This window comes from Thamnophis sirtalis, unplaced genomic scaffold, assembly GCF_051295495.1.
Source record: "Thamnophis sirtalis isolate CommonGarterSnake01/CBP01778 unplaced genomic scaffold, rThaSir2_p1.2 scaffold_12, whole genome shotgun sequence".
Taxonomy (NCBI): Eukaryota; Metazoa; Chordata; class Lepidosauria; order Squamata; family Natricidae; genus Thamnophis; species Thamnophis sirtalis.
The window spans coordinates 66,611,893-66,664,773 of NW_028261392.1; the positions used below are offsets into that span (position 1 = coordinate 66,611,893).

General features: G+C 39.8%; 2 protein-coding genes across 5 annotated transcripts; one reads left to right on the top strand and one right to left on the bottom strand.

Annotated features, from left to right (window-relative positions):
* Positions 1 to 11,386: 11,386 nt before the first annotated feature.
* UCHL5 (ubiquitin C-terminal hydrolase L5) lies at positions 11,387 to 33,132 on the bottom strand. Of its 2 annotated transcripts, XM_087726219.1 has the most exons (12): positions 32,913 to 33,132; positions 31,242 to 31,305; positions 29,830 to 29,935; positions 27,818 to 27,943; positions 27,263 to 27,324; positions 27,046 to 27,176; positions 25,471 to 25,534; positions 24,669 to 24,771; positions 23,765 to 23,878; positions 16,600 to 16,629; positions 15,797 to 15,895; positions 11,387 to 12,061 (listed from the first exon to the last, which is right to left on the bottom strand). In XM_087726219.1, the coding sequence occupies exons 1-12, from the start codon at positions 32,992 to 32,994 to the stop codon at positions 12,017 to 12,019; spliced, it is 1,026 nt and encodes a 341-aa protein (XP_087582345.1). In that variant the 5' UTR covers positions 32,995 to 33,132; the 3' UTR covers positions 11,387 to 12,016. The 2 variants fall into 2 exon arrangements, with proteins under 2 accessions (XP_087582345.1, XP_087582346.1); XM_087726220.1 differs by lacking the exon at positions 16,600 to 16,629 and having other exon boundaries at positions 32,913 to 33,129.
* Positions 33,133 to 33,519: 387 nt separating this feature from the next.
* On the top strand, positions 33,520 to 49,292 carry RO60 (Ro60, Y RNA binding protein). Of its 3 annotated transcripts, XM_087726221.1 has the most exons (9): positions 33,520 to 33,665; positions 35,689 to 36,292; positions 37,348 to 37,568; positions 38,062 to 38,208; positions 42,142 to 42,279; positions 43,498 to 43,614; positions 44,399 to 44,512; positions 47,375 to 47,521; positions 48,161 to 49,292. In XM_087726221.1, exons 2-9 carry the CDS (start codon positions 35,713 to 35,715, stop codon positions 48,311 to 48,313), a joined length of 1,617 nt encoding a protein of 538 aa, XP_087582347.1. In that variant the 5' UTR covers positions 33,520 to 33,665; positions 35,689 to 35,712; the 3' UTR covers positions 48,314 to 49,292. The 3 variants fall into 3 exon arrangements, with proteins under 3 accessions (XP_087582347.1, XP_087582348.1, XP_087582349.1); XM_087726222.1 differs by lacking the exon at positions 44,399 to 44,512; XM_087726223.1 differs by lacking the exons at positions 33,520 to 33,665; positions 37,348 to 37,568 and having other exon boundaries at positions 36,098 to 36,292.
* The last annotated feature ends 3,589 nt before the right edge of the window (positions 49,293 to 52,881 follow it).

Genomic DNA, 52,881 nt, shown 5'->3' on the forward strand with positions numbered 1-52,881 from the left:
TTGTATTTCTTGGTGTAATTCTTAGCTACTGCTTTATTTATTGTTGATAGTTGATTCAAAAAGGGATCTACCACTTCAATAACTTCACTATCCGACTGCTTGCAATATCATTGTCATACACACATATTCTTTCTTCGGTAGTCTTGTCAATTACAAGCCACTAATTTTGTACCATGGAATTCAGTGGGATCCTCTGAATAGAACATTTTATGCCTAGGTCTGTTCAGAAATATGGCCAGAAATGTCATTTTCCATAGAAATGGCAAACCTTGTCCATATGGCTGCAGAACCAAGCTTAAATGTATTATCACTTTAAACATTTAGTTCTGAACAAGTTGCCCACATCAGAAAGAGATTACTGAAATTTGCCCTCCCGGTTCTAATAACATTTGGCTGATAACTAAGTCTTATATTTGGACACAGTTTTTCTCAACCTCATGCGTAGCTTTCTGCCTTTATATGGAAAGAGTGGGGGGGGGGGACTGTTTCTTTCTGAGAAGCCAAATAAAAGTATTTGCCAAAAGTCTGTACTACTTTGTGCCTCTGTCTGCTTTGCTTTCAGAAACGTGACCAAGATCTTTTCAAATGGCTTTCTGGAACCAATTTCTACTGACTATTGTGACTGACTTGTATTTACTTGTATTTTGTATCGGGTATGTAGCCCATGGACCAGGGGTGGGTTGCTGCCGGTTTTACTACCGGTATTACTACGTGTCCGTGTGCTGTTCAATGTAAATCGTTGTTTGCCCTTGCATAGAAAATTTACAGTGAACTGTGCATGTGCAGTGACTAAAAACCAAAATGGCGGTGGCCCAGCAGTGGTGAGGGAACCGGTTCAAGGGCGTGGGTTGCTGCTGGTTCTGTGACCGATACCTGAATTCCACTACTGGTTTGACCAAACGGGGCTGAACCAGGAGCAACCCACCTCTGTCATGGGCAGAGTACATGTTCCAGTGATGGGTTCCTACTGGTTTGGCCCGGTTCAGCCAAACTGTAGTGGTTTGGCGGCCTTGGTTGCTAAAACCAGCAGCGACCTAGGCCTGCAATGTCCCCAAACTGGTTCTCCCGGCGGTGCATAGGTGCCGCCATCCGGTTTTTTACTTCTGCCATGAACCGGCAGTAGCAACTTCCAGAACACACCCCTGATATGTTCTGCACCATTCCCTCAAAAGTGAATGACAAATATTCACTCATGTGAAGTAGATGAAGGAAGCATTGTTTTATTCTATTCTATTATTTATTTTATTTTATTTTCAATTTGTATACAATTGTAGTCTACTAGGAAATCCTGAAGATGATGATAAAGTGCAAATAATCTTAAAACAGCCACACTGAAGAAATAGTATGTTTGTATTGTATTGTATTGTATTGTATTAATAACAATAGTATTTAGACTTACATACAACTTCAGCCTTCTCTAATCAGTTTACAGAGTCAGCATATTTCCCCCAACAATCTGGGTCCTCATTTTACTGACCTTGAAAGGATGGAAGGCTGAGTCAACTTGAGCCATTGAGAATCGAACTTAGCATTTGCTCAAAAGTTTTCTTTTTTCTTTTTAAGTAATATTGGAAATATGGAAAGTTTCTATAACATGTGCTGGAAAGATTGAATATAAAAAAGGGAGGAAAAAAAGACCAAGTTGAAAGAATGAGTTTTTCTGGTAAGAAGTGATCATTATCTCAGCCAAAACTTTTCGGCAGGTTTTCCATTTTGGGACAGAATAATTTTGAAAGGCTGATAGAAACAATCTCATCAAGACAAATAAGTGCAGTGAATCACATTTTCCATCATGTAAGATGCTGTTGTGTGTACACACTATAGCTGAAAAAAAAAATCAGACAAAGGTATGATATATTTAGTAAAGAGAAGAAAGGGAAATGTGTTGCCTTCTATCAAGTTGATGTATAAAACTGTCTTCTCTTGTTTTAGATCTTTTAATCCTCAAACATTCAGTCATTTGAATGTGGTTTTTAAATAGCACAGTTCCAAACAGTAGCTACTTTAATAGCCACAATTATTCCTGGAATTTCTCTAGCCATTTAACCTAAGGACTATTTCACAGTATGAGCTCTTTTCTTTTCTTGAAAGCCCCACCATTTCCAAATCATCTTGAAGGACATCCCCATCTGAAGCTCATTGTAGGATGTGACTAAGGCATAAATATTGACTGAAGCGATATTTGCCTTCACTAGAGGCAGCACAAAAACAAAAACCCCAACTACCACAAAAACTTCATTATCTTGTCATGGTGGTAAATATCTGTAGCTCGGGTGGAGGATGAGGGTGGAGTTTTGTTCATCTTCAGTATCTTCACTGTCAGTAACATCTCCTGAAGTCAATTGAAGATATTACCTAGGCTGGTAATGAAACGTTCGTAAAATAACCCACATACTTGTAGTACCGTCCTATGTTTCAACGTTTCAAAGTTTAATAGCATTTGTATGCCGCCCAATCCCGAAGGACTCCGGGCGGCTAACAACACAATAAATCAAAAAGAATAGAAGAAAGAAAAGATAGATTTAAAAACACACCATGCACTCCATTCCAAGTGGGGCTGGACCATATTTTGGGGTCAACAGCCCCAGGCCTGCTGGAACAGCCAGGTTTTAGTGGCCTTACGGAAGGCCGAGAGAGTGGGAAGGGTCCGGATCTCTGTGGGGAGATCATTCCACAGGGCCGGGGCAGCTACAGAGAAAGACCTCCCCCGAGTAGACGCCAACCGGCATTGCCCGGTCGACGGTACCCGGAGGAGGCCCAATCTGTGGGATCTTATAGGTCGTTGGGAGGTATGTGGCAGGAGGCGGTCCCGAAGGTATCCAGGTCCTAAGCCATGTAGGGCTTTAAAGGTAACGACCAGCACCTTAAAGCACATTCGGAGACTGATGGGAGCTCGCAGAGGATAGGTGTAACATGGGTGTACCTAGGTACACCCGATATCGCTCGCGCGGCTGCATTCTGGACCAATTGTAGTCTCCGAACACTCCTTTTTTAACAGCATAAGAATGGAAAACATTAACCCTTTAGATGCTGTTGGTTTCCAGTTCAGAGGATCTGAAGGGCCGTAGATTCCTCAATTCTCTAGAGTGTAACTGTGCCCAGCAGTTGGTTATAATCTCTTAAACTAATCGCACTAAACCTTATTTCTGTTCTGCAGCATATTGAGTAAATCTTAATTCAAACGTGCAATCAGTATCTCATAAGTATACACTGCTTTAGTTATTTAATCTAATTATAAGGCCACAAATCTCAGCAAGTGAGGGAGGGCATTGAACAATACAAGACAAATTCTTTAAAAAAGAACCCAGTTACATACATAAATTACAACAATTGAAATACGTAGCAGCTGGAAAAAAACAGCAAAATTTATAGTGCTACTTCACCCAAGAGACAGGTCCTTTGACACAGAGGGCATTTCCCAGTCAGGCACAGAACCTGGTGATTCTAATCTTCACTGTGTGAAATGAACAATATATTATTAGTGGAGTGTGTTAAAAGTGAAGTCCTTTGGGATTGGGCAGCATATAAATTTTATAAATAAAATAAATATAAATAAATATGAAGTTAGCTGTAGAACATCTTCTTATACTGATGAGACTGCTGTACATTTACATTCTAAACACCTCAAACTTTAGTTTTGACACATATTTGTGTGTTTGATTTGCTTTGAAACCAGTCATCAACCCTCGCCTAATTTGAAAAGTAATTATTGTTGTTTTTTTTTCCTTTCCACTTTTCCTCAAAATGTCCTGGCAGAATTGTTGAGGTTCCTGTCAGTCTTCCTCTATCTTGTTTTCAAATAAGCAGGGGGGGGGGGGAGGCATTCTCATGAGAATATAAGATAGCTGTTGCTTTACTAAAGTCACACTGACTTCTGCAAACAGTTCTTTTCTCATATTAATAATAACCCAGGGTGCTTCCATAATTCTACTGCCAAGATTACAATTTTAAAATGTTGCTTTTGCACTGGTATCTCTTTGGATGCCAATCTGTAATCTGTGCCAAAGAACTTGGAATATATTTACAAGTTTATACAAGGCTAGCTATCAAGAAATCAAAATATTATTGCTTCTGAAGAACATTCCACTTTATCTTGAGAACAAACCTAAATATGTAATATGGCTTCTACATGCTTACATAAAGAAATTTCACAGAAATGCTCCAAATTTACAAAATGTACAAGTCTTCAAAAGGAGACCTCTACTGCCCGTGTACTTACTGTACCAAAAGACATCCGATGGTGTGCGTTTGGTTCCACTATATGGCTGTTGCTACTATGATTAGTCAATGTTGTGGCTGGATAGGAAACTTTGCTATGAAACGTGTCGGGGAATTATGCAGCCGGTGTCCAAATGGAGCCAGAGGCCCTCACACAAACTTGTAGGTTTTTTTTAATGTAAGTAAATATATTTTACAACGATAGATAGATAGATAGATAGATAGATAGATAGATAGATAGATAGATAGATAGATAGATAGATAGATAGATGATAGATGATAGATAGATAGATAGATAGATAGACATAGATAGATAGATAGATAGATAGATAGATAGATAGATAGATAGACAGACAGACAGATAGATGACAGAGATAGATAGATAGATAGATAGATAGATAGATAGATAGATAGATAGATAGATAGATAGATAGATAGATAGGTAGGTAGGTAGGTAGGTAGGTAGGTAGGTAGGTAGGTAGGTAGGTAGGTAGGTAGGTAAGTAGGTAGATGATAGATAGATAGATAGATAGATAGACAGACATGGATAGATAGATAGATAGATAGATAGATAGATAGATAGACAGACAGATGACAGAGATAGATAGATAGATAGACAGACAGACAGACATAGATAGATAGACAGACAGACAGATGACAGAGATAGATAGATAGATAGATAGATAGATAGATAGATAGATAGAGATATATATAGACACTAGAAGTCTTTAAGAAGATGCTGGATAGCCATTTGTCTGGAACTGTATAGGGTTTCCTGCCTAGGCAGGGGGTTGGACTAGAAGATCTCCAAGATCCCTTCCAACTCTGCTATTGTGTTGTATATGTACAGCAAACTAGATAACCAGGCAAGCAGGAGCATCATAAGATAAAACACAGATTATACCGGGCGCATGGAAGGAGGGGAAAAAGAGAAATTCCCTCGCTACAGACTCAGCAGCCAATCACAGTGCAGGAGCCAGCCCTCTTCACCCATTGAACTAGAACTGGGTGTTCTGGTTCGACTGCACAACCGATTGCTCCAACTATTAAATTTAAACATCTTAACAAAATGATTTCACATCTGTTGGGTCTGTAGTTACCAACTTTTTATGAAGGAAGAGTTTGCCAGAGAGAGGATATTTGCAAGAGGACCTATGTAGGACATTTCTGTTGGAAAAACCTCACTTTCAATATCAAGGTTGGGCAAATTTTAGTCCACATGTCATCCTAGGTAGAGCACAACACAGTCAACCCCTTTTTTTAAAAAAATAAAAAGATAGGATTAAGGGGCAAAACAGTAATGTTTAAGGCAACGTTTTTGCTTTTTGACTTTGCAGGTCTGGAACTTCTAAGAATGTTATTGGTTGTTCCTTTGAAGGTTCCCAAGCAAGGCAAATTGCAAAACAACCCATCTAAAATTTCCTGTCTAATTTCCGTCACCATATCAACATTTCTGAATTATTCCCAGTCTATTTTCTGAGCTTATTTGCAAAATCTACTCCCTCTGACATGACACCGAATCAGAATCCTGTAGATTAATATGTTTGCTCCTCTGAAGATGCTGAGAGAAGAACCTCAGATAAAGAAAGTAGACTTAATGCTACATTTTGGACAACATTTCAGGGTCACGGAATTCTGAAAACTCCAAATAGCTGCCATCCTGGATTCTTTTAAACGTATCTGCTTACAGACTTGACCACACTGCCAAAATAACAGATCTGGACAGATTTCCTTTGTTGGAAGTAATAAGTTAAAACATTCGGACAAAAAAAAAATATCTTCGCGAAGGACGAACAGACAAATTCTTTTTTCAAATATCTCAAGTTCTGCTGTGTTGCTTTAACAGAGCGGTGAGAACTCGGTTACTCTTTAAAGGTTGCTGAACTATAACTCTCAGCAATCCTTAACATCGGTCACATTATCTGGAGCCGCTAAATGAGGCATCTGTAGTTACTAGATATCTAGGCAAAAAGAGCTGATCTCCTCCTTTTTAACTCAAGTCCTCTGTCTGACTGGCATAGCCCTAAAATCAAATATTGACCACTCTTTTCCTTTTTTCTTTTTTTTTAGTGTCTTGGGATTTTTTGGGGGGTGGGCTGTTTTCACAGCAGTAGCCATTAAAATTTTCATGTAGTTGACCTTGTAAATTCTCTGCTTCTTTCCTTTCTTTGTCTATCAACAGATTCAGCCACCAGATTTACATTATTTAATTCTGGATTCCAGCAATTGGCTTTAATCCAGTCCCTTCAAATCTATGATCCGAGTATGTATGTTAATTAGTTTCTTTGGTGCAATTTGAAAAGTTTGTTGTTGATTCTGTATTACTGGTAGCATATGTTCTACTCTACTCTACTTTACTCTACTTTACTCTACTCTACTGTATTCTATTCTATTCTATTCTATTCTATTCTATTCTATTCTGGTCTTCCTTTGCCTTTTCAGATATCTGGTAACCCTAATTTGGAGATCTGTTGTTCCCTCATTCTATTCTAATCGTGCTGTATAATTATCAGTAACATATTTTTTTGTACAATTAACCCCCCCCTCCAGCAATTTAATCTATCTAATTTTCACAATATATAACTCTTCCTCTGAAGAAAAATTCCTACAAATGAAATCTAAATGCATTATAACAATCATTATATGTATGAATTTAAAAGGTAATTACAGGCAGTTAATGTGTCAGACAATTAATTAAGTCTCTTATACAAAGTTAAACTACTTATCTTATGGTGTCAGGCTTGAATCACCTTCATATTTACTTAACGAAATGCTGTTTTTCACCATTTAGAAAGACAACACTTCTTGTGCAGATTAAATGCTTTGCTGTAAATATTGTTTTCAGCAAGGAAAAAAAAGAGAGATCTACATTAAGGGATACGTATTTGCTATTAGCTTTATCTATTGTGGAAAACAAGATAAGATAATTTATAACATTAAAATAATATGTTTGAAAGTTAGAAGTAACACAATGTGATGATCTAATAAGAGTTTTTCAATCTTGGCAATTTTAGACCTCCTAAATTGATAAGTGAATTATTATGAAACTCTCCCACCCCCTAATGAGAATTCTAATGATTTCATTGGGATAAATTACTGTAACTTACTCTGTGTGACTGGCGGTAAAGATAAAACTGGTACAAAATGTGTTCAAGGGACACTGATTATCTTGATATTTTTGGTCCAGTGCCCTGAATCAAAAATATCTTATGTCAGTGCAGTTAAAATGTGAAAAGTAAATGTAACAATTATTTTAAATTGTTATTTTAAACAATTGTCAGCCTGTATATCAAATAAAATAAAGGTATATCTTATAACTTTATAAGATAAAGCAATGAAATTTAAAATCATTTACGTGGGTATGCACTCACAGATACACGGATGGATGAGCTTGTTTTGTTTTGTCTAAATTCTGATCTACATCACTCTGATTTTCCATTCCAGAATTAATTCAGATTGATATGTTTTCTTTAAAGAAGCAAAAATAGAAGATCCTGACTTTGCTGCTGGGTGTCTAGGTAGAACAGGTCAAATTATGGCAGGGATCTCGCTATGGGTGCACACCCCATGAGGCTCAAAAGCCTTGCCCAGGGCTAAACAATATGATCATGGTTCACCGACAAAACCGTGCCGACAAAACCACAGGGACAAAATTGCGAGTTCAAAATCATGCCGAAGAATGAACACAGAAGCGCGCCGACAGAAGCGCACTCTAAACCTAACCCTAAAGGTAACCCTAAACCTTACCCTGAACCTAACCCTAACCCTAACCATGAACCTAACCCTTACCCTGAACCTAACCCTGAACCTAACCCTAACCCTTAACTTAACTGGTTCACCAACCCTTACCTTAACCGTAATGGCATTTCTGTCGGCGTTCTTTTGTCGGCACGCCTTTGTGGGTGCACTATCGACGTCGCTGTTTTATCACCGCGGTTTTGTTGGCGCACTGTTGTCGGGCACGCTTTTGTCGGGTCACGTATGATCGTGTACGATAATGAATCTTAGGCACCCAATGTATCCTAAAAGGGCGTGGCCATCTTCTAGGAATCTCAAGAGAACGGCATGTACATGACAAGTGGCACTAAACTCCTAATGGTTGCGCCACAGATTCAACATAATGGCATTCCAGTTAAACAATCCAGCTTTAGGTCCTTAGGTCTTCAAAACCCACCAAACAAGAGGGGTTGACAGTGCTCTAGTTGTGTTTATGTAAACCCCTTCCCAATTTTATCTCAGATTTGCTTGTGATTCCCATGGGAGTTATGTTGCACAGTCTGAGAATCCCTGCATACATAATGTTATTAGCAATACTTGATGTTATGTAGGATAGTTTGGCTTGGATCTCCACCTCTGATTATTAGTGATGTTTAATTTTTCTACAAGTCCAAAACAACTTGAAATAGAATAAAAGATTGTCCCATGTCTTCCGAGGAAGCCGTAATCGCTACTATACTGCCAGCCCAGGTACAACATACAGCAATATTCCTTAAACCTTTTGCCATCCGAGCACTCCGCATGTGGAATGCTCTATCCCAGGAAAGCCAGAAATTTCTTGGTGTTCTGGCAGTCGCTAGGAACTTTTCCTGTTAGTATTATTTGACTGATTCCTAATTGGCTTGAAAGTCGGGACTTTTAGTCTTCTGTTGTCTCTTTTCCTCCTCTTATAATGTGTTTGTTGTGTAACATGCTGAATTAATTTAAGAATCTCCGAAGACAAAACAGAAGGGCAGGATACAAACACATGAAAGGCCACCCATCTCTGTGATGCAGCTTCAGTATATACTGAAGTCCAGTCTTTTGCTTGGGGGAATAGCTTTTTCACCAAATTTAAGGAACTATCCACTGTTTTGCAATGCAAGACTCCTGGTTCAAGTGTTTCCACTGACAACAATGGCTGAAGCTGGTAGGGATGAATCACTGAACTGGATTGGAAAGAGGAAAGAGAAATAATTTAAGTCATTAAATCCAAACCCCTGCTTAGTGAAGGCATCAAAATTAAAGCACCCCCAGCACATGGTGGTCCATCTGCTTCGTTGCGTCCAGAAAAGACCTCACCACCTTTCTCCTAACAAATATTATTCTGCATACCCCACTGAGAACAAATCTTGATTATCTGCTGTGCTACTTTTAAGGCACTTCAAAAGTGCCTACTTTTTTTTCCCTTAAGGAAAGCATAAACACACTCAATTTCACCTTTATGTCTGCAGTTACTGATGTTGTGGCCCTCCAGCAGAGCTGGCAGCAGATTCTGACAAGTGAGGAGGTTGGGGAGGAAGATGGGCCAGTCCTGGAGTCTGGGGAAGCCTCTGATGAGGGCTCGGTGTCGGAGGCAGAGAGGGGGCCAGGGCCGTATGCCAGTTATCAGTTGCCTCATCAGTGAGGCAGACAAACAACTGGAGCCTGTTCCCAGTGTGCGCATGCGCAGAGTTGCCAGACGAAGGGAACAGCTAAAGAACACAGGTCGATTTGGGAGTAAGGCCACAGGTGGACAATAAATGTCCCCTCCCAGAGGACATAAAAGAGGAGCGAAAGGGGAGTGGAGTTTACAGGAGACAATTAGTTCGCTTAATTGGTTCATGACCCTCCGAGACTCCTTGCCAAGTTTTGCAGATATCAGCCTGGCAGCTCTCCAAGCCAGATAAGGTCTGTCACTGTAAATCCTCCCTTGAAAGACTTTCTGGATGTGAATGAGCAGAATTCACAGTCAATTAATAAAAGGGGTTTTTGTCGGGACAAGGAGTTTGTTTCATTCTCTTGGGAAGCCTAGGTGAGAACAGGGATGCTCAGATCTGTAGTGAACGTAATTTAGGGCCACTTAGCCAGATGAAAGAAAAGTTGCAAACTTTTCTTTTTCCTAATTTGCTTATTTTTTTTCATAAACACCACTCCTTTAAGAACAGGTTCTTCTCTCAATTCTTTAAATATGTAAACTTTCAATTTAACGAAACATGACTTGGTGCACTTTCAAACTGACAAAATCTGCTGGATCTGAGATTTGTCCAAATTATCATTCCTATACTAAGACTTATTCCTATAATATTGTATTATTATCAAAAATATTGCCCACATTCTGATGAGGGAAAAATTACCTGAGGGTGGGCTCCAGCCCAAATCCGAAAGCTCAAAAGAAAAGTCCTGGTGACTGACCCAGATTGGGTTCTGAATTATTATTCTGGGACACATTATATTTACCTTCATTCACTCAAAAATATTATCTGTTCAAATGAAGGATTGGGTTCCATTGACTGCATTTGCTTTTCAAATTTCAAGCAAGTCATAGCTTGCTCTTTTAATCCATTTTTTTAAAGAATTTAGAACTACTTAATTCAATCCTCTTCTATTATCACAAGTTGGGAGATTTTTTCACTGGTTCCCCAATACTGCATTCACTTCTTGACAAAGGCTTGCAATAACCCTTCTTTGTGCGACACAATAATTTCTCCAGTTTATATCTCTAGTATAGCCAACATGGAGTATTACTCTGCTTGCAAGTGTGAAAGCCAGCAGATTGTGTAACTCAGGTGAAGATCGCAAGGCTCACGTGACAGGAATGCTGGTTCTGAGGATTGCAATGTTCAAGAGAAGTGATTCCCCCCCCTCATTAAATCATGTTATTCATACAGTATACACAGTGGTGGGTTTCAAAAATTGTTCGAACCTACTCTGTGGGTGTGGCCTCCTTTGTGGGAGTGGCTTGCTGCCCATGTGACAGGATGGGAGTGGCTTGCCACCCATGTGACCGGATATGAAGATGCCGATGACACTTGTCAGAACCACCTTAAATTCCCTCACACACAGCACTGGGATGCATAAGAATATGATGTAAACTTGTCTTTTAAAAGGCATCTTTGGTTTGCGTTAAAACAACTTCGACACACGCAATGTTCTGATTGCACCACAAATGCAGGAGTCATCCTCACCTTTCACAGAGGCACTGAGTTTTATAAATAGGAGCATGATAGTGTAGAATAATCACATCCAAGGGCCAGTGGTGGGTTTCAAAAAATGTTTGGAGCCTCTTCTGTAGGTGTGGCCTGCTTTCCGGGTCCACTGGTGGAACCTCTTCTAACCGGTTCGGTAGATTTGACGAACCGGTTCCACCGAACAGGTGCAAACTGGTAGGAACCCACCTCTGAGTACACAGAATGATCATACCAAACAATAATTTGCCAAAATAAAAATGGGAATATTTATTTTTTTCTACTAAAGCAATAAACTCTTATGCTTATGCATTGGTCTTTATCAATCATTCCAATGTTATGTTTTACCTTCAGCTGTGTAGAAAATGTAGACATAACTCCATAAAAACAACTTAGGCCAAGTCACTGAACAATGCCAAGACCAAGATGAGTAGTGATGGCAAGCGAAGAGAGACCAACTTATTTGTAGAAATAAGTTAATCTCTCTTCACATAACTATATATCCATGGTTTCGTTAAGAGACAAGGTATTTTAAATATGTTCATTACAGTAAAAACTTCTACATTACTCGCACCAATTTGGGTCTATACAAATTGCAGCAGCATTTCCTGATTTTGTGTGAAGAATCGATCAGAAACCACTGTTATATACTGGAATTGGAGAGAGATTCTAAAACCATCACTGAGTGGCAGCCATGCACATGATAGCAACAGGGAAAACGGGAAGGACCCCCCGTGCAAATGAGATAAGACAAACTGACAAATCTGCAAATGTGTGCTGGACAAATTTAAACTGTACAAGTCTTGCAAAGTTATAAAGACATTCAGAAGCACATTTTCTTCTCCAGGACTCCCGCCCTGTGAAGATGCTGATTTTCATTTGGCTTCCTGAGGTTTCTTAGCATTCTGTTTTTCTTTTGCCTAGAAGATAAAAGTCAGGTAGAAAAGAAATTGTACCCGTTTTAGTAACATACATACATACGTTTGCTGTGACCCAACATGTGCAAGATTCTGCACTACCTTGAAATACTTCATATACAAACAGGACAGATTGTATGTCAACCATTCTTTCTGATTTAGAGCTGAGGGTTCCACCTTATCCATCAGCCAGGGTACACTGCAGATGCAGTCCTGCCTTTCTACAAGCAGAATACCTCCATCAATTTGTGGAGCAAATGAAGATGCAGCAGAGGCTCCCTGTTTAAGGAAGAATCACAATTTCCCCTTAATCCACCTGCTTTACTTCTCAAAACAGCATTGCAGAACAGCTGGTGCAGTGCGTGACCCGTCAAAACCGCGCTCGACTAAACCGCGCCCGATTAAACCGCGTCGCTGACGTCATCAACAGGGCGACAACAGCCAGCGCGGAGAAAGAAGGGCGCTTTAAATAGCGCTTTGAAAGCAAGCCGATTCAACTTAAGGTAAGGGTTAGGTTTAGGGTTAGGTTAAGGGTTAGGGTTAGGTTAAGGGTTAGGATTAGGTTTAGGTTAAGGGTTAGATTTAGGGTTAGGTTTAGGGGGGTTAGGTTTAGGTTTAGGTGTTAATTTTAGGTTTAGGGTTTACAGCGTGTTTCTGTCTCCGCGCTGTTGTCGCCCTGTTGATGATGTCAGCGACGCGGTTTAGTCGGGCGCGGTTTTGTCGGTGAACCGTTGTAGTGTAGTGTTGGCCTGAGAGTTCCCTGGGTGAACTTTCAGGAAACCATTCTCTTTTAATCTAATTGACTTCAAAGGGTTATTGTAGTAGGGATAAAATAAAGATATACACTGTAAGCTTGTTTGAGTTTATGGAGAAAAGGCAGGGCATGAATAATTATATTGGGCATTGAGAACTAGAGCCAGCCACTGGAGCACCAGTGCTGATGTTGTATTTTTAAAAGCTCGATGAAACATCAATGGTACATTAAATCCCCAAATTGTTCTTCACAATTACTGATTAAGCAGTCATTGATTTATGACAACTGGGACCAGCATTTTGGTTGCTAAGTGATGTGGTCATTAAGTGAATCGCAATATAATCAGACCTATTTTATGAGCATTTTCATCACAGTCATTAAGTGAATCTCTGTGGTTGTTAAGTGAATCTAACTTCCCCAATTGACTTGGAAGCTGTCTGGGAAGGTCACAGGCAAACCAGTTGCCAAGCACCTGAATTATGATCATGTGACTGGGTGATAGTGGCACAACAGTCGCAACTTTGAGGATGGGTCATACCTTACTTTTTCTGAGATTATCGTAATTTTGAATCATCATTAAATAAATGATCATTAGCTGACAACTATCATAATCAGGTTTTATTATCAGCATTTATTTACCTGTGTTATATAGAAAAATAAGTTATAAAGATAAAAATGCTTACTCGAATGTAAATTAGGCATTATTTTAAAAAGAGGACTTTTTAAACAAAATCTCATGTTAATTTTAGAAAAAAATTCAGTTTTGCACCCAGATTTTCAGCCTCTTTTTTGAGGGAGAAGGTGCGTCTTATACTCCAAAAATATGTTAATTTTATAGGAGACTTTTTTTATAAAACAAATGCTGTGGAGACACAATATAAATTCATGATTTGGGGGAATAAAATCCAATTGTTAGAAAAGATCCCATTTAATCTTTTAAGGAAAGGCCTCATTATTAAGAACCAGTTGAGGTTATTGATCCTGGATGTACCAGAGATAATGATTGTTGTGACTTAGGGCAAACCAGAAGCTATTATTGACTTTCTGCGAGTGAAATACAATAAATAGATTGTTAACAGAGGGTTTAGAAGTTTAATTTAGTTGTTCGTTTAACTTGTTAAATATGTTTTTATATACAAGATGGATGTCAGCCTAAGTGAGTTGGGTAAATAGTGTTGTTGAAATTTACAAATTGTGTGCCTGCTTCTCAAGGGGAGATGAATTATTACCTTTGAAATATATTTATCAGTATTCAGCTAGGAGGGACAATTTATGTATATGTCTGTTTTGGTTTTTTATGCATTTTGGGTGTAGTCTTGTTTAGCTTTTTTTCTGTATTTTTCGAGTATTTTAATGTTTTGAAGAAAATAAAAAAAATTAAAAATAAAACAAAGTATGATTTTAAAATCCCTTCCGAAGATCAAATATTCTCTTCCTATCAAGTTAAATATGGCTCTTCACACCTGATTATACCCCTTGCAACCCAACACACTAAATTACAAAGAGCTGGGTCCAGTTTTAATCATACTTAGACATTTACTGAAGTCAGTGAACTTAAATTTGGCCATGACTTACAAGTCACGTATATATTTTGAATATATTTGCCCTCAACTACTACTCAATAGAATTACTGTCAAACATGCTTTTTAAAATCTTCTGGTGAAAGCTTGGTGGCATGGGATGAGCTAAACATGCATATGAAAATTGTGAAAAGCGAGGAACTGAACTAAACTATTCATTTAAAGGGGAGGGGGGGGCTTATTGGTAAAACCTTTAAACTGGTCTTCCCAAGCATTAGAATCTCATATTTTACATCTAAAGCAGGAAAGAACATGTTCGAGGCTGTTTCAGGATAAGAATCAAAATCAGGTTAGATGAAGCATTGCAGTTTAATAACCCTCAGAGGACAGAGGACAGGCAAAGCTTGTTATTTCTTTCCCAAACGTGCTTGGAATTTACTCATATCACTAAATCAGTGTTACAGCTAGAAATGGAACAGCAAAACAAATGAAAGTAATTAGAGAAATGAGAGAGACATTCTGCAGCTCAACTTTTTAGCGGAACGTATTCCATGCTTCGAGAATGCCATCTGGTGGCTGTACAGCTACCACAAAGCTCGTCCCCGTAGCTTTATCTCTCTCACTCAGAAGAGAAATCTGCAAATTACTTCTAATTTCCCACTCAGCCGGATGCTACAAATACTCCTTGACTTACAAGTTCATTTAGCGATTGTTTGAGGTTACAATGACACTGAGGAAAGTGGCTTGTGACTATTTTTTTCCCACACTTAACAATCATTTCAGCCATCCCCCGTTGGTCTGGGATCGAAATCCAGATGCTTAGCAACTGACTTCATCTTTTGTGACACTTGCAATGTCCTGGGGTCATTGCAACCTTCGGACAAGCGAAGTCGATGGGAAAACTAGACTCACTTAAATTGAACACCTGAGATCGTTCACTTAACTATGGCTAGAAAAGCTGTAAAATATAGCAAAAGTCACTTAATGTCTATGTTGGCTCAATTGTGGTCATAAGTCAAGGACTGCCTGTACTCTCAAACCTCCACCTTCATAAAAGCCTATTGTGTTTCCCCCCAAATAAGACCCAATCTTTTTTTTGGGGGGGGGGGGGTGTTCCAAAATAAGCACTGGGGCTTATTTTTTGGGATGTCTTATTTCCCTCCCCCCCTTCTGCTTGCAGGAGGCTGATCTTCGCATCTCTCGGCATTCCCACGACCTGTGTGGTGTGTCGGGATCGTCTTCCTTCCTCCTACCTCTGCCTGCCGCTTGGACAGGTGATCAAGTCACCTGTGCTGTGCAGGGCTGTGGCTGCTGCCGGACACCACTGGCCCCCCATGCCCTCCGGTGCCAGCCATGCCCCCATTGACAAGGACCTTAACTAGGGCTTATTTTTTGGGGGGGTAGGGCTTGTATTAGGAGCACACTAAAAATCAGGTAGGATTCTACTCATAAGACAACACTTACCTTTTCTACTAGTGGAATCAACTGCTGATGTTCCGCTAACGTTTTTAGCAATTCCATGATAAACGGAAGGTAGTTGTGTTTTCTTCTGATGTTTTCAATCTGTGAGCACAGAAGAAACATGACACGAAATCAGCATTCGGTTCCGTTACAGAATGACTTTTGTGAGGCAATTTTCTGGATAAAAGCAGTAGATTGTTTCAGGAATGGGACGGGGTGGTGGTGGAGATACAGGGAAGGGGAGGGGAGATTATAGCTAATGGTTGTAATAAGAGAGATAGCTAATCTTCACCCTTATCGTCTTAATCCTTAGTTAAAAATTATCAGTGATAACAAAAGTATCCTCAGTCTTGCAATCAAGATATGCATGCAATTTTTTTTAAATTTTTTTACTATACTGTAGTTTAAATTATGTACTTAATCTTCGGTTTTTAAGATTAAGCTCAACATTTATATGTGGCTGACAAGAGAGATGGATTTGGTTTGAAAGCTTAAATGTCCCAAGAAGTAAAACAAACATTCAGCTTGTTAAGAAACTTGCTCTCTGAAAGTGGTAGTTAGCCTTTCTTCCAAAAGAAATACAACTGTTTAGCCCTTTAAGGATGAATAAAATTGTCACTTGAAATGACCACGGAACTTAAGTTGGCTATCCCAACAACCTGGTTGGTTCCTCAAACTGTGACCACAGAGGTCAGAGGTGACGCTTTCCGTTAGGAATCAAATATTAAAAATATATAAAGGTGAGCTAAAATAAAGGAAGAATTTGAAAACAGCAACCAAATGAATTAGATTACAAGCTATCTGACCTTGCGGCAGGGACCAAGTTGCACTGCTCCCTAGAAACAAGGCAGAAAAGAAATTTCAAAAAGACACGAGACTGGAAGAGATTATCTAGCCATGAAATAATCACGAACAGCCTGAGCGAAGCTGCTCTCCAACAGAGAGATTCACATTCTGGAAAGTGATGGGATTCCCCTTTTTTCTCGCTTTTGAATTTTCTTCTCACTATTCTTTGCAGAATTCTTCTGGCTAAGAAATATTCCTGCTTGCTGAAGACCTCCACACAGATTCCTCCTCCAAAGATATCTTACTGGATATAGCAATAGCAGTAGACTTATATACCGCTTCATAGGGTTTTCAGCCCTCTCTAAGCGGTTTAGAGTCAGCATATCGCCCCCAACAATCTGGGTCCTCATTTTACCCACCTCGGAAGGATGGAAGGCTGAGTCAACCCTGAGCCGGTGGGATTTGAACCGCTGAACTGCTGATCTAGCAGTAGCCTGCAGTGCTGCATTTAACCACTGCGCCACCTCGGCTCTTAATGGCCAAAAATATGGCCAAAAATATCAGCAAGATCTCCTGCAACAACTCATCCGTGTAAAATTTTAGTGACTGTCGAAAAGCGATTAACTGTGATGAAAAAAAAAAAAGACTTATGGCTGGTCCTCACACTTATGACCATTGCAGGTTGCGATTCAGATGCTTGGCAACCGACACCTATTTGAGCATCCCTGGATCACATGACTACCATTTGCAATCTTGTCAGAGAGCTTCGAACAAGCGAAATCGGTAGGAAAATTGGCATTTTCTTAATGATCCTCTAGTCTACTTAAGAACCTCGGCAAAATAGATCGGGAGTGATTCATCTAACGACTGTGTTGCTTAGTGACGGAAGTTCCAGTTCCAAATGTTGCTGCGAAATCAAGGACCACCTGTATATCTCCAAATACTCGGGAGAGCTGCTTAACCATAGTTGCTGGAAGCAGATAGAATAACCATCACGGAGAGGTTAAAAAGTCCGAGTATTTGTGTCTGTGTGGAATTGTCTTCACTGGGCTAACTGGAGACTTAGCGAGTCAATCAGCGTTTTGGATTTCAATAACTATTTTGCTTTTAAAATAATATTTTTAAAATATTTAAAAATAACACATTCACTATTTTCTTACCGCATTATTGGAGTATAAGAGGGTGAAAATCTGGATGCGTCTTATATAGTGAGTACAGAATTTTGGGCCCCCTGAAACCCCACCCCCTTTGCAAAATGGCCGTGCATACCCTTTAGGAGGCTTCCAGAATGCTCTCGGGTGCTGGGGAGGGAAAAAATGAGCAAACAAATGGGCCGGTTTTTGCTCACTTTTGCCCCCTCCCCGTCGCACTCTATAAGCCTTTTTTTTGACAAAAAATGGGCCATTTTTACAAAAAACAGGCCATTTTTGGGAGGTTTGCAGAGTGCAAAAACTTCTTTTTAAATTTGCCTCTTCAAAATCTTGGTGCGTCTTATACTCCGGTGGGTCTTATACTCTGAAAAATACGGTATTTTTTACTGTGTAGTCAGCTGTATAAATGATTACGCCTAGATGCTGATTTGCAGAAAGATACCATGTTTCATTCTGTATGATATAGCTGTGTCACCAGGTATTCATTAGGGATTTCTTGAAGCATACAATTTTATTAGGGGTGCCTAAACTTTTCACAAATGGAATTTGCTTTTTGAGAATGTTTCCCTTGAACTTTCAAATAAGATTGCAGTAGTACTTTGAAAGCAAAAGAAAATGAGTGATGTGTACATGATTTGCTCTCTTTTTTTACAAATAGGCTAGGGAATTTAATTTTCTCAGGTACGTTTTCTGTTTTTGTACACACCCCACTTTCACACTATGCTTTGGGAATATTTTTTTTTATTCCCCAGAAACTGACCAGGTGTTCTTCAATTAGAAATATGATAGTGATGGAAAAGATTAATTGAAAGGTTGCTAGCCCATCAATATATACCTGTCTCTGCAATGTAGAACCAGGGTCCTTGTATGGGCATGATAAAAATAAAATTTGGGCGGTCCAAAAAAGAAAAAGGAAAGTGATGACTCTTGAAAGATGCTCAGAGAAATCAGTGTAAAGCTGGGCTGATTAAAAAAAAAATACCAAAACTCATTTCTTTGAGCCAGAATGACACAATCGTTTTTGATGCAAAGGTTGAATTCGGTCTTTGAGACGGATGATACTTACGCTAGAAAATGGAAGGGGAACCGAGAAAAAAAAAAGAACCAAATAAATGAAATTATTACTTTTGAGTAACTAAAATGAAATTGATACAGTTCAATAGGGGAATACGCAAACAAGCCAGCCTTCCATGAAAACCGATTTCTCTTTATGATTCTCAAACATTAAGATCTTACACAAGGAACAAAAATAAGGAATTGACATTCAAGGTATTACTAATCCACCCAAAAATATTTGAAAATATTTTCCCCCAGAAATCTGCATTGGAGAAGAGATGCTAAAATCAAGTCCCATCACAACTATCTCTGCCTTATTAGTAGCAAAAAACACACCGGGGAAGACAACAGGAGGGAACCCGAGTAGGGAAAATGTTAGCAAGTGTTTTATCTCTCTTTTTCTTTTCTTGTGCCTCTGAATCAGTCTGAACTCCTAGCGCAGTGTTTCTCAACCTTGACGACTTTAAGTCCTGTGGACTTCAACTCCCAGAATCCCCCAGCCAGCACAGCTGGCTGGGGGATTCTGGGAGTTGATGTCCACAGGACTTAAAGTCGCCAAGGTTGAGAAACACTGTCCTAGCCACTGACCAGACGGCTCCCTACAGTTTTCTTGGCAAGCTTTCAAAAGTGGTTGGCTTTGCACCCAGGCAGGACTGGAATTCAGAATCTCCTGGTTTTTTAGCCTGACGCCTTAACTACACAAAACCATGGATATCCCTGATACAAATTCTTTATTTACCGTATTTATCGGCGTATAACACGCAGTTTTAAAACTAAAATTGGAAGCTTAAACCCTGCCTGCGTGTTATACGCCGATCTCAGCCTGGCGGCAGCGTCACACAGACTGTGGAAGGAGCGGGAGAAGGAGGGAACCAAAGAGAGCTTTTACCGAGTCTGCGCCCCACAGCCAGGACCGTCCTGGCGCCTCCAGCCGCGTTTCTTCCTGCAAAGCCATTCGGGCAACCCGAGAGTTCCGCTTGACGCCAGAAGGGCTTTGCAGGAAGAAACGCGGCGTTTCTTGTGTGTGTGTCTGTGTGTGTGTGTGTCTGTCTGTCTCCGCCATCCCCAACCTCTACACCTTGCAGGACTGCTGCGCCTTTGAGAAGCCGGGGTGGGGGGGAGAGGGGGACGGGAACGACGCCTAACCCCCACCCACACAACCCGGTCCCCGGGAATGCCGCTCCCGCCGTTCAGAAACCGAGGGGGAGAAAAGTTCAAAAGCCGCCGGAGCCAGCTGGAAAAGGAGCGACTTTCCCCATTAGCCGGCGCCCTCCGCCAATCCGCAACGGCCTCGCAAGTTAAAAACCGAAGGAAGGCGGCGAGCTCAGCCAAGCGCGGCCAGGCAGCCAGCGGCGCGCACCGGCTTCCCAGCGCAGGGAACTTCTCCGGCGGCTGGGGGGAGGCCGTCAAGCGGAACTCTCGGGTTGCCGAGAGTTCCGCTTGACGCCAGAAAGGCTTCTGCAAAGCCCTTCGGGCAACCCGAGAGTTCCGCTTGACGGCCTCCCCCCAGCCGCCGGAGAAGTTCCCTGCGCTGGGAAGCCGGTGCGCGCCGCTGGCTGCCTGGCCGCGCTTGGCTGAGCTCGCCGCCTTCCTTCGGTTTTTAACTTGCGAGGCCGTTGCGGATTGGCGGAGGGCGCCGGCTAATGGGGAAAGTCGCTCCTTTTCCAGCTGGCTCCGGCGGCTTTTGAACTTTTCTCCCCCTCGGTTTCTGAACGGCGGGAGCGGCATTCCCGGGGACCGGGTTGTGTGGGTGGGGGTTAGGCGTCGTTCCCGTCCCCCTCTCCCCCCCACCCCGGCTTCTCAAAGGCGCAGCAGTCCTGCAAGGTGTAGAGGTTGGGGATGGCGGAGACAGACAGACAGACACACACACACACACACACACACACACACACACACACAAGAAACGCCGCGTTTCTTCCTGCAAAGCCCTTCTGGCGTCAAGCGGAACTCTCGGGTTGCCCGAAGGGCTTTGCGGGGAAGAAACGCGGCTGGAGGCGCAAGGACGGTCCTGGCTGTGGGGCGCAGACTCGGTAAAAGCCTCTCTTTGGTTCCCTCCTCCTCCTCCTCCTCCTCCTCCTTCTTCTTCTTTCTGGAGCCCCTTCCTCAAAGATTTGGTACCAAAGCAATGGCGGTGAGGAAGTTGTGTCTTTTGGATTTTGCACTGTTGTCTTTTCAATGGTTCTCAGACTGGTTGAACCTTTAGCAGCTGGGGTGATATTCTTTACTGTTAAGGTTACAATTGGATGTGTTGGACAAATCTTAAAAGATGAAACTTTTATTAAAACGTTTGACTTAACTAAAAACGTCTTCCTTTTTCTTCTTCTTAAATATGATTTATTTATTTATTTTTACTTCAGAAGTTTGATGACCGTTGTACAAACTAATCCAACCTAAATGTAGAGGAGGAGAAGAAGGGGGGGGGGAATTTAAAAAGAGCAGAGGAAAAAGAAAAGAAAGCATGAAGAAAACATAAAGAAAGGGATGGGAGGGAGGGAAGGAAGGAAGGCACTTTATGTTGAAACAGAAAATATTATATAAGGAAGAAAATGGAAATAACTTTTTGCTCAAAGAGGTGTTTTTTCATTTCATATTTGCCTTTTAAGAGGAGTTAATGTTATAATTCATGTTCTAATGTTATAAATTTTAATCCAACATTAAGTTCCGAGCTTCCAAGTCATTTATTTTTAATGAAAAAAAATTTTACTCAAATTTTTGTGTTAAAATGGGGGATGCGTGTTATACGCCGGTGCGTGTTATACGCCGATAAATACGGTATATCTCATCTTTATTCATTTACAACTAACTCAAGGCAGCAAATATGTCCAACGCAACCTTCCTTCTCTTATTTTTCCCACAATAACCCATGAGGTGAGTTGGGTTGAGAATGTCCTGCATGTCCTCCTGACTTTTTATTTATTCCGAGAGAACAGACAAAACCGTAGAGAAAAGTGCGAACAAGCAAACGTAAGAAGAGAAAGTCCCATTTCCTTGGTTCTTGATAGTGAGATTTAAGAATAACTTTGAAAATCTGGATCATTTATTTATTTTTTGTTATTATTTTTTTATTATACAATTTTCTTGAGTTAAATATAAAATTTCTATGTTCACAGTAACAGTGTACTGTGTGGGTACAATTTAAGTACAGATAGGTCTTATACACACAGTATTTATGACTACTATTCTCAAATCCCATTCACCATCATCTTCACTTGTCCTTATTAAAAAAAATTGCATTACTTAGTTAAACACTGTTGTTTTTATCGATAATCAATTGATAATATCAAACATTATAGACATCAGATAGAGATTAAATTTATAACCATTATCCTCCAAATAATCATAAGGTTTATTTGTCATAATTATTCAAAGTTCATTCTTTAGTTATACCCATTACTTCATCATTTACATATCCACGTTTCTAACTTCTTCTTCTATTTTCTAACCCTTAATAAAATAATTCCCAAGTTAAAACAAGTAATATTTTCCCCATTTCTAGATCTGGATCATTTTTAATGGGGGTAGTTTGATACGACATTGCTTTCTTTTTTTTCCTAAGAGGCAATGACTCAACTTGAATGTACCGTATTTTTCGGAGTATCTTTTTGCCTCAAAAAAGAGGCTGAAAATCTGGGTGCGTCTTATACATTGAATACAGCATTTTTTCCTCCCGGAGACCCGCTTCCTTCACCAAAATTGGCGTGCATACTCTTATAGAGGCTTTCAGAGAGCTCCTGGGGGCTGGGAGGGCAGAAATAAGCGAAAAACGGTCTGCTTTTTGTGCCCCCCGCCCCCAGCAGCACTCTATAAGCCTCCATAATGCTATGCATGCCATTTTTTTTTTACAAAAAAGGGGGCCCGTTTTTACAAAAAAGGGGCATTTCTTTGCTCATTTCAGGGGGGGCACCCCCCAGGAGCACTCTGCAACCCCCCCCCAAGGCTATTCATGCCTTTTTTGGGGGGGGAAAACGGCCCGTTTTTGGGAGGTTTGCAGAGTGCAAAAACTCCCCCCCCTTTGGAAAGCTTTTTAACTGATGAGAATTACATTGATCAAGTGCTGTGCCAGCAGAAACAAAGTCTTAGGTGCTGCGTATTTCCTTCTCCAGCACATGGATAAATACACCTGGAAACATCTACCTACCTACCTACTCACTCTCTCCCTACCTACTGTATTTCTCTCCCTCTCTCTCCCTCTACCTACCTACCTACCTACCTACCTACCTACCTACCTACCCACCCCCTTCTCTATCTATCTAGAGCCGAGGTGGCGCAGTGTTTAAATGCAGCACTGCAGGCCACTTCAGCTGACTGTTATCTGCAGTTCAGCGGTTCTAATCTCACCGGCTCAGGGTTGACTCAGCCTTCCATCCTTCCGAGGTGGGTAAAATGAGGACCCGGATTGTTGTTGGGGGCAATATGCTGACTCTGTAAACTGCTGAAAGCCCTATGAAGCGGTATATAAGTCTAACTGCTATTGCTATTACTGTATTTTTTTCTCTCTCTCCCTACCAACCTACCTACTCTCTCTGTTTCTCCCTACCTATCTACTTATTTCTCTCCCTCTCTATTCCTGTCTCTCTATACCTCTATCTACCAACCTACCTACTCTCTCTCTCCCTACCTACCTATTGTATTTCTCTCTCTCTCTCTATCCCTTCATCTACCCAGCTACCTAACTACTTTCTCTCCCTACCTACCTATTGTATTTTTTCTCTTTCCCTCCCTCTCTATCCTTCTATCTACCTACCTACTTTTTTTTAAAAAATTGCCTCTTCAAAACCTTGGTGCGTCTTATACTCCGGTGCATCTTATACTCCAAAAAACACGGTATTTGGTTTCTACGATTACTTTTGTTCTGAACATTAAAGAGCACATTATTCTACAGTGGTTATCACTCTGTGGAAAACAACTTAGCACAGGGTTAATGTTTCAAGCGAATAGATTACCTCTTTCTGCTATTCAAAAAGAGCAGTCTACATACCTTGTACCTTTTCAATTTTTGGTTTTCTTCTTCAATTAACATCTGATACTTTGCAACTTCAGATTGAACGGAACTTAGCATATTACTGCTCTGGTCTGTATCCATCGGCTCTTCCTGTTGAGAAAAATAGTTTTAGTAAATTAAATAACAGCATTTTGAACATGGCATCCATTCAAGAAATGCAGAACATAAATAATATACATTGAACTAAAGAATTGATTCCATATTTTGAAAGCTAAAGCATCAGATGCAGACTTTTAGAAAACTTAACATATAGGAAAAATAAATCCAAACTCTTGATTTGGGCAATATTATTTTAGGACCAATTGTAACACCACAAGACTGTATGCAATCATTTGTATTTTCGAGAACTGTTGATCAAATGAAACAAAAACTTCTTTTGTAAAGCATACAATCCACCTCTTTGCCGCCTTCTAGTGCTTGATTTTAATGCTTGGCAAATTGCACTTAATTTGCTAATGTTCTGCAGTTTGATAGTCTACCCTAGAAGCTATATTTTTCAAATAATCTGTATAATGCAGTTTTCTTTAGAAGAATCTCCCTTTTAGGAAAATGATAGAAACCTTATTCAAAATTGTAATAGTTTCTGGAAGAAGCATTTTGAAGTTAAATAAAGGCAGTTTAATTTCAGTTTATCAACTCACCATTTTCAAGGTTCAAAAGAAATTGATAATGCTTAGTTACTGAATGGGGAAGGGGAGGGAAGGAACGGGAAAAATCATGTTATCTAAATCTGATACCTGCTTTATGATTTTATATTCTTAAATCACTCTTATATAAATCTCTTAGCTTAGCTTCTAAAATGTAGCATCAGGTGTTCCAGGTATTTCATTCCCCCTCACATCCCAGTCATTACAAAGAAGCGTATCTAATTGATAAATACCTCCGCCAGCTGTCTCTGCAGATTTGCAATTTTCTGTTGGTATATCATTTTTCTATCTGATACAATTGCCATCAGATTAAACCTTATCTCACCTTCACTATACCTGCAAAACACAAGAGTTGTTACATATTACTGTTACTACGTTATGAGTTTCAAAATATTCAGATATTAAATCCTTTTGGAGCATTTTAATAATACAACAAAACAAAGCCAAGATTCAAACTGAACATTTCTCTCTATTTATCACATAAACAATGGAGAGGTTCAGTGATGGAGCCCTTCAAAGTGTTAATAGTTGCCAAATATATACAAAGCACTCCTGATTAAAACCCCTGTGATGAGACTCCAATCCTTTTCTGTACATTTGTCAGCTATGCTGACCTGAAAGCTGAAGTTTGATGCTTAAAGATTTCAGGAGGGCAAATAACATTGTAACTTTTGTTTTAATCTAAGTAACTAAAATAAAAATGAAGATGGAATAATATGTTTATGTTATGATTCTCCATATATTCCTTTCCTAAGCCAAGTAGCTGCAGGCACTTTTGATATGGTTACAGTGGATCCCTATTTCTGTTGTATGAAGAACTCCACTGTAGCTGCTTCTGGATTAGCTAAATAAAAGCATGCCTGTTGATCATAAGGCTGACATAGTAAAAGAGAATTTCCAAAAAATTGTTTTCTATAAATAACCAGATAAGTAAAAGCCATTGTTTCAATTTCTTCAGCTAGCTTACTAAGAATAAAATCTAAATGTTTTTATTTTGTAAAAGCAAGAGCTTAAAATATAGATATGAACACTTACTTTTGTATCCGTTTTTCTATCACTGGCCTTACAGCATTGATCCAGTCATCTTGATTGCACACTCCTAACATGAAAATACAAAAATAGATAGGCTTAAGATACAGGAGGATCTTGACAAACTTGAACATTGGGCATTATCTAACAAAATGAAATTCAATGTTGCAAAAAGTAAGGTTCTACATTTAGGCAAGAAAAATGAAATGCGCGGGTACAGTATAGGTGGTACCTTGCTCAACAGTAGTAACTGTGAAAACGGATCTTGGAGTCCTAGTGGACAACCATTTAAATAGGAGCAAGCTGTGTGCATCAGCTGCCAAAAAAGCCAACACAGTTCTAGGCTGCATAAACAGAGGGAGAGAATCAAGATCCCGTGAAGTGTTAATACCACTTTATAAGGCTTTGGTAAGGCCACACTTTGAATATTTGCATTGAGTTTTGGTCACCACGATGTAGAAAAGATGTGGAGACTCCAGAAAGAGTGCAGAGAAGAGCAACATAGATGATTAGGGGACTGGAGACTAAAACATATGAAGAACGGTTGCAGGAACTGGGTATGTCTAGTTTAATGAAAAGAAGGACTAGGGGAGACATGACAGCAGTCTTCCAATATCTCAGGGGTTGCCCCAAAGAAGAGGGAGTCAAGCTATTCTCCAAGGTACCTGAGGGTAGAACAAGAAGCAATGGGTGGCAACTAATCCAGGAGAGAAGCAACTTAAAACTGAGGAGAAATTTCCTGACAGTTAGAACAATTAATCAGTGGAACAGAAGTTGTGAATGGCCCAACACTGGAAGTCTTTAAGAAGATGTTAGATAGCCATTTGTCTGAAATGGTATAGGGTTTCCTGCCTAGGCAGGGGGTTGGACTAGAAGACCTCCAAGGTCCCTTCCAACTCTGCTATTGTATTGTATAAATAATACAAATCAATACACAGATGTACGTTTGCAACATGAAGTCATGAAATCAAGTTATCTCAACCTTGTTTATATAAGCTCTGCTACCATCACTATCTCCAACAATGATGTATTGTATTATGGACCTAAGTATCCATAAAAAATAAAACGGTGGGTTCTTTGCAGGCCAGTTCTTGGGAAATGTGCTGACCAATTCAGAAAAATAGATGGTACAGAGCACCCTTGAGCTAAAGAGTGAAAGGAAAAGAACATTTTGTTGAACTGATTTTGATTGACATCATCTCTCATGATAGTCATTTTCTGGCTGTATCTGTAACCTGCTCTTAAAAAATTCCAAGTATTTCCATTAGCTTCCCTTCCCCATTAATACATTCAGAATGTCATCATCTTCTTTTAATGACCCCACAAATCCCTTGCAGGTGGAGTCTGGGCAAGTGAATGGAACGGGAGGGTTTACTGGCCGGATGTCCTTCCTGTCGCCAATGCAGAGTTATTGTCGATGTACCCAGAGAGAGAAATAACTGCCTCTATGTAGGATTGAACTCACAGCCTCCTGATCGTGAGGCGAGAGCTCCACTCATACATTCAGAAGGTCATGCTGTAGTTAAAAAAAAACTCAGGTTAAAAGAGCTGACAACTACATAGGTGAGATGAAAATATTACCTAGGTCTATTGGACCTTCCCTCAAACCATCCAATTCATATAATCGACCATTGACAGGAACGTAGCTGACAAAGTGAAAGGCATCTTCTTCTTTTGCTGTTGACTTTGCATCAAATTCAAACATCTGTTGTCTGCAAGAGAAGTTCAACGCATGAAAGAATGGTAAAACAGATTTTTAAACAGATTTTACTTGGGAAACATTTCAACATCTTCTTACCTAGCAAAACTGTTATGAACTTGCCGTATCACTTCTGAGTTACTTAATGCTAAGCCTTTCATCTGAAAGGAAAAAGAAAGATTGTTAATTACATTAGTGCTTGACTTACAATCATTCGTTTAGCAAGCATTCAAAGTTACAACAGCACCAAAGAAAAAAAAGGTGCTGGTTTTTGCAACTGGTTCTCATAGTTACAACAGTCACAGCATCCCCATCCATGGGCTATGATCAAAATCCAGGCATTTGGCAAACAGCATGTGTTCTTGGTAGATGTCGTTTCTAGGGTAACGTAATGGCCATTTCTGACATTTACCAACCAGTTTTTGACAAGCAGTGGGGAAGCAGAAATCACTTAATGACTGCATGATTAATTTAACAACTCAAGTGGTTAGTTTAGCAACCATGATTTTAAAAAGGTTGTAAAATAAGGCACGGCCCACATAAGAATTAACTTGCTTAGAATGGAAATTCTGATCCAAATTATGATCATAAACTGAGGACGACCTATATCGCTCATCTTCAAGATATTTTCTCAAATATCATTTTTACACATACCGCTGCATCAAAGCTTTGAGAGAATTCCTTGAACTCAGACAGTGTTTCTCCTAAGTGGATATCTTGATGGGTGCAGTTCAACAAAACACTTACTATTGCTTGAGTTGCACAAGCATTATTTATTACCTGTAAAGAGTATAACAAATAATTTAATTTGTGCAAATTGTGGAAATCACTAACTTTACTTACTGCAATCCCCTTTAAACTTCAAAACTGTTTTTATGGGTCTATGTTTGCAAATGTCAAATATACCTGATGCGAGTTTATCCTTCAGTGTTTTTTTATGTAAACAACTTACACATGTTCATCCATTCCTGTAATTCACCCTAAATGGATTTAACATAACAACACCAGTTGCTTGTGGTTGCCATAATGTTATTATTTTGGTTTGCATTATTAAATGGACCAATGGTTGCACGAGCCATTTAATTTGCTGGGAATGAATAATCAGTCTATTCTTTGTTAATAACTTGTCTGATAACTATACACATATTTTCTTAAGAAATAGTAACGATTGATGGCTAAAGAGTTCTGTATTTGGAAATGTTCCTTCGAAGGATAGAAAAGAAAAGAAAAGACAAACAGAAAAACATAAGAAAATCTAGGAATTAAGGTTTGTCTAAACAATAATTAGTTTATAATGAAAAGAATCTTATTTTATGAAATCAAATGTTAGATTATGCTTTAGTGCATCACAAGTTCTTAAATTACCTAAGTAAAACTTTCGTTTCTCAATTTTCTATCCAAGTTAAACTGACTTAACGGTATATTCTCATGTGATCAGGTTAACATACAGTATTATCACCACAAATTTAAGCAGAGAGAATTGTAATTCTGCTATTACCTCACACTAAGTAGTTAGCAGAGTTGGGTTTGAAAGGTAGCAGGCAAGGAAAGCAGTCCTCTGTTCCTAAAGTCGTGGTAATTGCAATGTCACAATTCAGTCTGTTCCTAAACACACCAGAAGTCACCTTGTCCTATTCTACCTTGTTCCTCCTTAAATGCTACACAGGTGACATCCTCCTCATGGGAAACGGACATTCCAAAATACATTCTACCCCTGGAGTTAGATTTTACTGCACTCTGCTTGCTCCCTTAACACATCAAATCGAGTCGAACACATTTCGTTCCATTTTAAAGATATTAGAATCCTGAATCAAAATGAAAAACAAATAAAAAACAAAGTCCAATTTCATCATATTGAGACAATATATAGGTAGTCCTTGACTTACAAACACTTCACTTAGTGATCCATCAGTTACAACGGCACTGAAAAAAAAAGTGACATGACTGGTTTTCACACTTATCGTAATGTTTTCATGGCAAGATAATTAAAATTCAAATGCTCGGCAACTGAATCTTATTTGCAGGGTCCCTGAGTCACATGATCATCTTTTGTGATCTTCTGACAAGCAAAGTCAATTGGGAAGGTAAATTCATTTAAGAACCTTGTTTACTAACTTAACAACTGTGGCATGGAAAGTTGTAAAATGGGGCAAAATTCACTTAAGTGTTTTGCTTAACAACATAATTTTTGGACTCAGTTGCGATCGTAAGTCAAGGACTGCATGTATATGGTCAATTCCATAATTTTAAAAATGTCATCCATAAATTTGCTTAAAAAAGGCAAACTATATACTTATTAATTCAGAAACTTCCTGCTAGCAGAGAACACACAGCTTTGTAGATCGTGAAGCATTTTCCATGATTAGAACCAGAACATACAGGCATACCTTTAGTAACACTACAATTATGCGTTCACATTATTTATAAATTAACATTTTTGTTTAAATGTTAAAAATAAAAATGCGACATACATTTCTAGTTCTATGCTAAAATGATTTTTTCTGCACTTCACAGAACCTGTCTGGCCATGTTTCTGTTTCATTTACAGTATCTCAGAATTATTGTGATGAAATACAATATTTCATCACAATATTTCAGAAGATAATTTTTTTTTTACTTAAAAAGAAACTGTCCCAGATACACAAGAGTTTTCCAATTTACCATACCTGTTTAGCAAAAAATAATGTATCTAATCTAGAATCCTGAACAACAGAACCAGCTGGTTCTTCTCCCGGTTGCCATTTGAACAAAAATATCAGTCCGTGAACTGGCCTACAGATAAAAGAAAAACACAAAATATATTGAAAACTGAAACATATATACTGATCAGGAAATTGAATTGAATTGATTATATTTCTATGCTGCCCTTTTCCCCGAAGGGGACTCAGGGCGGCTCACAACCCAAGTCAAGGGGTGTGTGTGGTACAAATAAGGAATAAAAAAGAACACGAACAAAACAATACCACAATTTAAAACACACAACAACCATACCATTCGAGGGGGGACAAAAGCTCATCAGCCCCAGGCCTGTCGGAATAGCCAGGTTTTAAGGGCTTTGCGGAAGGCCTGGAGGGTGGTGAGGGTTCGAATCTCCACGGGGAGCTCATTCCAGAGGGTCGGAGCAGCCAGAGAAGGCTCTCCTCCGGGTAGTCGCCATTGGTCGGCGGATGGTATTCGGAGGAGGCCTAATCTGTGGGATCTAATCGGTCTATTGGAGGTAATTGGCAGCAGGCGGTCTCTCAAGTACCCAGGTCCAATACCATGAAGGGCTTTATAAGTGACGACTAGCGCCTTGAAGCGTATCCGGAGACCAATAGGCAGCCAGTGCAGCTCGCGGAGGATAGGTGTTACGTGGGTGAACCGAGGTGCACCCACGATCGCTCGCGCGGCTGCATTCTGGACAAGCTGGAGTCTCCGAATGCTCTTCAAGGGCTGCCCCATGTAGAGCACGTTGCAGTAGTCCAGTCTTGAGGTCACAAGGGCAATAAAGCTAACTGCATATTTATTGTATTTAAAGCATAGAAAACTTACTAGCAGGTGGAGAGGAAAACAATACTAAGCCTTCTAAAAATGTTGGAAGGAATCATACTTTCAGTTAATATTGTACGCTGTGTTCTATGAAATGCATACCTCCTTACTGGGCAATGGAGCACCTACACTTTGCAACAGGAACAGCAAATAACTTCACAGATCTCTGGCACCATTCAACCTCCCCTCCCCTTTAGGACTCACAATGTAACTATGCACTCCCAAAAGTAACTATACAGGGCTAGAATCTAAAAGGTATCTTCACTTCTTTTTCCAATAATGTAAATTGCTTGACTAAAATTGTAAATTTAATGAATTTATATGCTGCCTAATCCCGAAGGACTCCGGGCGGCTTACAGCAATACATATCTAAAAGAGTAAAAAATTAAAAAATAGAGAAGAAAAACAGGTTAAAAAAAACGCATCATGCAAAAAACGCATCATAAAGTTTGAGCAAATCTCCTTTACCAGTTGGGGGGGGGGGGGGAACATAGAACTTAATTTATACAGGAAGGAACATAAGGTAGATAACTACCAGCAACATACTTACTTTAATTTTTCAAAGTTCTCGGGCTCCAAACTCCATATCTCCTCAACCTGTGCTCCTCTGCAACCTGAAAATTAAGAAAACAGGTTGGAAGTCACCTAGGGGCAGTTTATATGGGGAAAAACCCAAGGGCAAAACTTAGCATTAATTTAAAAAGGAATTACAAGTCAATCCAGCTCTCCAAGCATCTGCCTTAGATATGTTTGTACTCACAAAATTCTGACGCAAATACATTTTGCTTTCAGGCGTTTGTTACATTATGTGTTGTTAAATCATAGATGCACAATTGAAATATAGATTTGGTGCATTTAACAGGATAGCCCCCCCCCCCAGCCAATCTTGATGGCTTTTGAAGAAGGGGGCAGCTTTGGCCCTAGTTAAAGAGCCGAGGTGGTGCAGTGGTTAAATGCAGCACTGCAGGCCACTTCAGCTGACTGCAGTTCTGCAGTTCGGCTGTTCAAATCTCACTGGCTCAAGGTTGACTCAGCCTTCCATCCTTCCAAGGTGAGTGAAATGAGGACCCAGACTGTTGGGGGCAATATGCTGACTCTGTAAACCGCTTAGAGAGGGCTGAAAGCCCCATGAAGCGGTATATAAGTCTAACTGCTATTGCTATTAATATTTGATTGGGAGACCACTAGGAAATCCTAGTAGACAAAGTTGGAAATGAATGGGGAAATGCTGATCTAACCAATGCACAATGACAAATGCATGTCTGAAGGGGCACTGATGGAAACATCTGGCTGCTGCTCTTTTTTGAAAATTGAGCTTTATGGAAAGCTGCTGTGTCACCTTCAAATGAACGAGAATGCAGCCCTCTCCCCATTTCCAAATTAATGGGAAGCAGTGCCTATTAATGCATTCCGTACATAAATAAACCACCTAGATTTATCAACAAATAAATAAATCTCCAGATCCATTCCCAGGGCATGAAAAAGGGTGTTATTTACACCGTCTCCATTCCCAATTTCCCATGAATTTTAATACCAAAGGAAAAGGAACAAAGGTAATTGTGCACCAAGGGGAGAAGAGGATTCTCTGCACGGGGGAGGAAATAATCCTATCCAGAGGATGCATCACTCCTTTAAAAGGAAAAAGAGAGAACAGGCTCACACGAGATGCTAAATAAGCAAGGCAGCTTTTGCCCCAGGCGTCCTCTCTGGTTATTCCTCAATTGCAAAACGGTCGTTAAGCGAGGAAGCGCCTTCTGTGCATGGCCAGAAACCGCATCCATCCTCAAATCAACGAGGCGTTTGCAAAACTGATCCCGGGGATCCCTGGGAGCGCAGCCGAGCCTCCTCTCTGGTTATTCCTCAATTGCAAAACGGTCGTTCAGCGAGGAATCGCCTCTAGTGCATGGCCAGAAACCGCATCCATCCTCAAAACAACGAGGCGTTTGCAAAACTGATCCTGGGGGTCCCTGGGAGCCCAACCGAGCCTCCTCTCTGGTTATTTCTCAATTGCAAAACGGTCGTTAAGTGAGGAATCGCCTCTAGTGCATGGCCAGAAACCGCATCCATCCTCAAAACAACGAGGCGTTTGCAAAACCGATGCCGCCGGGGATCCCTGGGAGCCCAGCCGAGCCTCCTCGGGACCCACGAAGGGGATCCAACCGGGGCGCTTCGGCCGGTCCTCTCCCCGTTTCGCCCCGCCACCTCCAGCCACAAACCTCACCGAAGCCCTTGATGAGCTCCGTGAAGACGCCCGGGTCGCTCTCCATCAGGCACCACTCGCCAGCGCTGCCCCCGCCCGCCATCGCGCCCAAGAAGCCGCTTCCCGCTCCGACCGGCCGGACTCCGCCAAGAGGCTCCGCTCTGCGACAACCGCGCGCCCGCCGACGGTCGAGAGCCAGGCGAGGCAAGGCACGCCGCCGCCGCTTTCCCGGCAGCCTCAGCGGCCGGCGACTTCGGCCTCGCCAGGGGCGCTCTCTCCCCCTATACTCGATGGTGCAGAGAGAGGGGAGCGGAATAACCAGAGAGATTGCGAGGCTAGGGCGGCCCCGGCGTGCCGCATTTCCGGCTTGCAATGAAAGAGGCGGGGTTTTTAAGAGCAAAGAGTCGAACCGGCGTCAATGAGAGTAAACCAACCCGCCCGAAGACAGGCGGAAGCGGGCGCCCCCTGTGGCCGCGAGACGGGGGCGGGGATAATGAGGCCGCGAGACGGAGGGGCGGGGTCGGGGGGGGGCGTGGCGGTGCATCCGGGTCTTTTGGGGATCCTCGTCATCCGTGCGACGAGGCCCGCTGCCCCTTCCGGCGCCCCCCCTCCTCCCTCCTCGTCTCTGCTGCGTGAGGGGAGCTTCCGGGCGGCCTCGGCGGCTGAGGAGGAGGAGGAGGAGGAGGAGGAGGATCGGCCGGAGCGTCTGAGGAGAAGCCGATCCTTTCCTTGGGCTCCCGAAGGCCGCGGAGGCCGCCGCAGTTGCACGCAGAGGTACGGTTCGCCTGTGCACAGAGGCTGCCCCGTCCTCCTTTGCAACCCCGCTCTCTCTCGGCTGCCTTCCAGGGAAGAGCCCCGGGCTGGGCCTGGGAGCGGCGGTGCGGCAAACCCCCTCCCTCCCTCCTTTCTTTCTTCCTTCTTTCCTTTCTTTGTTAGCCGTTCACGTTCCCGGCTCGTCGCCCTTTAGCCGAGGGAGTCCAGGCGGTGTTTAATCGATGGGCCGATCGGAGCTCTCTGGTGCGGCGGGAGGGGGGGGGGAGAGGTCCCCGATTTACGACCGTCGATTCAATTGACTGTCCAAAGTCACAACGTCCCTGGGGGGGGAACAGTGACTTTAAAATATAATAATAATAATAATAATAATAATAATAATAATAATAATATACTATAATATAATAAAATATAATAATATATGGCTCTGCAGCCCCCTCTAAGCGTTTTGCAGAGTCTGCCTATTTTCCCTAACGGCCTCAATCCCAGACCTGGCAAGACCTGAGTGAGCCAACCTTGTGCCTGGTGGGACACGAACCCCCCAATGGCAAATCCCCCCCCCCCCCCAGTCAGCAGAAGCAGCCCTGCAGTGCTGCATTCCATCCAGGGCGACACCACAGACCTTACAGCTTTTGCTTTTATTCATTTAGTTCGTCAAACACGTGAAAGATGACAGGCATAAGTATAAACTTAAGTATGTACGTAGTAAATGGGTATGAATAAATGGAGACAGGAGGGCAATAGCAAAAGCAGTTAGACTTATCTACCGCTTCCTAGGGCTTTCAGCCCTCTCTAAGCGGTTTGCAGAGTCAGCATATCGCCCCCAACAACAATCCAGGTCCTCATTTCACCCACCTCGGAAGGATGGAAGGCTGAGTCAACCCTGAGCCGGTGAGATTTGAACCCCTGAACTGCAGATAGCAGTCAGCTGAAGTGGCCTGCAGTGCTGCACCCCAACCACTGCACCACCTCAGCTCGGCCATGGCTTGAGAAATATGTTGGGTCCTTATCAAACCTTAATTGCTTAGTAGAAATGCATTGGAGGCATGAATTTAATATAGTTGCCTAAACATTTTGGTCTCTGGATTCAAATACAGTGGTTATGCTTATAATGGCAGAATACCATATTTTTCAGAATATAAAATGCTCCAGATTATAAGACACAGCTAACTTTTGGGGAGGGAAAAATTTTTTTGCCTCTGCCTCCCAGCAATTTGCCTCTGCATGCCCCATTTTTGGCCCATTCCAGGAGGCGGGGATAGGCAACCTGGACAGATGAAAACGGGATGTACGGAGGCCAAAAGTGGGGTGTGGGGAGGCGGTAATAGGTGGTGATCCCTGCAGCCTGGAACAGCTGATAAGTGGTATTCCAGGAGACAGATCCAACCACCAATCAGCTCCTTGTGCTAAATCAGGCTGTGCTGAAGCTGACCAGGCTCTTTGCTGCTTGCTGCAAGGAGGCAAATTGCTGGGAGGCAGAGGACAAAGGGTGGGGGCCAGTGTGTGGGTGGGGCTTCAGCAACATTTGCTCAATAAGACGCACAGACATGTCCACCCTCATGGAGGGGGGAGTAGTGGGGGGAGTGTGCCTCATACACAGAAAAATACAGTAACGTCTAATTACATAGACCATCATAGGAATATATAAGAAATTATGAAATTACTTTTTCTTTTTAAAAAATGCAAAATATTCTTTTTATTCAGCGGAATCCGTTGTCCTTCCGTGTTATAAAGCTTCATCTGGGATTGAAAGAAATAAAGTATTGACTCACTAGCGTTGAGAAAATTGGTTCATTTAGGGATTTTTTTTTAAGAATGTCAATGAATATTTTGGAAATTTAGATAATCCCTTATACTTACTATATGTACTATATTTTGTATGTCAAAGATTCTCATTCTGAAGGTTTTCGTTGAAGTTTGAACATCTTTTTCCTAAAAAGAAATGTTTTGAGTAATTGTCCTAATAAAGGTGACCATCAAGTCAGGATTCCAGATGGACGAAATGATCTTTGTTGTGTTTCCTCAGGAGGCTTCGTTACACTGAGAAGCAATGGAGGGAGGAGCAAGTCAAACGCAGCCTTGCAATGAAAACCAGCTCTCAAACTCCGAAGAGGAAAGCGGGTGGCAAGTTACAGACATGACCCGACTGCGCCGTTTCTTGTGTTTTGGTTCCGAAGGAGGCGCCTTCTACGTCAAGGAACAGAAATTGAGCTTTGAAAGCGTAGATGCTCTTTTGAGGCTCATTGAAGGCGGCAAAGGTTACGAAGCGGTGCAAGAAATAAAGACCTTCAGCCAGGAAGGAAGAGCGGCAAAGCAGGACCCACTATTGTTTGCGCTCGCCATTTGCTCACAATGTTCTGATGCCAAAACCAAACAAGAAGCTTATAGGGCTGTGCCTGACATTTGTCATACCCCAACCCACCTCTTCACTTTCATCCAGTTTAAAAAGGATCTGAAGGAAGGCATGAATTGTGGCATGTGGGGCCGGGCCCTGAGAAAAGCTGTTTCCGTGTGGTACAATGGGAAGAGTGACATGGATATTGCTTTAGCGGTGACGGCATACAAGAAGAAAAATGGCTGGTGTCATAAAGATCTTCTCAGGTTATCACATCTCAAGCCTGCAAATGAAGGTAATGACACACAAGTACATTTTCCGAATCGGCAAGGATGGTTTGCAAATAGTAATTTGGAAACGTTTTGCTTTTGCCTGTATGGTTACTCAAAAGAGGTGGAGGAGTGAGAAATGGAAGTAAGTCATGACTCTAATTGTGGGGAGAAAAACAGACAGACATATAAAAAGTGTTAAATATTGGAAAGAATACATGTCCACTTTAAAAAAAAAACTTTTATTAATCTTCAGGTAGTTCTCAACTTAGAACAGTTTGTTTAACGATCATTTGAAGTTACAATGACACTGAAAAAAGTGACTTATGACCAGTTTTCACACTTAATGACCATTGCAGCATCTCCATGATCATGTGATCAAAATTCAGACTCTTGACAACTGACTAGTTGCAGTATTCCGGGGTCACGTGATCAGCTTTTGGGACCTTCTGACAAGCAGAGTTAATGGGAAAGCCAGGTTCATTTAACAACTGTGTTAGTAACTTAACAACGGCAGTGATTTGTGTAACAACTGGCAAGAAAGATCATAAAACGGGGCAAAATGACTGTTTTGCTTAGCAACAGAAAATTTAGGTTTAATTATGGTCACAGACAAGCTGTGTTGTTTTATTTTATAATAGGGAGAATATGTAATAGGTTTTTTTTTTAATCAAAACCTTGACAGTTTTCTAAAAGTAATTTTTGTTACTGCCAGAAATAGCAAAAGCAATAAAAGAATTACAGCAGAAAGAATGTCCACAATCAGCAATCCTAAAGACTGAGGGTCAGATGAATAAATTATGAAAAAAGCACTATAGGTGCCCGTATGTATTTAATTATATAGTGACACTACTGTATTCTTTTTGTTTTTACACTATCTTCCACTTTTTATATAGCAAGGTAATATATGTAGACGGTAATATATAAATAAATTGCTAGTTTTGCAAAGATGCAGAAAATACCAAATACAAAATAAATACACTTTCCAGCCTAATATTTGATAATTTTACGTTATTTTAGAGTTCATATTTCTTTTTTAAAACATGTTCTAAATTAGAAACAACTTACTGTATTTCAACAGGCCTGGCCATTGTCACTAAGTATGTAATGAAGGGATGGAAGGAAGTCCAGGAGGCTTATAAAGAGAGCAGGCTTTCTGCTGAGGCTGAAAAAGTGTTGAAGTATTTGGAAGCAGTGGAGAGGGTAAAGCACACAACGGATGAACTGGAAGTGATTCATTTGATAGAAGAGCATAGTTTAGTTAGAGAACACCTCCTGACAAGTCACTTGAAATCTAAAGAGGTAAGGAAATTAGAGAAACATTAATACTTTGAAACACACTATATAATGTTGTTTTCTGCACTCCTCTGTTTTTATAGTAAATTTTAACAATTTACAATACATGTAAAACTAAGGTTTTTACATGTATGCTTCATGGCAATGGGGCTACGTTACTTGAGGAACTATCTTGTTTGCCAAAATTGTGTTGTCCCATTCAACTTGTTCAGGTGGGGAGGGCATATTGGGGGGATCCTGTTGATTAAAATAATTTTGCGTTGTGGGAAGAGAGACCGCTCTGTTTTTTAACTTTGTTCTTATTTATGCTTTTATATTTTGTGACATGTTTTTATAGTGAGCTGCCCAGAGTCACATAGATGAGGTAGATGTCGTAGAAAGGTGGCGAATGAATGAATAAATACATTTACGTGATTCCTGTACAGTTATGCATATTTATACTGAGTGTGTGTTTTTCTTTAAACATTATGACTTTTCTTTGAACTTCATTTTGTACAAGGTATGGAAAGCACTGCTACAGAACATGCCCGTAACGGCAATATTGAAGAACTTGGGAAAAATGACAGCAAATTTTGTTCTTGAACCAGGAAGCTCAGAGGTAGCAATGATTTGCGAAAAACTAAAAAATGAAAAACTTCTTAAAAAGGTAAAGATTTTTTAATGCTGATTTCTTATCTGCATTGTATTCTAGCAATACTCTATTAATTTAAAGGTTTAAAGATAGTTTCTATCCTTGGGCTGTCAGACTTTTAAATACAACCACAATCACTCCATTCACATGCTAGTTTTCTTTTTCTTTCTTTTTTTCATTTCTGTTATAATTTTGCACCAGTGAGGTTAAAATCAATTTCATTGTATTTAAGTACAGTGACAATAAAGATTATACTTATACTTATTAATTGATCTTTTAAAAGAAACCAGTTTTGAAAATTAAGCTTCATTGTAATAAATCATTGTATAAATGCCTAAGAAATAACACTACTACAGGATATCCCAAATATTTAGTAATGGACTAGGAGTTGGACTTACAAAGGGAATACTCAAAGGAGAGAAAGATTCGCTATTAGAGATGTTCTTCTCTGCAATCACTCGGCTGATATGCATGGAGGGAAGCCTTGTAATAATTGTCGGGTCTGACAGAATTCCTTGCATAAAATTATTGTGTTTACAGATAATAACACATTAACATGATCCGTGAATTGTAGATATAATAATCCAACAATAATTGTCAAAGTTTTTTTATCTTTTTTCTGTGGATGTATTTTGGCAAACTCATTACTGTACTCTTTGTGTCGGCTTCCCCTCCACCACAAGGACACTAGCTCTAATGCAAGTCAGTAATATGGAAAGAGGAAAGTTCAGTTTTTCCTTTTAAAATATTCCACATTTTTATAATTTTATCCAAATTTCTAATGTACAAGATAATAATGAAGAATGATATGTCCAAGAGTAGTTCTTTTCCATATTTGAAACTAAAAATGACTTTTTAGCCTTCCTTCTTGGAAAAAAAATATGGTTGTGTTTAACTTAACTTTTGTTGAAATTAATCTTTTTTTTCCCTTTCATAAATTTTAAAAACTTACCAAATAATGTTTTGAATAACTGGTGTAAGACAAAATAGGATTTAATTTTTCTAAAAGTAGTTTTAGTAGATTTTTTTGGGGGGGAAATGAATATTGTAAATTGATTGTACTTAATGCTATTTATATTAGGAAAATTGATATAAAATTAAATGCAATATAAAAAGCTGAGATCCATTGTGTAAAAATTTCACCTACTATGACTGCTAGTATTACATAGTATGCAAAGCTGAAAAAATCACAATCTCTTGTGAACTCCTATGATTCCTATGGAATGCCATGTGAAAAAGGCTGGTCTAGAATATGCTTATGTAAAACGAGTCCAAATATCCATCAACAGTTTTTTTTATTTCTTACTTTGCATTTGTGTAGAAGTTTCTATATTTAAAAAAGCTTTTTTATACAAAAAGCTATTGAACTCTGTTGCTTGCATTTAATAAATGTTTATAGAATGCATTATTAACTAGATCACAGGATTTCATTATTCTTTTTTATTTTTGTCAAGAATGTTGTTTGTACTATTATGGACATTGCTTTTTTTTCTTTTTGCTTGTACTCTTTCTATTGACAGTTGTTAGAGTGGTTAGGAATTAAATAAAGATAATAGTACCAATTGATAGAATTGATAAATCATGCCCTGTATAAAAAGTAATCCTCAATGTACAACCATAATTGAGCACATTTCTAAGTGCTAAGTGATTGTTAAATGAAGTTTGCCCCATTTTACGATCTCTCTGTTGTTAAGTAAATCAATGCAGTTGTTAAATTAGTAACATGGTTGTTAAGTGAATCTGGCCCTCCGAATGCCGGAAACAGGCCTGTTTTCGTACTTCCCAGTGGGCCTCCGCAGGCTCTGGGGGCTTTCCCCCAGCCTCCAGGAGGGTGAAAACGGCCTCCCCTCTGCTCCGGAGGCTGGAAGCGAGCCTGTTCCCAGACCTCTGGGAGGCCTGTTTTTCGCCCTCCCTGCTTGGGCCCTTCACCTACCAGGCATGATAAACGGGTCCCTTGGAGGCTCCTGGGAGGGGAGGGGTGGGAGGGGCCAGCCGGTCCTTGAAACAACCAGTTTGGCGAACCGAATGCAAAATTAACATCCCGTTCGCCAACCTGTGCGAACCGGCTGAATCCCACCCCTGGTCATAAGTAACTTTTTTCAGTGCTGTCGTAACTTTGAACGGTTGCTAAATGAACTGTTGTAAGTTGAGGAGTACTTGTACATCTACCTATTGGAAAGATCTGCTGGTGACTCTTTTATCTCTGCTCTTGACCAAATTTATTGGGTTAGAGTTACTTGTTTGTGCCAAATACTGGAATAGCCACATCTTGATTAAGATTGTCAGATCTGGACTAAGACCTTTCTTTAAAATTTATTTGTTTCCAGGGTTTTTCCCCCCTTCTTCCTTTGGAATAGACTGCCGCCAGAATTACACTTGGATTCTAGTTACTTAAAAAAAAACAACCACTGAAATCTTTTTCCCAGAATTCTATGGTTGCCTTAAAACAAATAACTATTTATTTATTTTCCAATTTTATATGATAGAGGATAATGTTATATGTCATGGACCTTCAGTTGAGTTAAAGTATAATATTGTATCAATTTGCATTTTATTCAGTGTCTATTTCGCCTAGTTTTATCTACCTAACAAATAAAGCTATTACTCTTTTACAGACGGGGTGAATTATTTGACAGGTAATTAAAGGGGGTTGTGTGTCTATGTATGTGTGCCGCCAAATCATTCCCGACCCGTGCTGATGCCTGGACATATCCCTGCAGTTTTCTTATCAAGATTTTTGGGAGTCGTTTGTCTTCCTTGGGCTGAGAGCAACTGGCCCAAAATCAGCCCTCTGGCTTTCTACTTAAGGCAGGAATGGAACTTTCCTGGTGCCTTAAAGCGTTTCGCCAAACTAAGTGGATTAAGTAATCAGAACTAATTATTTAATAGTGTTGATCTTGATTCTCTCATTGATTCAAAATTACCTGTCCTATATTGATTTATCCAAGTTGGCAACTCTAGTTGATGAAGGAAGGTAGTCCTCAACATATGACCACCTCTGAGCCCAAACTTTCCATTGGTAAGCAAGGTGGTTGTTAAGTGAGCTTTACCCCCTTTTACAACCTTCCTTGCCACTATTTTTAGTGAATCACTGCAGTTTTAAGTAAGTAACGTGGTTGTGAAGTGAACCAGGCTTCCACATTGACTCAACAAAGACACTAAGTCACAAAAAGTGATCACTTGATCCTGGGACACTGCAATCATCAAAAATACATGCCAGTTGCCAAGCATCCGAATTTTGATCTCATGACCACAGGGATACAGCAATGGTCGTAAGTGTGAAAAATTGGTCATAAGTCATTTTTTTCAGTACGGTTGCAACTTCAAATGGTCACTAAATTATTGGTTGTAAGTCAAGGACTACATGTACAAGATTTTTAAATATGCTCACAATCTTTCTTTCCATTCATCTTTTTTAATAAAGGTACTCCTTCAAGTCAGTAACTTTTTGAATGTTTTCTCTACAGTTAAACTAGGGGAATCCTTGTTTTGCTGAAAAAGTGAAAATTACAAAAAAATACTGTACAAAAATATCCTTTTGTCGGGAACATTGGCTGACCGTCATATGAAAGGATTTCTCTTCTTGTGTAATAGATTTACAGAAGGCAAAGAATAAAAAATCAGTGTTCTGATTACAAACCAAATTTGTGAGGTCATCATATAAATTTGAATTTCTCTAAACCAACAAAACCATTGAATTAATAACTGAAAAAAATATTTTTTTAATCTCACTTAGATGAAAGGGGGAAAATCTAAGGGATACTGTAGCAGTTATTTCTAGCAATAATACTCTGAAAACATGTTAAAAAGTTGTATTGCACTATATTCAGAATACTTAAATATAATTTTCTATTCCAGAATCAGTGATTTCATAACATAGTTAATTAAGAGAAATTATCGCTGGATGGAGAAATTAACATTTGGAGTCTGTTTTCCAAAACTCTTTAGGCTCAAATACACCCATTCCACATTTTGGTTGCATTAGAAAACTATAAAGGAGAACGTGGTTATCGGGGGAAACTGCGCTGGCAACCAGAGAAGGACATCTTGGAAGCTCTAAATACTTCATTTTACAACTCCTTCAAGGTAATGTTATGAATATTTCATTACTTTCAGTATAAGTGAAGCATTCAACCAATATCTCTTTAGGGAGGTTCTGATTTTGGCAATAAACACTAAAAGCAGGATGGTAAATGTTCCTAGGATTTTTGTTTTTTAGTATTCTTATGAGCAGTCCATAGCAATCTAAGCCTGTGATGGCGAACCTATGGCACGCGTGCAACAGGTGGCACATGGAGCCATTTGTCAGGGCACGTGAGGCTTGCCCTGTCAGCTGGCCAGCGCTCATGCACGCAAAGGCCAGCTGACTTTGGCCTGCTTTTGAGGCCATTTTTCGCCCTCCGGAGGCTTCAGGAGCTTCCCTAAAGCCTCCGGAGCACAAAAAACCGCTGCTGCAGGCAAACCTGATGTTCAGGAACGGACTTCTGGTTTGCTCGTAGGGCTGGTTTTAGCCCTCCAGAGCCTTCAGGGTTGCTTCGTAGGGCCAATTTTAGCCTTCTAGAGCGTTCTGGAGCCCTCAGGAGGCTTCCCTGAAGTCTCCAGAGGGCAAAAAACAACACTATTGCGTTGCTCGTAGGGCCGGTTTTAGCTCTCCAAAGTCTTTAGGAAAGCCTCCTGAAGAGTCCTGAACACCCCGGAGGGCTAAAATCGGCCCTACAAGCAACCTGGAAGTCACTTCTGGTTTGCTCGTAGTGTCGTTTTTTGCTCTCTGGAGCCTTCGGGGAAGCTTCCTGAGGGCTCCTGAATGCTCCGGAGGGCTAAAACCAGCCCTACGAGCAACCCGGAAGTGACTTCTGGTTTGCTCATAGGGTTGTTTTTTGCCCTCCGGAGCCTGGTCATGTGCGCATGCGCACTGGGGTCGTGTGCAAAGCATTATGGGTATGACACGCCCGTGCACGACCCCTCTGCACTCCCCCTGCTTTTGGCACGCGAGCCAAAAAAGGTTCGCTATCACTGATCTAGGCTGTAGTCTTCCTTTTTTCCTCGCTTAAGACGCATGGAGATTTAGTCTACAAATTATGCTACGCTGGGTTGCCTCCACTATAATCTACATTTGGGGAAAGGTGGTAGAGGTGTTGGATTAGGACCCTCTTTTCATATGTCTGTATATTAAATTATTTTTGTCATCAACTAGTTTTTCTTCTGTTAATACTGTTGCTTCTGAAATCACTCACAACTATGAAAAGTCATGAAATTAAAAAAAAAAACGTATGTTCTTCTTTCCCCTCATTGCCTCTTCCTTAGGCATTAGAACCAATGGGAAAGCGCATCTTAGTTGCAGTTGATGTTAGTGATTCTATGTTGCAAAAGGTTTTTGGTAGTGTGCTGAATGCTAGAACCATTGCTGCCACAATGTGCATGGTAAGAAATGTCTCATTTTTATGATATTTTTTGGGTCTCAAATTTTGGGATGTGATGGCATTGTTTCCAAGACTCAATAGATTGTAATTTGGTAAAACCCAGGATACCTTCCTCATGATAATATGATTTTAAAACAAAACTGTAACAAACCTATCCATGTAAAATCTACATAGGTATTAATTCCTATTCTACTTATTTCTTCAGATATAAATCAAGCGTCTGTTTTATTTATCCTTTTTATTTTTGGATAACGTGGTCAACATTTCCCAAAAATATACAAGGATATATTTCCTCTGATGACTCCTAAATGTCTCTGTGTGTTTAGAATTTAAGTCACTTGCTGGACAGTAGTTGGCCACGTGTTGATACCCTTTCATTCATTCCATGCCTTACTACCCTGTCTTGTCATGCCACTTGTCTACAACGCATAATTCTCCTGTTGCTCAAGTTAGAGCAGGCAACGAAGCATTTTTACAGTGATTAATGCCTCCCCTACTAAAGTAAGTATTTGGCCAAGAGGATGCATCCCATCAATGCCTGTTCTACAAGTCAAGAAATAACCATTGTGCAAGATTTGGTAATCTGATTTTCAGCACTTGGAGAAAGGACTAGGATATGGCGGAGAGTTAGAATAGGGATGAATTAGAATAGAAAAGGTTTTTTTTTGAAACAGCTATTTCACATTTGAAAGCCACAGAAAGCTTGAGTTACAGAAATGCTTTTTAATTCAAGAAACAGGAAAATAACATTCTATCTTTACCTTTGGTCATTTGGTTTTTCCCAGGTTGTGGCACGCACTGAAAGAGATTCCCACATCGTTGCTTTTTCCCATGATATAGTTACTTGTCCTGTGACTGAGGATATGACTTTACCACAAGTATTACAGAAAATGTCCGAGGTATCTAATATTCTTAAAGTAGTTTTATATGAGAATAGTTAATGTATTTACCATGAAAAGAAATATTTACTAAGTCTTAAACACATAATTCTTTTTCATGGAAGCATTTTATTTTCAAGGGACTCTCTTATTACTTGCATATAGCACATGATAATATTAATACCATAATAAGAGCCAAGGTGGCGCAGTGGTTAAATGCAGCACTGCAGGCTACTGCTAGATCAGCAGTTCAGCGGTTCAAATCTCACCGGCTCAGGGTTGACGCAGCCTTCCATCCTTCCGAGGTGGGTAAAATGAGGACCCAGATTGTTGGGGGCAATATGCTGACTCTCTGTAAACCGCTTAGAGAGGGCTGAAAGCCCTATGAAGCGGTATATAAGTCTACTGCTATTGCTATTGCTAATACCATAATAAAAAGGAAAGCACATTGGCCTAAGTCAGTGTTTTTCAACCTTTTTTGTGCAAAGACACACTTTTTTCATGAAAAAAATCACGAGGCACACCACCATTAGAAAATGTTTAAAAAATTTAACTCTGTGCCTATATTGACTATATATAAAGTAATTTTCCCACGGCACACCTTACACTATGTCACGGCACACTAGTGTGCCACGGCACAGTGGTTGAAAAACACTGGCCTAAGTAATCCAGTACCTAAACTTCATTAGAAAGAAAAATGAAAAAGGGATGACTAATAAGAGATGTAAAGAGTGTATGGATATGCTTTGGTTTTATGTTTTATGAAGTATGTTAGTATATAGTTTGAAGGCACTATTATATTACATGAGTTACAGGGGGTTGAGTAAAAATAAATGAGCTGGCTTAATAGAACAGAGCATGTAAATTTGTTTGGGGCAGTGGATATAATGAACGCTACTTTCCTTGGTTTTGTGATCAAATGCATTATTAAATTAATGTGTGGGTTTATAGAAGGAAACACAGAAGAGATTAGGGCAAAATCATTGAAGAACTTTAATGTAAGATTAAGATATTAAGGATGGATGCAGAATAGGATGGAAATCAGCATGGATTTATGAAAGAGCTCTTAGTAATAACTTTTTTTAAAAAAAGGAAAAGAGAAATCTGAATGGACATGGAAATATTGCTGGGCAAGGTAATCTTCTCCATTTCATGTCATGCAGTCTTCTATGAACTTTGCCCATTCTGGCCATAGAATCATACATATGTGTGTCTGTTTACATGCTGTGGGCCTGTGGATTTATCTCTGCACGTGTGGGAGATGAAAAAGTTTGCCACAAGATTAAAACCCTCAGGCCGGAGGGTTTTCTCTCTGAACAGCAATTGCATGTAATACGGCGTTGCTATGCACCTTTATTCACCTCTCAGTTTGGAACAGGCCCAATGGGCAAGTAGGGAAGGTCTCTGTCTGAAGCTGCAATGCTGTTGCAAATCACAGGAGACGTTGGTTCAATGGGGAAAAAAAAACCATTTGGCTGGCATTTGATCACTTCCTAGGGAAAGCATCAATCGCTATATCAAAATACTATCAAAGCTCTCGTGTCTACACCCTTTAGTTGAGCAGAGGGTAAAACCTTTTCAACCAAAGTACCTTAAATGCGTTAAATTACAAAATGCTGTGACTTCTTACTCTGAGGGAATGAAATTTAGGGAAGTTGTAGCTTGTACTTCAGTGCTGGTGCCACCATGCCTTTGAGACCATTTGATCATCACTTTCAACATTTCTTGACAGTTTCTGGCCACTCTCTTATTCCCTTCCCCACTCAATAGTAGTGACTTATCAGCCTTATCAGGAAGGGAGAAAGGAAGGAAAAGGGAGAGACAAGAGGGAGGGAGGAATAAGTAAGGAAGGTCGAGTTTTGTTGTTGGAAGCTGTCAGTGAACATTGGGAAGGTTAGGTCGGTTCCTAATGTTTACTGCTGGCTTCCAGCAACAAAATTCGATGGGAAAATCAACGGAAAGTTGTTCCTACCCCCCCTATAATTTTTGCTCACCTATGGTCATTCTCTTTATCTAGGTAAGGAAAGGTCTCTGAAACAATCACCAAATAGGTCACAGATTGTCTGATAGAATATATACTGTATGTTACCATCAATGTGTGAAATTAGGCATTTTATAGAAATCTATAGAATGACAAAAATGGGACGTCAAAGTATGAAGGAAGCACCCAATATTTTCCATATTTTCTAGGCACCCTATGCAAAGACAAAAAACAAACCAGCAAAGTATAAAATAAAAAATGCCATTCTAGCTTTCCTTGTTGCAACAAGTAGGTTAACATTGTCCCTTTTTTTCTTGTTTTTTTTTTTGGGGGGTGGGGGTGGGTAAGAAAATCCTATTTTTTAAATTTTATTTTTCTTCCTCCATTTTCACAAAACCTTTTCAATAAAAGATTAGCCTAACCCTTTTCATGACTGACTTTGCATACTCTACCTAAATAGTGCTTGTCATTCTGCATAACGCCAACATATTATATCCAACGCCTATGGAAAGCTTATATAGCATATTAAAATAACAGGCATTTCGAACTTTGCCTAAAGACATCACACTTTTTATAGATTTCCTAAGCAATCTATACAATGCAAGTTTTTCAAACATTGCCAGTAACATATATATATATATATATATATATATATATATATATATATATATATATATATATATATATATATATATATATATATATATATATATATATATATATATATATATATATATATATATATATATATATATATATATATAACAACACAGTTTGCAATCTTAAATATAAACTTCAACTCGCATTCCCTTTGCTAGTTCCCAGGCAGAAACATTGCTAAGTTAAAAAGCTGCATAATTTTTGCTTGCTTGTTTGGATCTTAATTATTTTTTTGCTGATAGATTCCAAGGGGCGCCACCAATTGTTCTTCTCCATTGCTCTGGGCCCAAAAGACAGGTGTAGCGGTTGATGTTTTTATTATCTTCATGGATAGTGAGACCTTTGCTGGAGATGTTCACCCTGCCACAGCGTTGAGAGAGTATAGAGAGGTACGTATTCTTTAAATAATGCAAAATGAGAGAAATGATTCTTTATAAAGTTTTGCCTTCTTAAGGTAGCTGCCGGCTTTCTGATGATGTATGTTGTAACGGAGAACCATTTTCTGGAGTGGTTTTGGGCAAACAATATAATTCTAATCCTAAAGTAGAATGAAATATAAATGTATAAAGTTGCTTCTTTAACATTGTGTTCAGTGCATCCTAGTTTAGTCCTGTTTATATTAGTGCTATATCACCACTGCTTGTGACTTTCCAGCTATCTGCACTACAGTGATCTGATCTAGAAGTACACTGGGCTCACATAAGTGATCCACAAGTGGAACAGTGCTTGTTATCGGATGCAAAAAAAGCTATTTAAGGACAAAGCAGCAGCCATGAGCAGTGCTAAGAAAAGGACTTCCACGGAAAGGAAAGAAAGTATAATTTTCTTAAAATAAAAAAACCAGTATATTTCCCCCATTTGCCTCATTCAGGTCTCTCTAGTTGTAGTTGGGATAGTTTGGGTTCAAAAACCTTGGCAAAATACGGAGAAAAAGCAAGACTTCCCAGGAAGAACGTGGATTTGTTGTTTTGCAAGTATAATCTGGGGGGAAAAAAAGCATTTCCCTCTCTCTCTTTATCTGTTTGTAGAGAATGGGAATTCCATCCAAGCTAATCGTTTGCGGAATGACATCCAGTGGCTTTACTGTTGCAGACCCGGATGACAGAGGAATGCTGGACATTTGTGGTTTTGATACAGGGACACCCGTTGTCATTCAAAACTTCATTTTGGATTTGATCTAAACCTGTGAGCACCCACTTTTCCTAAAGCTATTAACTTCCCGAAGAATCGACTGGGGGAGCTGTCTATTGCATTAACAAGACTCTATTAATCCAAGGCTAAGTTTCATCCTTTTGTTGGAGTATTAACATTTTAAAAGAGATGTGAAAACAGCCAGTGGCAAACTCTACTTTCTGAACATGCTGTTTACATCTGTCGCGCATAATTCTAGGTTTCCTATTGGTTTTGAGAACTAAACGTGGAATACAGTGAATGCTTTTAATTTTTTTATATTAGTTTAACTATGAGAATGTGTTCCATTACTGAAGATTTTATTTTCCTAAAATGAATTTGTTAATCACAGGGAATCAAAGGATGAGACACCTTTTTACACTGTTTCAGGCTGACAACTGTTTGATTGGAATAATTTATTCTACTAGCTGGGAAAAAAACGAGCCACATATGCAATACAGGTTATATTATTTCTATCATTGCTCATTACCTCCAATAACTTTATGGAACATTTACCACTGGCAACTTGATGCTCTCCTTGTTTTTAGCAAATATTTTGTATTAAGCAATGGGAAATTTGGAAACAACAGATTATTCCCAGGGGTATTGATTTGATGATTATACTTTAGCCTTCTAAATTCTTGTTTTTAAAAAAGGTCTTGCAAAAACCATCAATTTTGTGCACATTATGGTCTAACTCATTGTTTCTCAAATTTGACAACTTTAAGATGTGTAGACTGCAATTAGAATTCCCCAACCAGCATATTGCCAACTTTGAAAAACACTGAAGTGTAACTGGTCTGTGTTTTATTTCCTGACAATGGATAATAGAAGGTTTCTCAAGTTTATTTTTTATTTTTTATAGAATCAGAATATCAGAAAATAAAGAATATCTTCTGATGTTCTTTATAGAAAATGTGATTTATCATATCTCTTGAAGTAAGAGGAGAAAAAAGGCAAAAAGAAGCAAGGATAGGGATTATTAATAAAGTTAGCCATATTCACGGGTTACTTGTACAACAGTTATACAATAAATCAGAAATGGACACACATTTCTAGCTCCACCTTAACATGATGGCTGATCTGTCTCTCTGTACATATTAATATTTGCAAAGTAGTCTTTTTGTGTCAGCACATCTACTTCAATGTAGAGTTGCTGTGAGAGCAAGACAGCTGATCATATGTTATTTTAATTTATATAGACTCTGCACATGAACAATTGGTCAAAAAGAGCTTTCTTGCTCCATTTCTGTGCTCTGTTTAATAAATTTATAGGCCGCCCAATCCCGAAGGACTCCGGGCGGCTCAATGAATGGGCCTCACAGACAGGGCCTAAAATACTTTTATTCCTGCCTTACCATCAGGTCGGTTTTCCCAGGGATTATCTGTTCCTAAATCATGCAATTTAATGCCATTTGCCCTTTGTTGATTCCTTTGTGCCCTAATGCAAGGACCATCGTTGCTGGTAGGCAAATCAAGATTAGGACCAGCTGCAGCATTTTAGCTGTTCCCACAATTCTTTTGGTAAGGAGATAACCTGTTGCTGATCTGAACTTGGCATTCCGGTTGGGCCTGCTGGGAGTGGTACCATTCCAGATGTTGCTAAACTACAAATTGTCCATCTTTGTCCTAGAAAATAAGTTCATGTAAACAATACATTCTCTCTTAATTGAACAGAAGAGTTAAACGTTAGTAAATTGATGGGCTGAGCAAGAAAGAGGCAGCTTATATAGAAGACTGTTTCACAACTGATGTTACTGTTCCTTTTCTTCCTATATTACAGTCCCCTCATCCAAACCCTCTGTAGATCAGGAGACGTTTCTGTGTCATATGAGCAATAGTGTGGAAACAGTTTCCTATATTTAAGGGTTCTTAACTCAATGCATCAATTCCCAGCTTGGTACAAAATCACTCTTCTTGGTTTGGACAGTTCTCCTTTGCTGCAATTCCATATGACATGCAACAGCAGGAAAGTCAGGAAAACAATTATGGCAGTGTTTACTGCAATGCAGGATCGGCAAACTATCCAAGTTCTACTAGCCAAGTCACGGAAGCTACGTTTTCATTGAGCATGTGGTGCTTGCAGACAAATTAGTCACAAAGCCAGGCTTAATGGGGTATTGTCACCCATGAAAATATCCTTTGTTTTTGAAAAAACACCATTCATTGACTTAGAAAATTGAGAAACATGTCAGTGTTAAATGGGTAACTTTTCCTCCTCTCTATTCCCAGCCTCCCTCATTGTTAGCCAGATTTCTAATTTAATAACATTTAGAAATAGCCATTTCTCCACCTTTGGCTAATGTACGCCTAGCGCCACATTTGTAGTAGCATACATTCTGTAACCCAGTGTTTTTCAACCTTGGCAATTTGAAGATGTCCGGACTTCAACTCCCAGAATACCCCAGCCAGCGAATGCTGGCTGGGGAATTCTGGGAGTTGAAGTCCGGACATCTTCAAGTTGCCAAGGTTGAGAAACACTGCTGTAACCAAATCCTCTAAATGAATTCAAGTTTGCAAGATAATCTTGTAAACAGTTGGTAATCAAGATTGTGACAATTATCTACCCAAAGATTTTCACTGTGTACTTACGATAGCTGTTCACATTTTTTTCATAATTCCAGACATAATGTATGTCATAATTTTTTTTAGATAAAAATGGCTAGAGAAATTGCTTTGACTCAGTTTTCCCCAACTTGGATGGGAGGTGATAGAAACACAGCACATCAGGTAAAGTTATGGAAAGCTCCTGATGCTCAATGAAAAGTGCCGAAATAATAATATGTATGCTGGGCTAAATTTATACTGCAGGTTATAGAATCTGATACTAAATGAAAAGTGATGATACAGTCTTATAATATTTGTTTGCTTGGAAGATTTATTGATTAAACTTCCCCCAACTACTTCAGCTTTCCTGCCTGCAGCAAATTTGCACTGGAGAACTGGGCATTTTGGAGCAGATACTGAAGTGGATAGAAGGGAGATTTATTTTTATACAAGTCCTTTTGTGCAGCATTTGGATGTAATTTGGTAAAAGTAGCATGTCTGCTATAGGTAGCTACGATTTTTTTAAAGCCCTAGAACAGTGGTTCTCAACCTGTGGGCCGGGACCCTTTTGGGGGTCGAACGACCCTTTCACAGGGGTCACCTAAGACCATTGGAAAACACATTTTCGAAAAAAATACAGAAAACATAAAATAATCTTATGGTTGGGAGTCACCTCAACATACGGAACTGTATTAAAGGGTCGTTGCATTAGGAAGGTTGAGACCCACTCCCCTAGAATAATACTATTCTGGGGCTTTTTAAAAATCATAGCTACTTAGAGCAGGCATGCTGCTTTTCCCAAATTACCTCCAAATGCTGCACGAAAGGACTTGCATAAAAATAAATCTCCCTTCTAGTCAGTAATCAGTTCTTGGTATAGTTAGAGAGAAGGAGTTTGCTTTGGAAATGCTGACCTGTCCTTTACCGAAGGAGCAGTTGATCAACAGCTGCTCTATTGAAATCATGGATTTTAAAGAACTTGTAGCTGTACTGACCTTTCTGTAAATTATCTTTATTAAAGAATATTTAAATATCTAAAAGGGTTTCTACAGTGCCACACAAGGCGTTTTACATTGGGTAATAATATGTACACTAAACTAGTTTTTTTTTTGGTCTATTTTTTGAGAGGATTCTTACTGCATTTTCTATTTAACTGTAAAAAAAATAAAGATCATGGTTCGTATTATTATTATGACTCATTTTTGAGAGAGATGTTGAACATAGATGCATAGATACTACAGACAGCGTCTGACAAGTATAAAAATATTGCTGAGTCTGGAAAGAGTTGCTACACATAAATATGAATTGTAATTATAAATGTGTGGCTTTTAAAACGTTTGCCAAGATCTAATTGTAGTTGTGATTTATAGAATAAGTTAATTGTATAAGTGGAAACTGACCTAAGTCACTTTATAGGTCTTTTGCCTTTGATTCATTTGGAAGGATTATAGCTATACTTATATCATGCTTCCACCCGTGGTGACACAGTGGTTAAAATGCAATATTGCAGGCTAATTCTTCTGACTGCCAGCAATTCAGCATTTAAAGTCTCACTGACTCAAAGTTGACTCAGCCTTCCATTCTTCCCAGGTCACTAAAATGAGGACCCAGATTGGGGACAATATGCTGACTGTAAACCACTTAGAGAGGTCTGTGAAGCACTGTGAAGCAGTATATAAGTCTATGTGCTGTTGCTAATCTCTGTACAAATAGTTGTGCTGTTTGTAGTTCCTTATGGAGAAATGCCAATACTAGAATAATGAAATTTAAAAAGTGAAAATTTATGATTAGATCTGTGGGAAAGCTATGAGGCTGCATGAATTTAGCTTAAAGCTCCTGGACCAATATAAAGATACGTCCTGCGAAAATATTTTGATCTGCAATGTTGAACATACAACGTAATTCCTTGCATATTTTAAATGACTTCTATGACTTCTTCCATTACAAAAGCTGCTGGCCTCCTGACCCAGGAGAATTGGAGAGCTTTTTTGTTGTTTTTTAAGGAAATACAGAAATCAAAGCTTTTCTTCAA

Bases quoted from the DNA above. Each gene is read 5' to 3' on its own strand.
- RO60 (XM_087726221.1), top strand. From the start codon at position 35,713: ATGGAGGGAGGAGCAAGTCAAACGCAGCCTTGCAATGAAAACCAGCTC. The intron at 36,293-37,347 runs GTAATGACACAC...GTATTTCAACAG, and splicing joins TCTCAAGCCTGCAAATGAAG to GCCTGGCCATTGTCACTAAG. The intron at 42,280-43,497 runs GTAATGTTATGA...CCTCTTCCTTAG, and splicing joins CATTTTACAACTCCTTCAAG to GCATTAGAACCAATGGGAAA.
- UCHL5 (XM_087726219.1), bottom strand. From the start codon at position 32,994: ATGGCGGGCGGGGGCAGCGCTGGCGAGTGGTGCCTGATGGAGAGCGAC. The intron at 23,879-24,668 runs GTATTTATCAAT...TTTTCTCAACAG, and splicing joins TGCAGAGACAGCTGGCGGAG to GAAGAGCCGATGGATACAGA. The intron at 16,630-23,764 runs GTATGTAGACTG...CCTTGTTTCTAG, and splicing joins AAAAATTGAAAAGGTACAAG to GGAGCAGTGCAACTTGGTCC.